At 35.9% G+C, this 72,089-nt stretch overlaps 2 long non-coding RNA genes across 3 annotated transcripts in view; both read right to left on the bottom strand.

The window, feature by feature from the left end:
* The window catches only part of LOC122181310, a 9,894-nt gene extending 7,536 nt beyond the window's left edge, over positions 1-2,358 (bottom strand). The window contains exon 1 of the long non-coding RNA XR_006179395.1: positions 2,288-2,358. This is a non-coding gene — a long non-coding RNA (uncharacterized LOC122181310). The remainder of the gene's footprint in view (positions 1-2,287) is intronic.
* A 13,045-nt stretch (positions 2,359-15,403) lies between these two features.
* LOC122181439 lies at positions 15,404-61,183 on the bottom strand. 2 transcript variants are annotated; one of them, XR_006179435.1, is made up of 7 exons: positions 61,102-61,183; positions 60,744-60,803; positions 29,961-30,051; positions 21,207-21,417; positions 18,203-18,297; positions 16,545-16,618; positions 15,404-15,883 (listed from the first exon to the last, which is right to left on the bottom strand). It is a non-coding gene; the product is annotated as an uncharacterized LOC122181439 (long non-coding RNA). The 2 variants fall into 2 exon arrangements; XR_006179436.1 differs by having other exon boundaries at positions 29,988-30,051.
* Positions 61,184-72,089: the final 10,906 nt, after the last annotated feature.

Genomic DNA, 72,089 nt, shown 5'->3' with positions numbered 1-72,089 from the left:
GCTTCTTCAGAGTCTCCATAAGACAGACAACAAGAAAATGTTTAGGGATAATTAAAGGCAATTAGGCTCATCAAGGCTCATTTCTGGTCTAGCTCCACTTCTTCTCCCTACAATGTGTGCTAATTGCTGCTTCAACATACCAAGTAGCATGTTTTTTTTTTTTTTTTTTATTTCTAGAACAAGACTATTTGGTCATTACCAGCATTTGACAGTGTGAATAAGAGACTCCTGATTAGCTTTTTGTTTGCTTTTTTAAAAGTTTATACTACATGTCCTATTGAAGATAGTAAAGAATACTAAATTAACTCTTTGCAATTGCGCAGTACCTTCTGCTAGAAGATTTCAAAACTCTAGGCAAGCATTAATGAATTAATTCTTTCCACCGTTATGCATAATAGGTATCAACACCATAATTTTGCAGACCAGCAAACAGGGACAAAGAGGTTGGGTAGCACATTTAGCATTACAGTCAACATATAATGATGCTGGTTCCCTGTTTGCACAATAAAAATATTAGCTTGCCTGCAATAAGCACACCTCCTGTGTAATTTTATTTCTCTTGTTATATCTACTTTTGGTTCCTTGATAGCCAAGTAATTGAAGATATTTAAATGCTAAACTTTAAAGGTAAGTATTGTTCTGCTCACAGAGAAGCAAAACTGCTTCTGACATGTACTCAGTGATACCAGGCAAGGTATTGAAAGGCAGGTCAATAATCATGCACAGAAAAAAAAGAAAAAAAAAAGCTGAACTCACCCAACTGATGAATGCACTCTCCAGCCATGCAGCACTTCTCAAGAAGCAGCATAGCTTGAGAGAAACTCTCAGCAGCTGGCTCCACCCAGGGTCCACTCTCCCGTTCACATTGGGAACACAGGTGCAAACAATCTGCCTGTACTCCCTGTGCCAGCCACAGCCCTTCACCAGGTGCTCAATCACTGGCTCAAGCTGCAACCTAACAGTTCCCCCACAAATACCTAGAGAAGAAATTCTTAAGAGGAACTTGTCCAGAACTAGACACAAAAAGATTCAAGTGTTGTAGTAGAGGATGTTCAGTAGCTTAGCCATTGGAAGTACAAAAGTTTCATTAGCACTCTTCAACTCCAAATTCATGACAGCACCGTCGTGACCAGCTCAACTTCTATAGGTTCCATGAAAAACTGCAATCCACCTACCCAAATCGACATCTTGCCAGTCTTGAAAGTAGTTGGATGACAAACAAATTTAAATTTTTTCATCAGTACGCTGTTTTGATAGGTAAGAGAATTGAAATGTACAAAAGAGGAGAGACCTACACTCAGTTTACCACACTATGGCTGTCTAATCCAGCTACGTTAAAAACTACGTAACAAGGTATCACAGTCACAACACCCATTCCATTATCCTGAAAAATATTTAGGATCTCAATGTTTTAAAGACATTATAACATGCTGCTTCAGCTCCAATAACTGAACTGCACGGTATCATGTTATCTGACAATGGAGATCCTGCAAAATCCACCCAATAAGCAGGATCCTGCTGCTACTTTTCTGCATTTCACATGTAGAATTGACACCAGTTCTGCAGCTTTAAAGCACTCTCAGCTATCATCCACTCCCAAGTAATAAAAGAAAGTCACAACTATTACTGATGTTACGTTAGCTACACCTATGTTTTCTTTCGGAGCTTGAGAAATAACAAAGGAAACACCAGACCTTTTACAAAAGTATCTTAACGCTCATGTGGAAATTGGTATATGCAGGTTTAAGTAGAGATGGCATTACCACTTCCTAGGATAAATAATAAAGTTTTTTTTGGTGCACAAAAGTATGTTTTCTAACAGAAATGGTTGGCTGTAGATTTCAAGCAGTAAGCTGTGCTTCTGTGCAGTCACAAATTGAAGCTGAGAGCTATAGTCTCTCTCCGTGCTTCAAGCACAGCTGTCTCTACTGCTACTCATCAGTCTTTGCTCAAGGCAAGTAAGGAGGACCATGAAAAACATTTCGGCTGCAATTAGACTATTTCTTCCCCAGTACTAAAAATGACTCCTTCATACAAGTTTTACTAACACCACTAAAATCTAAGCATGCCTTAAGTTGTTAAATTAGAATGCATTTTCTACCTGTTTACATTATAAATCTCACTGTACCTGTCTCCTTGTAGACACCTGTTATTTTCCCAGATATACAAGCAGAGCTATTGTAGCAATTAAACAGATCAATGCCATGAGAAAGCTGTTACAACAAAGGTATGATAACAGAAAGACCAAGACAATAGAGAGGGGCTATAAAGAAAGAAGATTGCTCACCCATTTCAGAAAAGTCCAGATTCATGGAGAAAAACTTCACTAAGGGGAGGCCTCCAGAAAAAGATCCTTACCTAAGGGCAGTCACCACTTAAATGAGGCCTAAGAGAGGTGGAACAAGGCTCCACCCCTTCTAGTCACATAGATGAATTGCCTTCACCTGTGCTCCCAGGGCTGAATAGGTCTTTTCTCCAGGTGCTCAATCAGTGGTTCAGCCCATGGCTCAACAGTTACCGTACAACTGTGCACTGACTTTAACTGAGAAAATTGAAATAAACCTTGCTTTATGAGTTTGTGTATGAGAGGCCCTCTACTTAACAACTCCCAATAAAATGTGTTTTGGGATGAAAATAGAATGATTATACTTTTCCTCAATGGAACTATAGTGTTTTTACAGATATTGTGAAAACAGAAAGCAACGATTTGCATGTTAATAGAAGGATTATGATTTAATAAAAGAATATAGTACACTTGAAATAGTTAGAGATAAACAAAATGGCATAACTCATTCTTAAAATAAAACTACTTTCTTCACTTCCCAGAAGCTGTTCCCATTCTCAGCATATGCCCCTCCACTCAGATAATGTCTTTACGCTGCTAAAAATTAGATATACAGTGTACTATATTCTTTCAGCTCCTTGGAATTCTGAACCAGTAGAAACAGAAGAATTTCTCATATTCATAAATCAAATCAACTTTTAAAAACTTTTAAAAAACATTTACATCCACAGTTCTTTCTAGCAGACCTTCTAAGTTATAACTATTACATCTGCATTAACAAGCGTGTGGCCAGTAGGTTGAGGGAGGTTCTCCTCCCCCGCTACACTGCACTGGTGAGGCCACATCTGGAGTACGGTGTCCAGTTCTGGGCTCATCAGTTCAAAAAAGACAGGGAACTGCTGGAGAGAGTCCAGCAGAGTGCCACTAAGATGATTAAGGTCCTGTAGCATTTCCCTTATAGGAAAAGACTGAAAGCTGGGGCTGTTCAGCCTGGAGAAAACTGAGAAAGGATCTGATCAATGTTTACAAATATCTAAAGGGCAGGTGTCGAGTGGATTGGGCCAACCTCTTTTCAGCATTGCCTAGTGACAGACTAAGGGGTAATAAACACAAACTGTCCCATATAAACATGAGAAAAACCATCTCTGAGAGTGACAGAACACTGGAGCAGGCTGCCCAGAGGAGTTGTGGAATCTCCTTCTCTGGAGATATTCAAAATTCACCTGGACAGTTTCCTGTGTAACCCTACTGCAAGGAACCTGCTTTAGCTGGGGGAGTTGGACTAGATGATCTCCAGACATCCCTTCTAACTCTTCTGATCCTGTGACTAAATCCTGAACAATATCTGATCTAAGACCTAATTCAACCATATCCCGCATAAAGCTTTCCACATAGAGGATAACACATTATTTAGTTGCTTAAAGCTGAACGAGAGCTTAATTTTCTACTCCCTGTGTCCTCACATCTTGCACAATTTCATTCATTTATCTCTGGAAGGGCATACTGCATATATATATATTTGTATATATAAATACCAGACACCTCATATTTGCACTCCAGGCTTTTAACTGAATCCAGTGTTGGAGCATTCTGCATCTAATGAGAATGAGTATGAGAAACCTAAAGTAGAACTTCCAAAGCCTACCTCAGGGAATCCACTTACTTGTAAATTTCCTTTACCTACTACACTTTTGATCAGAGGCAATAGACATTTTCAAAGACCTCAGCTGAGACGGATCCAAGGTTTTCCTTTGCCTGATAACACAAAGACAACTAGATCCTGATCTCATTTAGTCCCTTGAAGATGATCTATTCAGTCTTTAACTACCTCTAATATCAGCTACAAGTTGTTGTGAAATAGCATGCTCATATTTTCTAATACTAAATTTGCTGTCTTAACTGCTTTCAACTCTAATACACTAATGCAGAAACTTTCCCCTTAAATCTTCTCAAAGTGATGGGCTAGATACAAAGATGTTGTATTTCCAGCTGTAACTGCTCCCATATTGCATGAAAACAAAGGTGGGGCAATAGGGCCTTGAAAGAGCTAGAGTTTAAATAGATGAAACACTGCTAAATTACTAGTCACTGTAAGTTTACTTAGCCTCCACTCCCCAGTCAAAGGAAAAGTAATTTCAAGATCCCAAACACATGATTTTATATCCTCATCCCTTCAGCCAGTATATCCCAACCCCACTTCCCCCAGGTTATGCACTCAACAATAACCCCTTGCTGACCATATGCACTGTGGCATTTTATGGGTGGCACTTAATGATTTATGTGAATGGAACTGGTCACTTGTGGTAGACGGCCTTTTCTTTTTTCTCCAAATATCCATTTCAGAACAAGCTTCCATTTTCTGTACGAGTTTTCTCAGTTGTACCTGCTGCAAAAAGGGAAATGGGCAACCTAGCCTGCACAATGTGGGTCTGAATTTTTCAAAGTATTGACTGCTTGTATCTGTGATAAGAGTTACAAACAGGTTTGTGTTTGGTCCACAGTAGGTAAGTACCTGGGACTGTAATTTCTCTGCTGAGGACTCTCAGTAGCTCAGAAATTTTAGTCTCACATACAGTCAGAGCAATAGGCACTCCATCAAAAATCCTATTACTTTGACATAGGCTCCCTATGGGAGTTCATGATGAGCCATTTTAAAGACTTAACCTGTTGGAAAGTATCAAACAGATCGAGTACTTGAAACGCTTTTCCCTCTCTTGCCTTTCCTAAGAGTCCAAATCAGATTTGTTTTTCATGATATGTATATCGGTCTTTCTGCAGCCAGGAGTCCATAGTTGTCTCATACTCTCCACAGCATAGAGATCCAGTGCAATTTGGACTGTGCACAATTGGCATTATTCTTTCAAAGAATAAGATACTTTACAGCCATTATCTCTAAAACAATTCTTTACATAAATATGACCTTAGTACTTACGACAACTTTTGTTTTTCTTAATGTTATTTCAAAAACCTATAGAATGGGCAAGTAAAATATTTTCACACTGTAATAAATAGAAAGCATCCCTATTTTATTTTAAAAGAATGGGGGATTTTAGAATAAAGGCTGGAGAACCCCTGATACCTATCATGAAAATCAACCCTGCTGGAAAACAAAGCACACAGTTACCTATCATTCAATGATGGCAGGACAAAAAGGGCAAAAATTACAATACCTGTGAAAAAGGAATAGTCATTGTTTCAGATTTCAGCTTCCAACTCCCAGGTGTGGTACTTCTATTTTTTATAATACAAGTTTTGCCATGTGCTTCTTACGTTATGAATGAGTCTATTCTGGGGTTGCAGAGGCTGGGTTACAATATGACTAGATACAGGGCAATACAGCTGGAGCGATTTACAACATGTCATTTTTGTGAAAGAAATTGGCACCTAACCTGTAGCATCACTGTTTGTATCTGGTTGAAGGAGATAACACTGTTTGTGAAGTACATCACATTTGTTATCTTGTTATAACATGGATTTCACTGGAAATGACTTGATCTTGTACCACTTGTGAGTAGATGGAAGAAACTTGGCATGGGTGCTTTCATGTAAAGAAGTGAAATGGAAGCCCTTTTGCTAAGATCTCCAATTTAATTTCAAACATACTTACAATTTCATCTGGTAACACAATTCTGACATCATTTACAAATATATTTCTTCAAGAGATCCACAGCATTTTAGTTTTTAATTTGTCCATGATTATAAATCCAGATTATGATCCATGATCAAAATGCTGAGTGCTGAAATCACTCATATGATTTCAATTGCAATTATTACTCAATTGCATATAAGTAATTACACATGAGTGGGAGGAATGGCTGCAAGCATTTCCTTTAATCCTGAAACTTTTCAGACACTCTGACAGCTTTTGGCTTCTAACTGTTCATGGAGAATGTCTATTCTGCCTCTCCTGTTTTTCCTTGACATTTTTGTTCTTCTTGTTGTTCTTACTGAGTAAACTGGCTTCAGGATAGATTTAAGAACATTAACATTGCAACCTGAACAAGTTGGTGGAATCTGTTAAAATGTAAATTTGCTTATATAAATCTTTTCCCCAGTTTTAATTTAGTGCCAATAAAGGGGAAAAAAAAAAGCCCCAGAAATGCCAAATTTAATGCCGGTAAAGGAAAATTAACTGAAACCAGCTGGCAAGACTTAATGTACTTAGATTTTCTCTTTGTTTGGTTTGTAGGCTTTTTTTGAAGACTGAGTTAATCAGTCAAAGTTCAGAGATTCCCATCCAATGAAAATGGAAATAGAAAAAGAAAAGGAGAAAAAGAAAAAGTGAGGAAGTGAGGGAAGGCCTGAAAATACCCAAGGGCACCTCAGTAGAAAGTAACTCATATACATCTACATCATAAATTTCACTGTGAGTTGAAAATGCCAGTTGCAGAGTCCAGCTTGCCTGTTTTTTGTTGCTGGTTTGTTTTTTTTTTTAGTGGTCTCAAGCTAGCAAATTAATAAAACTTTTGTGTTCCTTCTGAACACTTTTTCTTAAGCACTTTTTTATTCTGAGGGTGACTGAGCATGGGAATGGGTTGCTCAGAGAGGTTATGGAGTCTCCTCATTGCATATCTCCAAAAGCTGCCTGGATGTGATGTTGGGTGTCCCTGCTTGAGCAAGGGGGGAGCAGACACCCAGAGATTCCTTCCAAGCTCAGCAATTCTGGGATTCTGAGATCATTCTGATCTGATTTCCCCGCCTTTCAAGTAGTCTTGGTTATACCTTCTTGTGCCTGGCCCATACAGCAGCACTTAGCATGTGGTATGCAGCACTTGGCATTTCTACCTCTGCTTGTACTGTACTGTGGGATATATGATCAAATACTGTCTTGGTGCTTTCACTCTTTCCCTTTTTTTCTTTTCAGCCTTCTGAAAATCCATTCTGTGTTGCTTTAGCAGTTAGCAGAGTTGCTTTTCCATCTTTATTAAAATGTTTACATGTACTAAATGTGAGCTATGAGTTTAGCTAGAAAAGTTAGTTCAGAGATCATCATTTTGGATTACCAGCAATTGGGAGTAGGAGTTCAGCAGATGTGTACAAGCTGCAAGTTACAAAACTTGCAAATGAAATCTTACCCTTATAACTACGAGGAAAACAGATTTTTAGTGGATAGGTACAAACACATCAGCTGAACATTTGCACATACCATGACTAGTCAGGCAAGTTATTTAAATTTGCTGCTACAAACAGAATATTTGCAAAATAAGTAGGCACACAGAATTCTGGGCATATCATACATAATTTAAAAACACTGGTCAAAGGTTTCTTCCCTAATGAATTTTTCCTAAGAAGCAACTATCTTAAAGCCTTTGTTAGAAATGCCTGCGAGAACTACCATTAAAAATCAAACCAAAACAAAATGGATTTTTCTTCTAAATACATTTATTTTTCCTTTCACTTTAGAACAGGCACAGCAAGTGTACTTCTTTTCTTGCTGTCTTTACTGCTAAGCTTTCTCAAGATGCTGTACCTAGTCAGACTCCGTTAAAATCATCAGCAAATAGAAATGTCTTCAGCCTAGATTTAAAACCACTGCCCAATCCAATACTTCAGATCTTGGTCAGGAATTTGTTCCACAGTCACCATCCATAATGACTGAGAGGTCAGAGGCTACTTCACTACTCACAACCATAAATGGAACAGCAAATGTACTTGAGTTCACTTGCTGCCAATTGTAAGGCCAAGAGTTGTTTTGCATTAGGGCACAAAAGATTAAAATAATAAAGGAAACTTGCATAGAGGATGGGTCCAAGTGGACTTTGAAGGAAGTAATTACTGTGTAATAATGTACTCCCTTCTTCCTCCCTCTGCTCTTCCATTTCTTTATGTGCTTAATTGTAAATTACCCTCCACTCCTCCTATCCTTGTAGCTTTTCCTTGTAGCAGTGAAGTGACACGGGAGAAAGTGAAAGTGCTGGTACTAAATTCCTCCTGTAAAACCAATGCCAATATGTGGTGTCTATGATCTTTGGAGCACTTTGAGCACTGGAGCTAGTGACATTACAAAGCTTGTTAGCGTAAAATCTTCTTTGTGTTACATTTTTTGCGATACGTTTTACGAAACCCTACCCTAGGGAGCCAAGGGGCAGTTGCTTCTTCATTACATTTTAGAAGAGTCACATTATTAGCTTTCCAGTCTATATATTATGAAATTAAGTGGATACCCTTGGGGTTAATTCCTTGTTGTAACTGTAATGAAAAGAAACAATTTCTAACCCTCCATTTAAGATCTATAACTATTAAAATCCACTAGTCTTAGTGACTCCTGGGGCCAGTGAAGTACTTCAATGTATATGAAAAAGAGCACTCCTACAGTGTCCAATATCAGTAATTTATAAAAATAACAGCCTCCAAGTGAGAAAACTAACAAATGAGTTTCCATTGAGCCCCTCCCTGCTGTTTACCATTGCTTGCTGGATTCATCAACTACGTAAAATTATATGCATATAGAAATTATGGATCTTGGTTCCAAGATTGTATTTTGCATAGAGTAGAAAAGGTAGAGCAGCAATCATACAACAAAATGATTAAACACAAGAAAAATCACACAATACAACCATAGAGAAACATATAATAAAAAACGTAGAAAAGTAACATTTCTCTGGAGCTAACTATCCCACCTTTGGCATGCAATTCTCTTTTTTAGTAGCAAAATAAAATACACATCATCAGGTAGTGCTTTTCAACTTAATATTCTTACTAAAATCATTGTTTCTATTAAGCTAAGAAATTGTGTAAGCGTATTATTGTCTAATACAGAATACATTTCCATTTGGTATGCATGCATGCTCAATAGCTATACTAATTTAATAGTAAGAGACTTTCTAGGACTTTGCTAGATTTGCCTTGTGAGAAAAAATCCCCTAAAGATTTCAGGAATGGCCTGCTTTTTTTGATAAAAGTACTTCTTTAGCTGTGGTTGATGTAGTTTTATTACCATTTATCTGCCTCTTTTTATTCATCATAGTATAAACTCCCTTAAGAGAAAAGAAAAGGCTCTTACCGGATGTGAAAGTAAGAAATAGTTGTTGCTTTTAAAAATATCATTCTGCCAGCTAATAAAAAATGATATAAGTTGCTGCGTACAGAGGACTTTAGAATCTACCAGTTATTTTTAAGGGAAAAAAGGAATGAGACAATTTTTATACCACCCATCATTGAAAAAATGTGTTTATTCTTGCAAGTACGTACTGAAAATCCATGTTAATATCATCTCTTTCTATTGCCAAGCAATGGTGGAGAATGTTCTTATTTCTCCAGTGTTTACAAACCATTTAGAAATCTGATCATTCACAGCTTGTGCACTCTTTAGTCATCATGCCAGCCAGCAAATCTAGCACCGCCATCTCAGACTGGTATCACAGTGAGATTTAAATTGCCAGCTTGAAAGGACAAGGACCTGTTACTCTTGCCTGCTTTTAAAGGATTAAGGAAGGTTGTAATAAAATAATTGCAATGAAAATAAAATTGGAAGGCTGATAGGGAAAACCAACTGCTTTCATTTTTACCATTGGCATTATTTAATGTTCTGAATATATAGATCTTTAGCAATTGATAATTATTTGAATTTACATAAAATGAGCAGGTGGCCTTCATCTCACCAGACAGATGTTAGCCTCACATCTAATGAAGCTAAATAGAACCACTGTCAATAGAAGGCCTTAAGTTTAACACTCTTCATGATCATTACATCCCTTTTAATAAATCAACAGCTGTTAAAAAAATACATGGCTATCCCTAGGAAGCAGAACATTTTCTAGCATTGATTGTGCAGATGGTAGAAAGGTCTCCACTTCTGAAGGGTGGTTGCTAATTATCCCATATCAAATATGGATAGGATGACTGCTGTGCAAAGGACTGAGCAGAATGTTGATACTAGGAACCTCAACAAGAATTGGAAATCATTAAAAAATTAAGCAGGGAGCTTTGACCTATGAACTTCTGATCATTTTTTCCTTACATCTTCATAGAAATGTTTTTAACCAATAAACAGCCTGACTTCAAATATATGTGCAAGCCTTTGCAGTTCCACTTCTGACGATGAGTTGAAGAGCTGCCTAGAACTGAGAGAGGGAGACTTCCTGAACAAAGGATAGAGTAATACACAGGTACAGTTGGGGTCATGGAAATCATTGTCCTGCTTTGTAACAAGAAGCATACCTGTTTTATTCTTGTATCAGAAATCATACACAACTTGGGCATTAATATGCTACCAATGAAACTACATATATGTTGAGAATGGATTCTTGTTATATGTGAGGGAGCAAGCACAGGGAGAATGTTAGCTTGATGATAATACCACCAAGATGCTGAGTCCGCAAATTATATCAATTTACTTTGGTAGTTGTAGTGGGGATTGCACTGGTAATGTGTACTGCATTTAGTCAACACAAATTCATGCCAAAAAGCAAAAGTAAACTTAAAACACAGCATAGATGCTAACCACATTCCAACTTAAATAACTGCAGTCTAATGGCCTTAAAATGTCTTATAATTTTAATTCCATAATGCATACCTCTCTTTTCTTGCTTGTATTCTTTACTTCTGCAAACATAAGCATCACTAAATTTGTGAAAGAATTTATCCACCATATGGGCATTTGCAAGCTTTGAATAGTAAATACATATACAATTACCAGTGTTGTTTATCTAGTACCAAACAGTAAATTGTTAAAAAACTTCAAAGCAAAGTGCTGTACAAGAGCATTGCGGAAATACAGAAACATTCGTATGTCTACCATTAGTTTTTTTATGAAACATTGACCAACAGTAGTAATTTGCTTGTTATAGGAAAAAAAAAATCAAACAGAAAGACACATTCAGTTTAAATATCTTGCGCTCAATTTTAAACCTTGCAATCTTAGCTACCGACATAATCTTTTTTGGATCCATCCCTAGCTTAAGGTAGCTGTATTTTGTGGAAGGAAAAATAGTCACAAGACAGAATCCTTCCTCTCTTACCATGCTCTGTCAGATCATAAAAGAAACACTACAGTGCTCTTGGGTTATGATGTAAGTTGGTAACACACAGGTAATGAAAAGCTCAGTAGTTCTTGTATTTAAACAAACAAAAGCCCACAAAAATCAAACCAACCAAACAAAAAACAGTCCACAAACAAACAAACAAAAACCAACATTGGTCAAATTGGTAAAAATCAGAATAAAATTTTGCCACTGAAGTGAAACTATTTTTTCACTTTAGTAAATGAGCAAATCACACATATATCACTTATTGTTATGTTTTAACTATGAAGCCATGGACAAAATATGGAAAGTAAGAACAAATATTACTCCAGAATTCAATTTTTTCAACACTCACCTGGGGGAAAGGAATTCTGCTTCGAGTTTCCGTATCCAGTCAACATCTTGGCCACCACGGGATGTGAATTACATGTCAAGAATGGACAGAAACTGAAACCAGGCTGATCATGCTTGTGATGGTTTCAGCACTGCAAAGTGACATTAAGTCAGGTATAGCCTCAATGGCAGAGAGGGATTATCTAACTCCTTTGACCCTTTTGAGAAGACAGAGAACAAAACAGCTAGCATTGTAGGCCATCTATGTACCCTGAGGAGAGGAGCCCTTGTGGCTCTTCACATATTTTCCTTTGAGGTTAATTTGCAACATGCTTAATCCATGAAGGATTTATTTAAAAACAAACAAACAAACAAACAAAAACAATTTAAAGAAAAAAAAAAATCCTGTCATCTCATTGGGGAGGAAATGGGTCTTCAGAGTGGATGATATAACTGAAGATTTGGTAAGTATTGGCTACCACTACCTCATTCAATTGCATGGGCAATGGCACTCCTTCAAATATTCTGTTTAGAGAGTCTGAGCTGCTTTGTTCTCCACATACATTGAAAGCAGATTCATCATTGAGTTAAAGAAAATAACCAAGTACTGCCCCTCCCCTTTTACTCTTGGCATTGTTATAGATGAGTAAGAGAATATTGGATGCTTGCTGCAGAACCTTGGGCTGGTTCCTTTGCAAAAGATACTTGGAGCATTTTGAAAGAAGCATGTCCTAGTTTCAGAAGAAGATATACCACTATGGAAGTTTCATTTTAATAGCTGGATAAATGCATGAATCTGGCTGCCTGTTATTGCTTTTATTTTTTAAGTGGAACTGTGACAGTTTTCCTTTACACTATGTAAGAAGTAACTAACAAACCTGTCTCTGATCAATGGTGTTCATTTTAAATCCGATTGGGATTTCCCACTTAGAACAGTTACTGCTTTGAAGGAAATATTCTGCAAAAAAAAAACAACCAACCAACCAAACAAAACAATTTGAGAAATGTTTTGACACATGTGAAAGTAGTGTTAAATTCTAAATGGTAAAAGGGGTCACATTATTTTTGTCAGAATCTTCACACTCTGTACACATTCTATTAGTGACACGTAGAAGTAAAATGCAGGATACCTGTTAGATATTTCCTCCTGAACAAAGCCTGGTACTCCTATCTTAAGCAAATGTATTCACTATTCTTTTTTCAGATCAGCAGTGGCTTGAATCACTCATTAACTCTGGAAGCCTTCTTCAGGCTTGTTGAAAAACTTACTTGTTTAGATATATAATGATTTCCAATTAGATTGCTAATGACCAAAATTTTGAGTTACTATGACTTACTGGAGATAAATATTTTTCTAGCATATACAATATTTTGAGTGCTCTGTCAGGAGTTTTCAATAGCATTAAGTGCTAGATTCAGGACTCAGAGTTCTTAACAAAATGGAATTAGAATCAGCCCATTCCCACACTAAAACAGAGGGAAGAAATATTTTCTCTGGATCACTCACTGGGCAATGCATTCCCACTTGCAAGCAAAAAGTTTCTGTAGAAAGCAAATAGTTCGTTAAATGGAACTGGAACACAGCATTAGTTTGTGAAAACACAACAGAGTACATAAAATAAGCCCACAAACATGACCTATGAGGGCTGTTCTGATCCCTCCTATTTTATTATAAGTGGCCCATGACATCAGAGGCAGATTTTGGAGGAATGGCAGTAGAGGGTGAGCCTTTCCACCAATATTCTATTGTATTTTGTTGCTGTGTGACAGAGGGCAGACAGCCTAACAAAATGGCGCCTGACATGGAAGTGTTTGTGAAGCAGAAGAATGCCACTGAGTTACTCCCACAAGTAAAAAATGGCACCCATTGACATTCGTAAATGCTTGCTGAATACTTATGGAGATCAAACAGTGGATGAGAGCACAGCAAGGCAACTGGTGGTGAAATACTGAATTAGTGGGTCACCTCCACTGGTGCAGATTTTTATGAGCATGACATACAGGCTCTTGTTCATAACTGGTGAAAATGCATAGCTATTGTTGTTACTGTGCTGAAAAATAGTGTTTTGTAGCTGAGAATTTGGTCTATTAAATAACTCAACCACCTCCCTGGGGAACTTATTGCAGTGATTCACAACCCTTTCTAAAAAAAGTTTTTCCTGATATTCAAACTAAAGTTTCCCTGGCGCAACTTGATGCCATTTCCCCTCATCCTGTCACCTGTCACCAGTGAGAAGAGATCAACCCTGCTCTCACTGCAGTCATCTTTCAGGTATTTGAAGAGAGCAATAACGTCTCCCCTCAGCCTCCTCTTCCCAGACTAAACAGCCACAGTTCCTTCAGTTGCTGCTCACAGGGCATGTTCTCAAAGCCCTCAGTGTGCCTTGTTGCCCTTTGTTGGATCTGCTCCAGCACCTCTATGTCCTTTCTGCCCAGAACTGAACACAGCAATCAAGGTGGGGCCTCACCAGTGCCAAGTACAGGGACAGGATTACTTCCCTAGTGCTGCTCATCACATATTCTGATATAAGCCAGGATGCCACTGGCTTTCTTGGCCACCTGGGTATACTACTGGCTCACATTCAACTGACTGTCCATCAGTACAACAAGGTCCTTTTCTGTCAGGCAGCTTTCCAGCCACTCCTCCCCAAGCCTGTACGGTTGCCTGGGGCTGTTGTGACCAAAATGCAGGTTTTAACACTTTGGCCCCACTGAAACTCACAGTTTTCCTTGGCCCAGCAATCCAGTTTGCCCAGGTCCCCCTGTAGTGCCTTTCTCCCCTCAGGCAGATCAACACTCCCTTCCAACTTGGTGTCATCTGCAAACTTACTGAAGGTAATCAGTGATGATCTGTTGGTGCTGGAGAAAGGGAGGTCTCAGGACAGTTTGTTTAGATCCTGAAGTATTCTACAAACTTCTCATTACCTTCCAACATGCTGTTAAGTCTGTGTTTTCATTCTTGTTCTTATGTTTTGAAAGAAGCTTAACAGAACACTAGAGTGCAGTCTACAGATACACTGTACTGACACACTGAACTCCAGTTTTATATCCTTAGTGCATTTTCTGGCCAAACTGTTGGAGTACAACATATACGTCTATTTTTCACAACAACAAAAAAGAACATACCAAAAATCCAACACTTAAAATTCAAAACGATATTTGTACTGCCACAAGGCTCCTAAATTGCTTTGTTTGTTATGTCCCTTCTTGCATTTAATCGAACATGAACAAGTTTTCAGCTGTCATCTGTACTAAGCAAACTACATCAATAAACACTGCAGTTAAGGTTAGCCACATTTTCATTTTAAGTTGATTTATATTGCATTGTGGTAATTTTAGATGTAGCTCCTATAGCTTTACATTCATCTTTCATTTGTATTTACCGCTTTATTTTGTGCATATAGATGCCCTTAAAAAAAGTTCCTTCCTGGCGACTTCTCATGTGGTGGTTATCTTCTTAAGAAAACTAATGCAACTCCAGATGTATCTGTATTCAGAAATACTAGAATAAGGTGACAAGCAATAAAGTATAACGTAATTGGACATGCATAACTTCTTATCATCATCATATTAGCTCAAGAACACTAAATTCATAAAACATGAAAACCAAAATTCAGATCTTGGTATTTATTTTAATTCCAAATTCTTGTATTATCTGTCAGTCCTCAACTGAAATTACAGAAAATACTCGTGCTAGGAGCATAAAGAGAGTTTTGTTATACATAAATAGAGGATGATAAAAGTCTTCTCTTGCTTCATATTTTATGAATATATGCTTTAAGAGAGACTTGTAGTTTTTACTGTAAGATCACAGATATCCATAATAAAATATACTGAAAACATACTTTGACTCTTTAGTTCTCAGAAACAGACTGAGGGCTGAATATTGCAGGCTGTGCAATATTAATACAAAGATCTTTGAGAGTAGTAGCACAGCTTTTCCATCACTTTCGCCACATGGATAACAATGAAACATCAGAAACAGTTTGGGACAAACCAATATTTTACTATACTAAATATAGTCAGTCCACATTTTCTACAAGTAACAAGGACAAAAGGAGTAGCTTGAGAGTTGCAACGACTGTGAATCTTTGTTTGTTGGACATGGTTTCATTTCTGTTGTCGCATTCCTCTCCATTGATTTTTTGATAGCTCAGAAAAGAATGGAGTCTTCAAATCTAGGCCAACACATCTGTTGCCCAGATAAGAAAAGAGATAAACAGTCCCATAATAAATGATATCTCAAGGAAGGATACCAGATATCTTGATGAGTACTAAGGAATTCCCATGTGGCGAACAAACACTATTAGAAAAAAGGAAGACATAATAAAATAAAAAACACTTCAGGGATGTGAGGCAAAGAGGAAACTGAGGAAACACAACAGTTGTCTTTGAATCTGGTACTGAAAGTTACTCTTTCCATGTAAAATTTTTTTCAACTGGGGATCTGTAGCTTTTATTGAAACCTTTGTTATTTCATTTGGACTCTGAAAATATTCAAGTTAAGATGGATCACAACAGTGTTCTTGCATTGGAATTCCAATATTCTATGAAAGAATGTGAATATTACAAGAACTGTTAGAAATCCATTGTTCTCAAAAACCCTCTGCCTCACATTTTTTTTTTTTTTTGCCCCTGACACAGATGATGATTAGTGATGAGTATTTAAAAAACAAACAAAACTAAACTAAAACATAATGTTAAAAGGAAACCATTTTCAGAACAACAAAAATTCTATTATATGAACAGTTAATTCAGAATTTTATGGCAGTCACTTTATTGTCCTCACTGCACATAATTCCCATTTAGAAAAGCTTTAACCCTAGAGTTATACTAGAAGCAGTAGTGCTTACGTTAGTATTTCTCTTCCTTAATCCAAGATAAATCTTTATAATTAGAATTGACTGCTTTTTAAAGGAACAGAAATGGCAAGTGGCCCTATCTTAAATTAAAAGATCTATTACCTTTGGTCGTCTAATTCTTCTCAGCAACGTGTTGTCTCTGGAGGCACTTTTTCATCCTTATGAAAACTAACTTACTGTAGGTGCAGAGGGGAAAACAAATCACTGGAGTTATGACTGCATAAGGAAGATATATACAAGTTTACAGCATTTGAAAATAATTGCCAAGTGTGTCAGATATGAATATTTTATTTAAAAAATTCTGTAGCATAAGCTACATCAAATAATACGTTGTTATTGAGAGCTACATTCATGCAAATGGGAAAGTAAAATAAAAACCGAGGTATGCCACCATTTCAGCTACCATGAGTTGAAGGCCTAAATGCTTAGTGGCACTTTTGCTACACCAGAGCTTTGTACAGCCATACCCCAGGACCCCTTCATGCTACACAGAAATACACAGTCTACAGGAAATGCCTCACCACAAACTGCATGTACCTGCAGTTAGCTGTTTATTCCTCTTGCTCCCCTGGTCTTCTTTCTTGTGTTCTGCACTGACAGAAAGCATTCTTTTTAAATTTACCCTTTCCCTTTTTCCCTTTCTGTCCAGCTTTTTATATGTCTGTGGCTTTACATTCTGGACCTTAACGATCCTGTAATTGTGTATATTCATCAGTCTCTCTTTTCCTAGTCAGACAAGCAGCAGATGTCCTAAGGTCTGCCAGAGGATTTGGGATTTTTAAACCCATCATACCTTCAAATTAGTGAACACTGGCAGCATGTACTACAATAACAGTGCTGGAAGCTATCTGTTGGCTTTGATTACAAAGTCATTTATATAGCAGTAACCAACACCATTTGTCTAACTATGCACAACGTTAAATAGATCATATGCATCTCATATTAAAAAGACCAGTTCAGCTTTCGTTTACCTCAAATAAATAAGTAATAATATATTTTTTTTAAAAGCACACAAGAAACTAATCAAATGAAACACAGCCCCAATGGAAGAATAATTCTCTCATCATCCCGCTCCCTCCTCCAAATGCTTAGTTTTGCTCATTCTGACAATTATTTTATCTAGGTAACATAATGCATTCTATATTTCAGTACTTTCTGCTCTTCAGATCTTTATGTATTGTCCATTAAAACTACATTCTACAAACACACTAGCATCCACAGGAGAGATTTTAGAAATCATCAACAGGCGAGATAGCTTACGGTTGCTGAACACAAGGTATTTTGACTCTCCTGGCTAATTCACTTATTTCAGCAGAGCTGAGCCAACAGTAAATCTGAGCCCTCTATCTAAATTTAATCTGTTCATTACCTCCGAAGACTATTGCAAATAAATAGGCAATCAAGTAGCTGGAAGGACAGAAAAGAGGGATACAGTTTACAATAGGTAACTTTATATAAGACAATTAGATCACTGATTCCTTTCCTTCCAAGCAACAGACAATAACAGTTCAAACTAATCACCATTCAAATTTTCATTTCCACACTTAATTGATGCTCTGGAGAGTTTTTTCAGCTTACTCTAAATTGGTCCCTTGGTAACTGACTTCAGTGATAACTGGATCAACCTGCAGGTAAGAGTGGGACTGGAACCTGTAGAGCATGAAGCTCTTCGCTTTCCATACTGTTGTAAGCTGCTCAAGCACATGCACAGTGTAAGCAACCACTGGGAAGGAGTCAGATGCCTTGGCAATGTACTTTACCTTTAAATGGCAAAACAAGCTCAGTGTTTACTGAGTTCTTGGCTTCTTCACTCCTGCTGCATTGAGAGCGACACTTGTGAGATCAACATCATTCCCTGGAGAATAACGTGAAGAACAATTCAGTTTACTAACTCCAGGCTACGAAGGACCTTTCAGATAATGTTTCTAGTGAGGACAGTCTGGGATGTTTCTTTACCTGGAGCAACTCACCTCTATTCCCCTGAAGAATCCAGTCACCTGCCTGATACTATCTACTCATTACCAAATAAAATTCTATCTATTTAGAAAATTTCAATAGACATCACTACTTAAAAGACTTTCCAAAGATGTAAGATAGCAGAATGTGTCTTTGGGTCAACGGAGAATCTTATCTCCCTATGGTTTCTAAATCTGTAAGTTTTTCTGAGGAATGGAGTGTTGAAATCTGATTGCTGAGGCTGTGCAACAAGAATGAAAGCTAAAGAGAAAGATTAAAGATGTTTAAAGTTCAGATATATCTTTACTATCTTTCTCAGCACATTGACATAGGGATTAAATACAGTTTCTCAGAAAAGTGAAAAAATCATTTTAATAGAGTCTAGTCAGAATTAGGTAACATAAGGATTGTTATCTGCACACCTACAAAAATATTTTATCACGCAACAGAATAACCCTTGAAGTAGGATATTCACTAATAACACTCCTAAAAGTGCCTGTTTATTTTTTTTATCAGACTTCAGATTTTATTCTATTTTCATCCTTTGGGAAGACATGTATTAAATTTTGGTGTCCTTGCACTGCTGTTTCTGAGTTTTTCTTTGGAAACAAAGTTAGTTTTTTTTTTTTAACGTGTTCACATTCTAAATACCTATAGTGTTATACAAAGGTTTTCCATCTTAGAGCAACAGTAGAGTTCAACCATCTAATGCGTGACATAAGTTTCCATTTTGCTAGAACACCTTGACCAAACACTTAGTATTTGAGAACTTGTTAGTGCATAACCAGTGTATGGCTAATGACCAACATCTCCTTTGTTCACTGGAAGAAAACCATCTCTCTTGTCTTCTGCAGCTACCCTAGAATTCTGCAGCACAGAATTAATGAGTAACCCTGGAGACAGGGTGGATAAAAATCTGAGAGCAGCACAGGTCTCTACAGCATTACCCCTAAGCAATGATCTTTCCTCATAAGGTTATTAGAAACCCTATCATTGTTATTTGATCTTTGAATAGTTCAATCTTTCTGCCTAATCATTCATAATTGAATTAATTCCCAGCCTTTATCACAGCTGTTTTTAGCAACTGATTACTCAATAAAAAAAGGTGTGGGAGACAATGGAGGAGGAAAATGGAGAATTGTAAAAAAGGAAGGGCATTTTAGTCTAAAATACATTTGCATTTCAAAAGATTAGAGTAAATCATATGCACTTAACTGTCACTTGCTTTTTAATTTAATTAATGTCAGAAAGACACTTTAAGACAAAGTGCTCTAAAGGTGGTTGGAAAGAAAAAAATTGTCCCCCAAGTGTCTGCTGTGAAGAGCCCCTGGGTGACACTCAGAGTAATGCACTTTTTGAGTACTTCAACTTACTAGTGTCTTTCAGCACTTAATTAGCATAATTTGACACAATTATAGATATAAACACTTTATAAGCACTTGGTACAAGGAGTGTCAAAAAAGTGTTGATCTCCATCAGTTTTTTACTGGAAACAAAAAGCTCTAGCACTCAAACAAGTGCTTAGAAGTGTTCCACACTATCAACAACTTTCAAAGCAGCAAAGAAGAAAAGCTGCTTTCAAAGTGTTATCCAGATAAATTCTTTAGAGTTTTATACACCCATCTAGGAGACTAAAACCATTAAAACTATATGAAATGCACAACCAGAGTTACTCAACTCTTCTGCTCACTAACTAGTTGCAATGTCTGGGTGAATAAGTCATTGGGGAAAAAGAAGGAAAACAAAAATGGCACTATTCTGAATTGCACTTATCATCTTATATTTACACATTAGAGGTCTGCTGAAAGAGGACAAAGAATATCTTTGTTGTATATGCCCAACTCTTAGAGCTTAGGAAATGATGGAGGGAAGGTATGCCACATGATGTTGGACCTAAAGATGTTTTTTTCTGTTAAAGTTCCTTACTTAGCTGAAAATACTGTGAAAAAAAATTTGAAATGAAACGCGCTGCATACTTTCTTCATACAGCTACTGAGTCCTCTATTTGCATTATGCACACTGAAGAAGAGAAATTTTGCCTCCCAGAATACATTGCTGAGAACAGGTTCCAACAGGCAAAGTCTGATCAGCAGTGATTCCACACAGCTGTCTGATACTTATGCTCCTTGACTGATGAACAAACTTGGGTTTGTGCTGAAAGTTTGTTCTAATCAATGGGGAAAAGAGCAAAGGCACAAAGCTTAGGTTTGCTCAAAGGATACTGCAATATCACCTCTCCCTCTGTTCTGATCCATGGATTTTCTTTTCACAGAAACTGATTTTAATTATTAAAAATTTAATTAATAACTCCTGTGCTGTTCAAAACTTCAAATCAGGATGAGAACTATGTTTTGTGTAAACATATGGTAAAAAGATTTGTTTCTAAAGACTGATTTAAAATTAAAAAAAAAAAAAAACAGCTTGTTTTTTTCCTCTTTCCCTTTCTATTCACATTGATAATTTAGCATACATTCACTTAAGTCAGAGGCTGTGCTTTGCAAAGTGAATGAAGCACATAAACCCTGATATATATTATGTCTTTGCATGTGAGGTAGGTCAGATAAATTTATTAATATTTCTCCTGACAGTTACATTAATCATCTTAACACCCTGTGATTTATTTTTGCCAGTGAAGTGCAATGACGATCAATATTAAAGAGCAGTCATCGTATTAAGAAGATAACATCTACGTAAACTGAAGCAAACAAAAAGAAGATATGTGACATTTTCAAAATCATAACTTACTTTTGATAGGGTTAACAACTAACTGCTTTCAAAAATAAACTATTGGAAATTGTTCCTGTTTACCTTTATAACTGTTGGTAGTATTTTCTAGTGAGGTCCATCCATTTTGATTTAGAAGATGCTTGATCTGCCTTCAAATTACCCGTGACACTTGTAATTTTTAAAATATGGATTACTCAAGCTCCACTAGAATATTTCTTCATTCAAGTTCATCTTGCTTTTTTTTATCTGTTTTCTTTGGTTGTTTGTTTGGGAATGGTGTACAACTGAGGACCTGAAGAAGACAAAACAAAACAAAAAACCCTCAAAAGAGTAAAAGTAAATTGGAAGCACTAGGAATTACAGGATCATCTGAAGAAATAAAACCAATCTTTTAGGCACCTACAAACAGAAATTGCAAAACCTGTGGCCTTCCTTTCTGTGTCTAAAATTTGCCATCTACCAATTTAGGGCACTGTTGCAGCAAAGCACTTAAGCACTGCTCAAATCCTCTTGAAGTCAGAGGGATTTAAGTAAGTGAATAAAATTACATGCATACTGAAGTACTTGGCTGGGCTAGGTTGCATTGTTGAATTTGACCATGGACAATTTTAAAAGATTACTCCAAGACTGAAACTGTTATCTGTAATTTCCTTGACAAAAGAAGATGTATTCTGCCTTTCTCCTTCTAAAACATTTGAGCTAAATAGAACAGAAACAGTTATTTTTCAAGAATATTGGGGGGGTGGGGGGATGACAGTCTCCCAGAGAAAAAAAAATGCAAGCTGATTTTTATTTCCTTTACGTATAAATACGATTTGTTTCATGTCCTTGATCTATCTTTTCTGAAACAAATGTATTGCAGCCAGTGTTCTCTTTCTGTCTGCCAATTTACATGTTATGTCCCTCAGCTTTTTGGGCACTATTTTGAAAAACACTAAAGGCCTGACATCTTAAAAACAAAGCACAAATCCACCCCCTCTTCCCTCAATTTAACTGCAGTTGGGGAAAAGACTAATACTGTAATTCAAAAAGCTCCAGCTTCCCTACTATCTAACTACAGAGGCATCTCTTTTTTTGACTTAGTCTAATTCCTCCAGGATCTATAGGAGTCTGCTTCAGAGCATGTTCAAAACCATTCCAGTTTTAGCAGTTCATTTACTTTGTCTTAAACCTGACAGGAATCCAAAAATTATGCAGAGGATTCCTTAAATCCTGAAGGGAGCAATCAGTGGATGGAAAACATACATAACATACAAAAAGAATTTACTCCCAGTGAAAATATAGCAGAGTATTCTTTGGGAATGAATGTAAGAGAAGGAGGGTTAAGCATCCTAAAAGGAAGAGTACTTGTTACAAATAGGAAATGTGCTGAATTTGCTCATCCTCAGAAGGCTTACACCTATATCTCATAGAAAAACAAAACAAAGTAACCAAAAAGCAAAATTCAAATAAACCAACCAAACCAACAATAAAATCTTAATCATATGGTTTCATTTTCACAGGCACATTTGAAAGGAAAACTGCTAGTGCTCTGGTCTTCCAAAAAATGGTTCTAGGTGCAAAACCTGGTGGGCTTTGGGACTGCAAGACAGAGTTCAACCTAAAAACCCTTGATGAATCAATTCAACTCTAGAAAGAGGAGGAATACAAAGATGTTTCTTGAAACATTTCTTACTCACCACACAGGTGTTAAGTTAACTTTTTGTAGGTCAGGTAACTTGGTGCATGTTCTATTCAGTTAGTGTAGATGTCCTGAACTGATTCTGAGATTAAATAACTACAACTTTGCTCCTGAAGCAAAATCACTTTTGAGTGGTTATGATTTGTATTTAACTAATCTATTAGAGACTAGATTTAGCCATCTGCTTGCAACAAATGACTTCAGCTTAATGGTTAGTGCAACTGTAATCTCATTTTTAGTTTTCCTTAGAAAGAAATTACAGAAGTTTTTTTTTCTTTCTTTCTTTTCTAAAGAAAAAAAAAAAAAAGTGGTAAGTCTTATTTTTATATAATATTTAAACTTAATTCCACTAAAAATGCCCTTTCCAGATCTGGTTAAAGGTAAAAAAAAAAAAAAAAAAATTAAAAAAAACAACAACAACCACTTGATAGTGGAAGAATTGATCTAGATGACAACTGTCTGTCCATTACTCCTCAGCTGCCACAGCTTCATGAAAAGCCTGCTGCACTGTAGGACTAGGCTAGTTATACAGCAAACAGGGACCATTTAAACATGCACCATATGTGCAGTGCAATGCCAGATTTCTTAATAGAAGTAGTCCTGGAACAATCAGCCTATTCCTCTGCTCATTTTCAAACCCTGAATTCATTCAGCATATATTATAAATCACTTTGTTCCCTAGACAATAGGTATTTTGGATCCTCTGGCATCCCGAGTCCCTTTATTCAGGAAAGGTCTCATTTTGTTCCACTCATAATTTCTTCCCTCTCAGTTTTAAGTCATTAAACATTTTACTTAGAAGAAATGCATTAAGTGAATACCATTAATGAGTAGGAAGGAATGTGTAAATGACAAACTAAGAAAAAAATTATAAGAGTTAAAATTGGGAATACATAAAACACTGATAGAATGATTATGACAACACTGAATTATGTTCACATACAAATCTTAATAATGCAAACAATATAGTATTACTTAGTTTGTTGGACTATGTATCCTATGACTGTATTTATGCTATTGAATGAAAAGGTAATAGTTCAGCATGGATTTGACAACAGAACACAGTACTCAAGTGGGAAACATTAAGCAAGCTTAACATCACCACAATCAAACCCACTTAAAACATCATACAGCCACTGCATTTTGGGAGGCAAGCACATTTGTTCAGCATCTATCTTAATATTTTGTGTGTGATTAGTCTAGCTCTGTCACACTGTGTAAGCATGCCAATAACATATTCTTGAAGTTAAAGCAGAACAAATGTGGTTTATTTTATTTATTTATTTATTTAGTCAAGGACAATAAGATGCACCCAGCAAATTGCATTACAGCTAGGCCTGAAACTTAAACTGAATTCTGGATATGTATGGAAATCCAGTGCAGCTGAGGTTGATTCTCATTTACCTTCTCTGTGCAGCTGGATTTAATTCACTACTGACTATCTACCTCTTTGTCCAAAAGTTTGTTTAATTTTTTTTTTCCCCTAAGATTACCATATGCAGCCTTTTCTTGTTATTAGAAAGCTTTGATGATGGCTTTGACAGGCATCACTTATTTAATAGTCTGAGTTGCTTTCAAATCTTGGCCTGCTTCATTTATTATCTGTCACACATATGTTCCACTGCCAAGCCAACCTTTGCTCAGGTAATGACTGGTCAGCATGGACAAACACATTTTGCCTACACCTGCTGAGAAGATGGCAAGAAAATCTTGTCCTTCCTTTTCTTAAGCCTGTCATATGTTGTTATTAAGACACTGATGCTTTTCTTTTACAAAGGCAGAGCACAAATTTGCAGTAATGTAAGCTTAAGAATCTGCACAGCAGGGTGTTTTTTTCCCTCCTCAAATCACTCATATCAATCTATTTGTTTCTTTATTCTTTTTCTCCCCACAGGCCTACTGTTTCTAATGAACATAGTCTGCAGGTGCGCAGAACAGGGTGGCTAAAGCCATTTGTGGGGGAAACAGATTTGTGAGAGGCACCACAGCGCTCAGCTACAGAAGAGCTGTGATGGGTGTCACACGCAACAGCTGCAGATCACACAGAAACAGGATGGTTGGCTCCTATTCCAGAGCAGATTTCTGATTGAAATGGATGGGGAAAAAAACAGCTATGTAGGCAAGTGCAATCACTTTATGTGATGTAAGTGAGTGTGCCATACTCTCTTGTGCTGTTAGATAAGAGGTATAAAAGATCATCCATAAAATCCGTGTCTTTATACAGAATGGAGGTTATTGTTTCTGTTTTGTTTAAAAAAAAAAACAACAAAATCCATTAAATCATTGTGTCTTCATATTTCTTCTCTAAACTCCTCAGTGAATTTCTTTAATTAAAAATACTTCCTCACAAAGCTAATACACAAAGAGAGGTATGTAATAGGTATTGTTGTGTAGCTAAGTATATCATAGTAGGTAGAATTATAGATCTAAAACTTGAACAGAATCAGTGGTGTGAAAAATCCATTGAACTGTGTTAACAAGGACTCTCCAGATAGGTGAGACATGGTTTTAAGAGATGATACCATGATCCAAACATTGCCCAATCCATTGTATGGATTTTAAACATTAATGAAGTATCAGTGCGCAGCTTCGCATACTTGAAAATGAATTCCAGTTATTTAACTACGTAAAGCTAAACTGATCTTTACTTCCTTACAACTAATGAACCAAGTTTCTGAACACTTACACAATGAATTTATACATACAGGATCAATTTCTAGGTCAATTTTTCATTTATATTTAGCTCTACAACAACAAGTTGTTTCTCTACTATGAAAAATTGCCAATCTAATCATCTCTCATTGCCTTGGAATTTAGCTTTTGTGACATCAATTAGATCATATTTTCTGCATTGGAAGATTAACTTGTGACTGTATTTTTGTTGACAAGTCTTATGCTATTCTTTCTTTCTTTTTTTTTTTTTTTCCAGATAATTACAATGATCAGTTTTCTAGATTATTAATTCCTTTCTCAGTATTAAAAGGATAATCATTGTTTGCCAAGCAAATGGTACAAAACTTTATTAATAGATACAACCAAGGCAAATATATTTCTATTGAGAGACCCTATATCTTTTTCTATTCTATATTTGAAACATGGTAGATAATGCTTAGAAATAGCCATCTGCCTCTATAGATCTTTATTCCTTATTACTGCCTCTTAAAAAAGATTTTCATTGAGAATTTACAGTGTTTTTGTTGACTTCTACACAGAAGGGAACAAGATAACATATATATAAGGCATTGGCATGTCCAATTCCAGGAAAGTCTTGATTCATGGTATGCCTGCATAACAATACTGGGTCATTCCAAAAGTAATGCCTCCTATTTATTTCCAGGGAAAGCCACAAAGCGCACAATAACATTTATGGAGCAAATTCTCAGCTACAAAACACCATTTGAATACATAGTCACCACCATTAGCTATGTATTCTCACAAGTATGAACAACAGCCTGTATGACCTGCACGTAAAAATCTGCACCAGCGCAGGTACCAACTGTCACCGTTGTCACTGCTGAGACGCACCACCAACTGCCTCACTGTGCTCACAGCTACTATTTGGTCTCTATAAAAGTTCAGTAAGCATCAATGAATGTCAACGAGCCCCATTTTTTTTTCCACATGGAGGAATTCAGTGACACCCCTTGGCTTTACACGTGGTTTCACATCAGATGTTATTCTGTCAGGCTGCCTCTCTACTACCGTCTGTCAAATGGCCACAACATGTAACAAAATATTGGTGGGAAGGTTTAACTTCTTCTGCTGTACTACAAACATCTGTCCTCAGTGTCGTGGACTGACATAAAATAGGAGGCATTACTTTCAGATAATCCCTCATATTAATAGAAATTAATAAGGATACTTGTGATAATCAAGTTAGCAAGAAGATAGTCATTTTTAGCACTAGATATGATCTAAATAATGGAAAAATATCTCCTGTCTATGCTATGAAAATTGTTTGAAGTATAAAGGACAACATGATCAGAAGGTAATCAACAGCAATGCTGCACATACACAGGACACATTGTCAGAGATCCTGGAGATGTTCACTCTGAAAAGCTGGATAACCTTTCCAAACCATTCATTCTCCAGATTATGTAAATAAATATCGCATACCACAGAGAAGATTTACCATTTAAAACATACTATTAAAAAAAATATATTCAAACACATTCTCCGAAGTTACTTTTGAAGCACACTTAGCATGTACTGGGATCAGAAGAAATTTGATTCTATCTAAAATAATAACATTATGTAATACATTATGACATTTCCTCATATTGCATCACTAAGTAACACACACAAAACAGTTGTAAAAAGATACAATAGCATACTGAGTGACATCAGATGCTATCTGCAACAGTAGAAGAAAAAAAATCTTTTGGTTGTAAAGCCAAGACATTGTGAAAGAAACAGACTTAATGAAGGCTAGATAGAACATCAGGCCTTTGACTTGAAGTTTGTAGGCATTTCAGATCACTTGCCTTTCCCATCAGTTTTGGGAGCTGAAATCCAAATCATTGTTGTACTGCTGAGAAATTTTTAGACACATAACGTTGAATCTATAAGGAAAATAGCTAGCAAGATAACGCTGGTCAAGCCATAAACAATTCTCAAGCCATTTGTTTATATTCATATTATCTACCACAGGATGAAGTACAAGTTGTTGCTGTGCTTTCTTTCTTAGCCTACTGCATAGACTTTGCTCAAAGTGAGTCAAAAGAAGGCTCAATCTTACAAGGTATGCTGCAAGGTATCTAATGATTTTTAATAACTAAAGTGAGAACTTACTTTTAAATTCAGTGGAATCACTGCCTAATGGAAAAAATATATTTCTTCAAGTAATCCTATTTCATAAGAGAATTTCTTTCTGTAGTCGCCTTCAGTGACTAAGCTCTGTTAGAATAAGATCTTTACATTGGTTGCTGTCATTCACTCTAAATGGGCTCACTAGGATCTAGCAGGGAGGAATCAGGCCTAGTCTAGGGAAGTGTAAAACAGAACTCCAAAACAATCAGGAGATTAAAATTTCAATCGCAGTCAATGTATGAAATTTCTTTGTAGGAAAGAAGCAGATTAATTTAGAGAAGAATATGAATATTTATTTCAAATGACCACAAGCTCTTCGTGAAGTGGGCAAAATCATTGTTAATGATCATAAACAGTAAAAATTAGGGCTCACTCTTTGTTGCTTTTAAATATGTTTCCTCTAAGCTTTGAACTTAGTCCAATTATATCAACAGTAACCATTAAAAAGGAAATCAATGTACATATTCAAACTAATGACATTTACTGTACATGGAAAATAATAAGTATTGTAAACTTGGGTCGTGAAAGATATTTTTCTTGTATAACATACAATTAAGCTCAGGGAATCTTGTGATCACAGTAACACAATAACTCCAGAACAAAAGAAACAAATCCTTGTTATATTATAAGAAAACACATCAACATACATCAAACAAATTAGACTTCATAGGTATAATAATATGTGTAAACAGGAGAATAAAAGATCAAAACAACTTAATTAATTGTCAGACTTTACAAGCATATCCTCACCTACGATACATAGACTTAAAAGTATGTAGGCAAGACTCACAGTAGGAAGCATTCTTGATTTTATTAATTACTGGAATAGCTAAATGGCACTTACTGAAGAAAATACTCATTTAATGGAAATACAAAAGTTCATAACAACATCCAAAGTTAAAAAAAAAAGAGTGATTTGATCTTGTACCAGTTATAGCTAGCTTTTATGAACAAAGTTGGAAAATAGACATAACTAGAAAAAATGAAATTTAAAAGAAGAGAGTACTTTTTGAGCTCATTAAGGAAAAATGACTGGACTATAGAATTCTCAAAAAAGACAAAATCTATTACAGATTTATTTTAAATTGAGAAAACATCTCAGATATGAGCTGTGCAAACTAGAGCAATGCAGCAAGTTACAGTTCATACAGTCAGTATTTTACACAGTAAAAAATGCAAAACTGCTCTGCCTTGGCACATTTCTGGGATAATATTTTCTTATTCTCATTCTGGAAAACTTTTTAAAAATATAATTTTTTTAATACAGAACATGGCTTCGTAGAACTCTGAATTAACTCCTAACAGAGTGAAATATTAATGGAATGATTTCAGGCTAGATGGGTACAGAAGAAGATATCTAAGACTCCTGCTGAATTCCTGTCAATTCCTTTTTCCACAACCCAAATCCTGCCTTCTTCTTTAGTTGTATTAAATCCAAGATATAATTCAAGGTCACAAAACAAACAAACAAACAAACAAACAAACAAAAAACATCTTTCCATCTCTTAATTGGTTATTACCTATCCTTACCACACAGAAGTTTCTTCACAGGAAAATCAAATTATTGTTCCTATTTTATATAAATACTATTCTCATTGAAAAAAAAACAAACAAAACAGGTAGAGTTCAGTAATAAAAGTGTAAGGGAACCAGCCCCAGATGCAGTGATACCAAGTATGCTTTTTCATTGAATTAGAGCCTATGAATGAAATTTGAGACAACTAACCTCAACACACACAGTTAATTAAGAACTGAGCTAGAACAAAGCTCATGGCTTTCAAATCAAAAGCTGAAGTGGTCATTACTGCCATGGTTTTATGATTTTTGGTTTTCGGTGTTCCACATCATAACATCATGTGGGGCACTGGGAGTTTAACTGTTAATGCTCAAGTCCTGGGTACCTGCCTAGAAGAGAAGAACTACATTCCCCAGAGAACTCTGCAGTCACGGAGAGGAGATAGAACTGGCAAGGTCACCTGATGCGCTCTTTTTCGTCTGCTGTTCTTCATTGGCTCTCCTCCATCTTTTGGCTGCTCAACTGGACTGCGCATCTCACCTCAGCTTTATGGTGAGACCTATCCACCTTTCGGACATTCTCTCCCTCATTATATTTGATTTATTAGCTTCAATTCTAATTATATTGTATTATGGTGTGTTATCTTGCATCCCAATACCATATTTAGTAAATTAGTTTGTTTCTCCTCAGATCGTTGCTGCTGTTTTCAATTATTTTGGGGTCCCCTTTTTCCCTTTTCCAGAGGAGCAGATCCGCGGATCCCTCCACCCCACTGGTCACAGAACCAGGCCGAACAAGCCCGTAAACCGTTGACAATTACGTTTCATACCTGTACTAAGTTGGAATGTATGCTTACCCCACATCCCATGGTAAGACTGAAAGTACACATTTGTAGACTGTTTCTCCACATTGTCTCTGGGCTGTAGTAAATCAGAAAAATAAAAGATTTAGGACAACAAAACAAAATTAGTCTACAGTTAAAGAAAATGGATTCTTTATTTCCAAAATGACAAAAGACATTCTTCCCTCAATGAAGGGGAAGTGCAAAAACATAGATAGAATGCCAGCTATTTATGCAATAATGGTCAGATACTTTATTTTAGTGTTTATAGAACTATTCGTCATTTCATTGTAAGAACAGACAGCTAGCACATTTTTAAATATCTAGTGAAAATGCTGTGGTCATTACGTTTCACACCTGTACTAAGACCTCATGACTCATGCTAGAAAACTTGGGATTTCATAATGTTAGTGAATTAGCTGCCTCTTGACACTGGTCTCCAATCTTCCCTGACACTATGCTCTATTGTATAAGTAGTCCATTACCTATTCCATGAGGAGATAATCTAATGATCATGATGTAGCTGGTCATTGATACATGAATCACTTTGAATACAAAATATTTATATTATTTAAGCAACTAAGGAACTGTTTTTCCAGTTTCCTTGGCAAACTCAGAAAGAATTGCTAAAAAACTTAAGTGACAACTTTGTGATTGATGGCCATTTACATGTAGAGACTTAGGCAAAGATATTAGGCACGGTTTAGATTAATTTGAAATAGAAGTTTAACTTACAATTGAACAAAAAATTCTACCTCATAATTATGATTAAAGAGAAATCTGTCAATAATGCTCAAACATTTTGCATCAGAAGAACTAAAGCATTGTTTTACATATATGGGCAGATGGCATGTTCATAGAATGAATTTTTACCAAGATACCATGCTACCTCTATGAAGGAATGAACTCCTGGGGCCCTTGATAAACATCTTTATTGTGATGGGAAAGAAAAACATAACAAGGCAATCCACAAGTGAAAATATACCTCCCTTAAAAATAGGACGTGAATTCTGCATTTATACACATTCACCTCATGCCTCCTAAACTAGTAAAAAGCTGAAGATAAAAACGAAGCTGCATAATAATGCCAAGAAGAAACAGCCAATGTTTCTACAATTTAGTTTCAGCATCATGATACCAAAACTTAAAGAAGCAGCAACTTACACCAAGTAAATACTCTACTGCCTATTGTACATTCAAGAAAGAACATAAACTTTCATGAACAAAGTTGCTGTGTTTTTAATTTGTCCTCTACGACATTCATTAATCTATCTGTTCTAAAATCACTCATTATAGATAATAAGTAAAAATCACTGAAATTCATTTCAATTTTTAAATTAAACAGCTTTTATTAATTTTGGTCAGATCTCTGCATTTACTAACTGGTTAGCTAATTCAAATTAACAGAATTTACCATTGCTAAAATTGAATTGCTCTGTATATCTCTGCACTGTTATACTAATCAATTATGGAACAAAACAGAAATGATAGGATTCTTTTTTCTCTAGAATATTATATATATATAAATGTAGAGATAAACCCACTTAGTATTAGATCTCTTTCTACATCTTATTTTAACTGGCATTATATTGAATATTCTTATTAATCACTGGGTAGCTCCAGTAGCAGCACTGTAATATTAACATGTATTTTGCAATTTTTAGCTGAAATTATTTCAGTAAGGTTAATAATAAGAGTTCTTAGACATCTTTTCAATTTACTAGTCTGCTAAAACTGTAGGACTAGTATTTCATGTTATTAATGTTAATAATTAATGTTAATAATTCTCCAGTCAGGAGTTAAGAATTAAATAATGGATAGAAAAAGATTGGTAGGTTTACAATGTCATTTAATTTCGGTAGACATATGAAAATCAAAAAACTGGAACAATGCCCAGAAGAAAAGTTTTAAAATGCTTGAATTTCTCTTTAGTTCTGTTTAACCCTCAGTTTTTTTTTCCTGATAAATATTTGTCCTGATGTCTGTTGGGCAAAGAACAATATGAAATTCACCAAAGCTTCCCAACCTGTATCAGTGGCTCTTCTTGAGTCATTATCTTGCAACTACCGTAAGTAGTAATGAAAAGTGTGATTCCACCACTCTCAATAGGGATCCAGTGCAAAGTATTCTGTATGATGTTTCATACAGAGAAATCAAGATCTAGAAGATCCCTCCATACCTTTCTAAAGTTAAAAATCTCCAATGCTCAAAGAGAAACTTTCTTAGTACAGTTAACATATGTGATTCTGCTTTCTGTCCTGGAGTGAAACTGAAGGCATTATAATTTTACATAGCACATTAAAAAGCATTGGCCTTTAATACATTAAAAGTTTTCCTTTGTTGACAATCTTTTACCTTGGGATTGCCAAAAGTTTGCTTTTCAGCCATAAAAACAATTACTATGAATCAGGAGGCTGCCTTAGAAATAACTTCTTACCAAATTTACTTTTCTTCCCCCTATATTCTTGATATTCTTAGCCTGAAACAATTTTTAATCTACCAATATTTAAAATATAGCTAACAGAAAAAGGTTTTGTGTGTGTATGTATATGCATATGCACAAACATATACACAGAATACATGGTTGAAAGAATGGTTAATTATTCTCTCCATTGCCTTCAGTGCTTGCAAATCAGACTTCCCAGGAAAAACATTGCCATATTCTACACGTACATTAATAAATACGTAGTATTTTTAGAGAACATACACAGTACAACTGCTCTTCAACCAATTTCAGAGATTCAACAGAGGGTGACTGTAAATAATAGTTTGCATCAATACCATATCCACTTGTGGTTGCAATTTGCTTTTAGCTCAGAATGCAAAGCTTCCATCAGTTATCAGATACAGGCAGACCTGTAGTAATGCTTTTTAATTAGCAACTATGATAGTAATAGATTCAGCATTTGCTTCAGCAGAAATAGAGGAAGAGGATGATATTCAGTAATATACACTCAAAAACTAAACAAAAATTAGAGTTCTGCTCTGGAACTAGATTATGTCTGTGACATTTTATCCAAGAATTGTTTCCGTCTCCCTTGCTATTCTTTGGTGGAGATCTGAAGGTATAAAACTTCAAAATTCTTATGGGGACAAAGCTCTGGGGATCAGAGATAGAAAAATAGCCTGCATGAAAGGTCATAAGTTGTGGAAAAGGGCATAAAGTGAAATCCAAACACAAGTACCATGTGTGACAGATTCCTAGGTATATTTCCACTGAAATGATCACTGTCTAAAAATGCACCTAAGTGCACCTAATCACACAGAATAACACACAAACAAGAAAAAAAAAAAATAAAAATCAGTGTCAGAACAAACGTAAAAGCTAGGAGACAGTGAATGATAATGAAATGCTGAAGATATACACAGAGAATACATGCCAATGACTTTATAGTTCTTTTGATTGCACTTTTTTGAGTTTCATATTCATTTTTAGTAGGAATCTAAGTCTTACTTTAGCCTCTTTTAAACTATAGATTGCTATGCAATAACACTAATTTTTCAATTAAGTAACAGTATACATAGATGAAAATATGTAAATATATTTACATATTTATGTAGATTTATATATGCAATATATATAAAGAAAATTCAAATCTTGTCATCATTAAAGTCTATCTGCTACAACTAATTATTTTCAAAAAGGCAAAAATGATCTATCTAGATATCTCTGAATTGGAAAGATATGAAGAGTGGACTATTCAGTGGATAAGGAATTTGTTAAGTGGTCACCCCTCAGGTGTTGTTATCAATTGCTCTAAATCCTGCTGGAGGCTGGTGACAAGAGGTGTCTTCCAGGGGTTTATCTTGGGACTGATGCTCTTCAGTATCTTTACCAATGGTGTGAATAGTGGGATTGAGTGCACCTTCAGCAAGTTTGCTGAAGACACTAAGTTGACTGCTATGGTTGATACAACAGAAAAATGGGATGCGACCCTAGCAGGCTTGGACAAGCTTGAAAAGTGGACCCACATGAATCTGAGAGGTGCTGCACTTGGGTTGTGGCAATTCCAGATATATAGTTACAGACTGGGAGCAGCCATGTAGAGAAGGACTTGGGGGTCCTGATGGATGAAAAGCTTGACAGAAGCCAACAATGTGCACCTGCAGCCAAGAAGACCAACCATATCCTGGCTGCATCAACAGCCAGGGGTGGCCAGAAGCAAGAGGGAAGCAATTATTCTCCCCCACTCTACCCCCTCTTAAGGCCCCATCTGGAGTACTGAATCCAGGCCCGAGACCCCTAGTAGAAGGATGTGAAGCTCTTGGAGCAGGTCCAGAGAAGGGCCACAGAGATTTTTAGAGGGCTGGAGCACCTTTCCTATGAAAAAAGGCTGAGGGAGCTGGGCTTGTCTAGAGACAAGAGAAGGGCTTCAGCCTAGAGAAGAGAAGGCTCCAGGGAGACCTCATTTCAGCCTTTCAGTATTTAAAGGAAGTTTATAAGCAGGAGATCAACTGCTTCATGGTTTGACAGTGACAGGACAAGTGGGAACAGTTTTAAACTAAAAGAGTGGAGAATTTAGATTATATATTAGAAATAAATTTTTTACTCAGAGGGTGATGAGGCACTGGAACAGGCTGCCCAGAGAAACTGTACCATCCCTGGAGGCAGTCAAAGTCAGATTGGATGGGGCACTGAACAGCCTGATATAGCAGGTAGCAACTCCGTCCCTTGCAAGGGGACTGGAACCAGATGATCTTTAAAGCTCCTTTCAACTCAAGCCTTTCTATGATTGATTCTATGAAAGACGATCCTATGTCGTATAACACGATTCCTTTTATAGATTTTTGCATGATCACATCTGAATATATAAGCAGCATTCTGACACACATTAGAAAAAAACACCAAAGTATTAAATGTGAACATATTAAGCTTCAGTTAAAAGTTGCCACATCCACAAGTATAAAATCTCTTATACTACCATTAATAAAATAAAACCAAAAAGTTACTGAGCACAATTTTACAGCCCCATGAAAAGATATTTTTCTAAGTGTAACACATAATCAGATACCAGGCTGTAAAAATCACACATGCTTGTTAAAAGAAATAAATACCCATGTCCCTGTGAGAAGACAAATAATTTCATTTCATTAGTTACAATGTGTAAGGCCTTCATCAAACAAAGATTTATGCATGTGCTTACACACACAATCTTGTGGTTAAATCTAGCATATGTAGTTCAAGACAGACTAGCTGGTAGAGAATCAGATCCCAAATAAGTGCTCACTCAGATGACTGGAAGCTGTTCTTGAGATTGATATGCAGCCATTCTACATGTTGGCTAAGATTTAATTGAGTAATTCAACTGAGTGCATTAGAATTTTATTACTTGCAGAGTTAATGCTACACAACATAAGAAAAATGGGAGCTTTGCACCACTAGAGATGACAATTTTTGGTTGATAAACGTGAAGGTATAATCATGCTGCAACATTAATGAGAAGCCTGAAAAGGGGAAAGAATCAAATAAATGTTTCCCTAATTAAAAAATATGTTAAAATCTTTAGTCGTTTTTATCATCAAATTATTTTCATGCATTTTTCGGGACAATTAACTAAGACAAAATTCGAGATGCCATAGAGCAATGTCTTAAAAAGCTATAAATGTGGAACAGAAAATTACTTCAGAGAGTAACGTTAGCATACAGAAGGGGCCAAGACGATTACCTGGCTCAGCTCACAAAGAAATTAATTCAGTACAGTGATAAGAAAGATTACTAAGTCATTGTTTACTTCTGAAAGCTTATCTGTCCTGCCATGCCAGTACCAGTTGATGGGTAACAAGGAGCATCAAAGCAAGCTAATTAATGGTAATGTGAGAAAGATACTGCATTTTAATTATGGTATATTAATTGTACCCTGCAAAGGCACACTGTGGCTAAATGGTCACTGCAGAAAACATTATTAGTGCAACTTATTCTGATTTTGTGAAACAATTAAATTCTATTTGTCCTCTTAGATTCCACTTAAATATTCCAATGAATTGTTTCAGCTCACAACACTTTGTCAGAAATTTTGTTTTTGAAAATGATAACTGAACATAAGGCCCACTCCCATAAAATGGTGGCTGAAATAAAATGGCTGCCCCAGGTATGCAGAGAGGGAAACTTCCCAGTCCTTATACCATACAACAGGAAACGGCATGGCTTATGGGGGCAGGCCCTATACTCAGCCTCATCTTGAAGATTAAGACCTGTACACTGTGTATATTTGCTCTGTTATATTCTTATTTCCTATATTTTCCTTATATTTTAAAATTAAATAAAATATAAAATTGTAATCACGGAGCAACTACATCACATGACATATCCATGATCATCTACATAAAACACACAGTGTGGAACATTCAAAGGCAAAAGGATGTCTGCAAAATTCTGAGTGAAAACCAATTCATCAAAAGAAATCAAATCTTGCTTTCTATAATTCCTAGCAGAAAATTTTATTGTCCAGCATACATGGGATTATTTCCTGACATAGGAGGACATTTGCTTTCTTTTCAGTATGTAGACAGTGATTCACAGAGAAGTATTCTGTAGTACTCCGTGAGGAAAGTGACAGGATTCAGGCCACACTGGACAGACCTTGTTGCACCTCCTTTTAATAGAAGATGTGTATAATTTAATAGAATTATATTCACTTTGGACTTATCTTGAGTGGTTAAAAAGGTGCTGACCAACACTGGCAATGAATTAGTGGAGTGTTTCCATTTCTAGTACAGTGCAAAGTAATTTCCATCTTAACATCTGATACTGTGCATTCCACCTGGAGAAAATGTGTTTTCAAGCCTGAATTAACCTACTTTTAATTAAGTATTTCATATGAAATACATAAATGTTTTTAAGCAACAGAAAGAAGATAGATGCCAGAGTTGATTTAGGAGGGCAATTCCAGTTGGACTGACAAGACTTCACCAAGTAAAAGAATGAGGAAGAATTCTAGTTTTGGCTATAAAGTCCAGAAATAACAGTCTATTTTTTAAAGGGAATTTTAAAAAAGAAAATAAGGAAAGAAAAAAAAGAAAATTCATCCTAAAAAAAATCTTAAAACTGTTTCCACAAGAAAAAGCATTTAAGTTAATAGTCAAAGTGAAAAAGAAAATCCCGTATGGAATGAATAATTTTCCTAACACGTCTTTTTTAATTTGAAATAAGATTTGTGATAACAATGTTAATGCTGGGGATTTTAAGTGACAGAATATTATTCTAACACATTCCTTTAAATAGTCTCAAAAAAAAAAAAAAAAAAAAAAAAAAAAAGGAAAAAAAAATCTCTTTTGTTAGGCCTAGTTTAGGCCACCTTAAAGCTCCTTTCAATCAAAGTACAGCTTCTCATTAAGGGAAAAATGATTATTAACATCCTCATTTTGCTTCCTCTTGTGAATTATTTGCATTCAAAAATGTGCACGGCATTAGTTTCAGGGTAAATGCAAATATGACAGCGGGATTTCTCACTAAATTCCTTTTTATTATTAGCTCTTTTTATGCCCTCCATTTATTATTCCCTCATCATTTTTCACAATGTATTAAAATGTTACATTTCATAAAATAATAATATTTTCCTTCATTTGGTAATTGTCTCAGTCCAGTCTACAAAAATCTCCATCACAGTGTCTACTGTCTATAATTTGGAATAGTTTATAATTATTCATCATTGCTCTGGGGAAGACGATTTGGGCATTAGCTATCATGGTTACAGAATTTCTTCTCCCCCACTGAGTACATGATTATTTTAGGTGAAGTTCAGGTGACAGGTGGAAAGGGCAAGAACACTGACAAAGCTTATACTGTGACTCTTGTTCTGTGGTTTGAAGGTAAATTAAGATATTTTTCAGTTTTTAGGCTTCATTTGTCCCATGTCTAACAGAAACAAGATCAGCTCTGAAACAGTATTTTCAGATCACTTTAAATAAAACACCAAGACAAAATAACTAAGCTATTGCTCTGACTCATCTTCCTGACAGAAATGATCTTGGATGCCGAAGATTAGTCAAAACATTGTGTGTTCACTTAGGACAAAATCAGGTTAGCAGTGGCATACTCTCTGCCAGGGTTGTGTTTGATAAACTGATTACAATTACTTTTTTTTTTTTTTTTTTATCCCCTGGTCATATTAAAAAAAATGGAAATAGATCTGACTAATAAAAGCAAACTAATAAAATCATTTGATCATCCTGATTCACCACACTTCATCGTGCCAAGCTTCCCTGTTGACTCTCAAATTGTTATTATCAAATTCTCAAGCATTTATTACACTCAAGATCATTTATATGTCCCTTTTTTTCTATCGCTGTGCTGATGTCTATCATCAGAACATCATCACCATTTATCTGAAGCCAGGCAAAAGAAAGACCACTCTAATATCACCCTCTGAATATGAGATTCTTTTTTTCTAGAAGAATGTATTCTGCAATAAAATTATCTACTGTGATCTATATTGACATGAACATGCTAATATAAAATTCAGAAATGTATTTAAATACATTTGGAAGACCTCTTAATTGCTCTAATTTTTAAGTTTCTTCAAGGGTCATCCCTAAGATTTATTGTTGAATCATTTACCAGAATTACTAGTTGAAACACTGCTACTGAATTTGAATTACTGATGTTGGAAATTACTGAGAGAATTAGTTACTAGTAGGACTTATTTATTCCTTTCGTATGCTTCATTCTGCCTCATTAATTTGCTTTGTACTCCTGAGTGTCAGTAATAGGAGTAATCTATGTAATTCTGAGTTTAAGAAACATAACTTACTACCTCAGCAATTTTTCTTTTTCATAGAGCTTTCTAAGTTATTGTGGATTAGATTTCAATAAGATTTTGTGGGAAAGACTTAGGTTAACCTAGGGCTTATTATAATACAGGACCACAAGTTGTTGAAGATAATGAAAAAGGCAGATACAAATTGTCCACCTCATTTTGGGTTAACTCACTTAAATTAAAAGTAGCGTAACTGAACTCCAAAGCTTGTTCCACCCATATGCTTGTACAAAATCAAGAAAAAAATGAACTGGGCTGAGGAGGATGAGACAGTGTTTGTAAAATCCAGTAGTGAATTCCACACTGAAGTAAGCTTTTGAACCTGAGAAATTCTGAGTGTTCTTATAAACTCTTTCTTTAAAATTGAAGTTATTTCCTTTATTTCCTATAGCTTATTCATGTCTTCCCTTCTCTTTCCCCTCCCGCCCCCTCCCTACCCCCCATTCTGATATAAGGATGTGAAGCAATTACCAATTTTTAAAGACATATTTATCTCTGCTACGTTTTTTATATTCTTTAACCACAGGTAATTACATAAATAACTTAAATTAACATAAAAGATATCAGTTGCACAGAACTCATTCCCAGTTCTTTTTGGGAGATTCTTCAGAGAACTAAGCTTTTCATTTGGGCAAGTAGTACTGCTTATTAAAATAAATTCACTTTAATGTCACCTAATTCTGCAATAATCAGTTAATTATGGACTCCCATTTATTTTCCCGTCCAAGACTAAGTCACAAAATCTTCAACTGAGATGAGGAGCGTGTTTCTATGATTTAAACCATACTGTTGTACTCAGATACAGTTTAAGTAGCTCATTATTTCAGGAGTAGTAAAACTGAAGGTTGCAGCAAAAGGCTGTATTGATTATTTATTAACTTTCGCAAATCAGCACTGCTTCCAATTCCTTCACCTCACCAAGATTTTTTGAACAACACACAAAAATAAAACAATACCTACAGTACAGATGGATCACAAACACAAAATCTGAACTGTCAAAATAAGTAATACAGCGTCATTTTCAAGAAATCATTGATGTGTCTGCTAGAATTTGCAATAGAACCTCTTCTTTTTTTGAGAGAGATGAATTTGATACATTTGATACCTTCTTTTAAAAAGGTAAAAGTTGAACCAATCTTCAAACAATCCTTCCAAAACTTGGGCACTGGTAGTTTCCATCTTTGAACCTGACCTGGATTTCTGTGTAATGCAGTTTTTTTCCTAGTGGAAACTGCAAAGAGTTACTTCAAACATATTTCAGGGAGTTACATTTGAGAATGATTAATCGAGTGATTTCAAGTCTGTCTGCTTATTTTGTTCTACAAAGCAGAAGGCCTTACAACTTTTTGGCTAGCAAAATAAGAAAAACTTTTCTTTTGCTGCACCAAACTACATTATAAATCTTGCCTCCCTCCTCTTCAGCATTTGTCTTCAGCTGTTTCAAAGCCTATCAGAATGGGACGGTGATCTCTCCCTGGATTTAAGACACACCTAGATCACAAGCTGAGTAACAACCGTCATAACACAGTGAAAGAGGTCAAAAAGATTCACCAGTGGCAAAGTCTACCACAAGGACAAGATACAAACTAAAGTTGTCAAGGTGCTTTTACCACATACAGGCTAAGAATAAACTGTTTTTCTTCATATCTATGAGGCCTGACCTACACAACCACTGCCTTTTGGCTGCATAAATGTTTCCTCTAGACCAAATTTATTGACGTGCAAAATCTTACAGAGCTTCAGGCAGAAGTAGGAGGATGAACAGTAACTCAGCTTTGCTGAGGTAATAGTGTTTACAGAGATAATAGAAAAGACTGATGTATAGAAATGGCCATTAATTTTCTCTTGTATGATTTTACTTTTCTGACAACATGCAAAGTTTTTGTTCCAGACTCACAGCTATGGCTAAAGGCTGGGGAGAATGTATTTCTGTGAGTAAGAGCTCATTAAAAAAAAAAACCAAAAACATGACAAACTGCAACACCAGGATTGTGGTGGCCCTAATGGCCCACAATGGGTCATAGCCACAAAAGTCCACTACACTTAGAAGCTTTTAAAATATAAGCCAGACATTTCAAAGAACATTACTGACAATTATTTCTATTTCCACAGCTATTTTTATTTACTTATTTCACCTTTTTTTCCCCTTTTCAATCAGGTCAGTGATAAACCCAGTAAAAAAATAACCAAGACATTTCCACTCAGTTCAGTACAAGAGGATGCTCTCTATTCATACAGGAATGAGAAAACCTGCTTGAAAATATTTTCTAGGAGAAAACTACATCCTTCATCTACTCTGTATCATAGCATGCATTTGTATATGCACAATTTAATTTGATTTTTATCATATATGCCATTCTACCTGCCATGGAAATTGACACATTTCTAAGCATATAGCCTAATACACAAAAGGTCCGGTGCTTTTATTAGCACTCATTACTGAATATATACTCTTTTCAGTTGAGCAAAGCTCGTCCATGATAGATATACTTCTTTTAGAAGTTTATTGATTGGAAAGAGTTTATTATTAAAGGAAGGGTAAGGCATCCACAACATGTTGGAATGGAAAAAAAAAAAAAAAAAAAAGGAAGAGGAAATTAACAAAATGTAGAGCTGAAAGGACATCCATGAAGAAGCAGCAACGATTCTATCAAACACATCTTCTTCCTAACTTCTCAGAAGATTAAAGAATACCAAATAAAAGAACCAACGCAATATTCAACTAGAAAATACTACTTCCATACTAAACAGATATGATACAAACTGCGCTCTAAAAGTATATTCCCAGGATTGCATCTGTGGGTCTTGAGCTTGCTCTTCATTGTCTGACAAAGCAGAAACAGTGACTTGACTCTTATCAGGGCTGATGAATTCCTTTTGTAATACTTAATGATATAAACAGAAGTCTAGGAAAATTGTGCTATAAGAGAATAAATAATTATAATAAAATCCACCTAGTTACAACAGCATTAAAAACATCAGTGCTACGTACATTTTCTTCTCATTCCCTAATTGCCTATACATATTCTTTTGACCTTCTATAACTTCCTCTTGTTACCATATGATGCCTTACCGCTATGCAAGTCTCAGCATCATGCTTTGCTTTGTTATTTGCCTGGAAGTAGCAGAGTGCTGGAAGCATCCAGTTAGCAACAGACGTCATCAGTGGAGCTCAAACAACAGTGGCTACTCCAACAACATGCCTCTACTTGGAGAACAAAAATGCTCACTTTTCAGCCTGTGAGACATTCTGAAAAACATGAACCCCTATGGATTATTGTAGATAACTTTTTTGCACATGAGTTCTAAGTGAGATTACAGTGTATAGAACTCTGCTCAGCTGAACCAAATTTTCTAAACAACTGTTATCCATAAGCTATAGTATGAGGAAAAATAATATAGATACTGCCTATAAAAAAAAATAAAAGATACTGTCCATTTCATTTTACATACACAAGGTTCACAGGGTTATGAATTTTACAGATTTTTCATTGTAGCTGGGAAAATCAAATCCTGAAATTTTGCCCTGACAATCTTTTACACAAGAGCAATTATTTCAGATTTCATACTAATGCCTTTATCAGATGAATATTTACTAGTCATATTTATATTAATTTTAGTACTCAGCTTAGTGACTCTGCTTTCTAGGGAGCTATCTCCTGGTTTCTTTTCTTTAAAAAAATATAAGCAATTATTTCCACTTATGAGAGCAATGGGAACAGCAATGCACTAAAGATAAAAATATATGAAATTATCCACAGAAAAATTACAGAAAAGCTATAGCTGCAGTAAGTGTTCCTACTAACTACCCATTCACTGACCTCCTTCTTGAATTACTTACTTGAGTGCATGAGGCAACAGAGAGACAAACTGAACTAACTTTTCAGATATCAACCTACTGTAATTGTCAGATAAGATTGCAGAAGAAATTTGTTCATGTTGATCAACTGCCAAATACCTTACTACAGTGAAGGCTTAGTAAGAATACAGCATCTACATAAATAAAGGCACAGATCTGCTTGAGTCTTTGTAGCATGACCCCTTTACTTGATATGGAAGTTGCTATTGCACTGGGAAAAGCAGTTTTAAAATGTAAAAAAAAATATAAAACGGTGTCTAGAACAATGTTCTGGTTTTGCAATGAAATTATTAAAGGAAGGATTTGTTTATCTAGATGAGTTGGCAGTTGTACAAATGTTATTTGACATTAAAAAGAGATGTATGCTACAGTGTGATGGTAGAATATACAGACATGCTACATGTTAGTTCTCAAAAGAAACATTTTAGAAGTGAAAGCAGAGCAAAAGAAGGGGAGAAGACAGTGAGAGATTTCAATGAGACTGGTGTACTCAGTGTTGTTGCACTGCTGCTGGTGCTAAGACACTTTTTTTATGACTTAGGGTATTTGTATATAAATGAATTCACCCTGGAAACATCTTTTGCCCTTCCTAAAAATGAAATTTAAGAACCATTAGAATGTCTTTGGATAGATTTTTTTTTTTTTTTTTTTTTTTTTTTTTTTTTTTTTTTTTTTTTTTTTTTTTTTTTTTTTTTTTTTTTTTTTCAGAAAAGGCAGCACACTTAGTAGAACAGTTTTAGTTCTCACCAAAATACTATTTTATCTTGTGTCCCTAATTACTGAACCGTGCTTCTACCCTGACAGATGAACCTGTTTAAAATTCTTGTGGAGGCCGAAAACAGGTGATGTATCAAGCCCAAAGCACCTTCCACCACATCTCTGACAACATTCAGCTCAAGGCACTCTGACCCCTCCGTTGATTATCTGTGACTTGACAGTACTGTCTACAAAAAAAAAAAAGCCAGAAAATTAGCTTGAATGCTTGTTTTTTATACTTCAAGTACATTATTAGAATTCATTTGTCAAAAGAAGCATGCTACACCATTGTATTCATAATAAATACTCTTTGATTGGTATGATTTTGCTTTTGTAATACACCCAAAGATCTCATTTGTTTTGCTGGCAAAAGCTAATTGGTACAAGGATTTGTTTTAATTATTATTTTCTGCAAAAACTGCCTTTCTGAGGCTAGAGATTGGGATAAAAGCTTCACATGTGTTATCTATAAGGTACCATGTTAATGAAAGGATTTTAATCACTGACATTGCTATGTGAATTATTATTACGCAAACCCCTGCTGTCGAGTTAGACAAAATTAACCCAGTGTAAGGGGCATTAAAAAAAAATCACAGATAATTAGTAAGCCAACAGGAACAAAGAGAATGTATAACAAAGATGTTGAGAGGAAGACACTTATGTAAAAACTGTAACTTCCATTTCAACATTGATCTTTCTGTATGGAAATCTTTTTTTTCTGTCTGATTTGTTCCATCAGACCTGAGCATTTTTATGTTTTGTAATTAGTTTTCTAAGCCACAATATCTCACATCTCTTAAACTGTAGAAATCCAAAGGCTCATAATAGAAAATGGAAGATATTTTAAAATGCTTTTAAATTATTTCCCCAGCGATCTATATCAGAAGCATAAAGCAATTCTCTGGATTATTCTAGGAAATTATCTCCATATTCTCTGCTGTTCTCCATGAATTGGAGAATACTTTGACTAATTTAGCCAGGTTCCTTTGGAATGAGCCCTTTATTTTAATGGATTGATACTGTTGTCCAGGTTGCAATTCCATATGGAGCAGATAAACGAAGCTATAGGCTTAAATCACTGCATTCCTTGTCTTCTACCCTCCTAGTCATGCTAATTGCCAATGGGTAACACATCACTGTGCTGATGTAAGAGCCAAGGATGAGACTATCAAACCTCAGAGAGGTATTCATGCTGGGCTCCATTTGTTTATAATTGCTCTTTGTAAGTTACAGTATCAGATAAAGCTCCCAAAATGGAAGGAAGAGAAAATAATAATTAAGTCTGTTTCTCTTTTTGAACATGATAAAGCTTTATTTTTTTTTTTTTAATGCATTTGTCCTTCCATTCACTATTCTACATGTTCCTTCCTCCCTTCTCTCTTTTGTTTATCTGGTTTTTCAGTCTGATAATTAAAACTCAAAATATTTGCTACTGTTGTTTTTTTCCATGCCATCATTTGGTTTCTGTTGTAAAAGTGGAACAACAATCATCTAGTTCTCCTGTGTGCTAGTAATTTAGTATTTCAATAATCTCCGAATGCTGAAAGTTTTAAAACAAAATAAACATTTTTAGCAGTTTCCTGTTCTTTGTGGGGGAAAAATATGTGAACATAACATTTACTGCATATACTCTTACATTTCCTTCCCCTTTTTTCTATTATTATTTTTGTGATTTTTATGATGGAATTAAAACACAGGGCAATGGCTGAGCATAAAACAGAAGACTCACTTCAATAAAAAATAACACTTTTGCTCAGAAGCGGTTTTTACAACCAGTATCATTGCTTCAGCTCTGCTTGCGATGGATAATTCCCTTAACTACATATTTTTTAAATCCAAATTCAAGTAAAATAAAAGAAACAGGTAGTATCTAATATATTCTGCAAGGAGTAGTATATTCCTTCTCTGTAGAAGTGTCCATGGAAGGATACAACACTGTTTTAGTGTTTGCTAATCATGCCAAAGAGGTATAAATAGAAATTGTTTTAATTCCACAACATACATAAAGGCTCCGGGGAACTAGGTGTTAAGCACCTCAGAGCACAGCTAAGAGAGTAATCAAATTTATTTTATTTCCAGAAACCCTGAGAAACATTCTTCTTCCCATTAGGAATTTAATGGATTTAGATATCCATTTGATATAGTACTAAAACTGTTTGCCAGCGACTTGCCCAGAGTCAAGTAAATCAAGTAAATCGAGTAAAGAACCTACCTGAGAGTCCTCATTCCCAATATATATATATATTTAATTCAACACTTACTTATCAGGAACTAAACATAATTCTTCCTACATTATGTATTTTCTTATAATACAGCTTTTAGAACTCATAAAGGCAGCAGAAAGTAATTCTAAAATGTTATAAAAATTCACATATGATTCAGCTGAATACCTAGCATGTATATTTGACTTGCAGACAAGGGAGACTGCGGACTGCTCTGATTCCTTTAGAAACTGGAATTGAATCATTAGTCCATTTGAGAAATGACTGGCAGTCACAGAAGTCACCCTACCCAGTGTGTGACAGACAGCTTTCTGGTCTTAGAAGTGAGGAAACTTTTAGGCAGTGAAAACTAACAAAGCTGCTCAGTAACATAAGCTCTCTCTACAGCCAAAATTCCTGTAATGCCATCCAGTCTTTGATTAGATTAAAACCTCTGTCTCTAAAAAAGTGAGCTGTACACATATGGACAAAACTCCTTTGCATAATCACACAATTCACAAACTTCCTTCTAGCTTTTATTCTGACAAGGATTTCCCTAGTCACCAAACTAGGTTACTTTTCCCTTCATGTACTAAATAACTCAACAAAATGACCTCTTGTGAATCTTGTAATGGGAAAAACTATGGACAGTTTTATCTGTAACAGACCCTTACTTACATATCATTCATGTTCTGGATTTAACCGAGCATGAATTGAAAATAAGACATATCATAAAGAGAAAGGGGCAGACTGAACTTCTCATATGTCCACAGCAAATCTCCATTTTCTACTGAATGCCATTCTTTTACCAATAGTGGATATCTACAAACTCATGAAAATTAGATACAGGTCTATCTATTTATGTTTTCACATATTTCTGTATGTATGCTTTCACATAAAAATATTTGTGCACTTGCTTGTAAGAACTGCACGAGAAAATTGACTAGAAAAGTAACACTATCAACCCTCAAACATTTGTGATTTTCAGTTTCATATGCTACCAAATTATTTGCACAGATTTCATACTGAAGTCAATGAAAACTGTTCAAGCAATGAATGCATTATATACAATAGAAAATTGTTATTTATAGCAGAGAAATTTACTTCTTCATAAATATTACTTAAGCTAGCCACTAAAATCTGAAAATACAAAGTGCTCCTGACAATGAGTTCTTTGAACAAGGATTTCATGCTATTAAAAATGTTTCTAGCTCTGGTTCTTCAAAGCACCTAAATATATACTTCCATATTACCATGTAGTTAAGTACCTTGCTGAGTGAAGCTGAAATGCCCCTTTCTTTTTTCTTTCTTTTTTTTTTTTTTTTAAACATACATACTGAATATTCTAGTGGTTACAAAACAAAAACAAACAAACAAAAAAAAAAACCCAAAAAACAAAAACAAACAAAAAAAAAACCAACAAATCTGCAACCCTACTTTAAGTCTCCCATAAGTGATTTAGAAAGTTTCTGAATTTTCATTTTTGCTCTGCTGAACTGCAAAGCAGTTATCAGCCCCTATTGTGAACACTTTGGAAAAACACAGCCTGGCGGACAAATTAGTGGTATTTGGTGCTAATATTACTAATTCAACATTTGAAAGGGATACTCACTGGGGGAAAATAACATGTTCTGTAAGTCACAGGAGAAACTAGGGAGATAGTTAATAGGTGTTGGCTGTGCTACCCATATTGTGCACAATGCTGTTCACATTGCACCTGACTGACTGCCAATAGATGTGGAAGTAATTGTCAACAAGATGTATTGTTACTTTCACATTTATACAGTTAGAGAGGGAAGGATGAAAGAGTTTTGTGAAGTTCAGCACTGACTTCTACTGAAACATGGCAACACATACTGATTAGCACTAATGCATATCATTGAAAGAATTTTGCATCTTTGGAGGCCTCAAAAGTCATTCTTTCTTGTCAGAGCAAGATCTCCGACAATCCTCAGTAATTTTATTTTGAGATCAATACCTGATCTCTAACTTCAGTCACAGCTCACAAACTAGCAATTTTTTCTATGTACAACTGGACTTGGAAACTTCAAACATTTTAACAGAGTTAGGACATCATGACAATTAAAAAGTAACCACTAGAGAGAAGCATATGCGTTAAATTTAGGGGGTAAAGGGTGAGGCACTGGATCATCTTTGTCAAGTAAAGACCTCAGCTCACCAATCTGAAAGAGAACAACCCACTTCTGAAAAAGTATAAACTCCGGAGGCATGAATTTCGACTCTTATTTCAGCTTCTGTTCCTGTGGTTTATGCTTCTAGAGAATTATTTTAATCTGGCTTAACTAAGGTAAAACTGATTTACATATCATGTTGTGAAAATATATATACACATACACAAAAGGTCACTCCAAAAGTAAAGTCTCCATTATTTTCATGGAAATGACATCAAAGAACACAATAACGCTACTTGATCTTGATAGAACAAATTCTCAGCTACAAAACACTATTTTTCAACAGTCACTACAATTACCTGTGCATTTTCACCTGTGATGAACAAGAGCTTGCATGCTGCACTTATAAAAATCTGCAATAGCAGAGTTAAACCACTTTTTCACAGCTGTTATGATAGTGTATTGCTAGGAAAATGTTGCCCACACAGTCCATCTTTCATTGGCCCAAACAGATGGAAGCCAGAAGGTGCCAAATCCAGGCTGCATGTTGTGTGTGATAGGACAGTCCAGCCAAGACTGGCAATGTACTCCATGGTCTACAAAGTGATATAGTACCTGGTGTTATCATATTGCAACAAAGAAGTTGTCATCTTCTCTGGCCTAATTCAAGTTCAAGCCTTTAGCTCAGTTAGGATTGTAACGTAGCAATCAGATTTGAAAGTTTGTTTGGGTTCCAGTAAATTCAGAAAATCACCCCTTTCCTATCCCCATCACTTTGTCTGCCAAGAGCTGCATTGAACATCTTTCATGGAGAATTCACATATCGCCTCTCCAGAGACTGCTGTTTTGACTTCAGATCTTGTCACCAGTAATGATGTGATGCAAGAGACAATCTTCAGTGTTGTATTAGTTCAATAGGTCCTAACAAACTTGGACACAGCGTTCTTTCTGTTCCTTGTATGAAAATTTGTGGAACCCTCCTGGCTCAAACTTAGCAATATTCCAACATTGCCACCATTGTTTCAAATGCATTGAAGCTGATATTGAGCTCTATATACAGTTCCCTGATTATAATCTGACAATTAGTGCAAATGAGCTGATTGAGATGCTCTTTATTTGGTGTCGTGAAAGCTCTGCATGGCCATCTGGAGTGTGGCCTATCTTTCTCATTGTCACCACTGCTGAACCACATCACCTACTGCCTCACTGTGCTCATATCCACTGTTCTCCACAAATGTTCAGCAAGCATCGATAAATATCATTTGGTGTGAGTTCTTCTGCATGAAGGAATGCAGTGACACACCTTTACTTTACACACTTCCATGTTAAATGTCCTTTTGTCAGACTGCCCCTCTGTTGCCATCAATTGCACGGCAATAAAAACAGAATATTGGTAGGAAGATTTAACTTCTACTGCCTTCCCACAAACATCTACCTCTGACTTCATGGGCCAACATAATAAAATAGAATACATTACTTTCCAAGCAACCCTTGTAAATATTTATATACAGATATTCATTCTATCTTAAAAAGACTAGATTTATTTTACCAAATGCAGACAATTTAATCTGAAACTAAGATGTTGGCAGGTGTAGTCACTTTTGTTTCAGGTGAAAATCAACTGAGTTAAACTTAGTTAAATTTCTGTCTTTAGAAGATGTTTCCAGTTCTGGCATGCTCTTAAGTAACAGCCTGAGACTCTGACAAGCAACGGCCACCCTGATTCTTTCAAACATTTCTGCATGGATGGTCTAACGTAGAGGAGGGGAGGAGCTACAGCAGAGGGCTTACCCAGTGCTGCTGTATGTTGCTGCAGTGTGTATCAAAATCTTTGATAACAAGTAAGAGATGTAGACTCATTTACGCATGAAACATACCCTTGTACACATACATAAATAGATCTGTGCAATTACTCCAACTGTGATGAAGGCAATTATCTGCTCATACTCTAAGGTGGAAATCTACATGTTCATTTAGCAGAATTTTTGGTCAGTTTACGTGCACATAATTAGTGCTATTAAAGTCTCTAGTTCTATAGTGGAGATGGTACTGCTGCTGATTATTTTTTTATTTTATTTTACTTTAAATGTTCAATGTACCTAAGGACAGTGAGAGTGTTTAAAAGGGCTTCCTGAAAGTAGAATTATGCCTGGTTACAGTTCTGTACCTATCCATTAGGAAGCATGACTCTAATGTGAACGCTGAATGTGCAAACATATGCTAAGTAAATAGCTGATAAAAGTCTCTGTATTCCAATTTCAGGTGGCATTTCCAGGCACTGTTACATATGCTCAGAGAATTATCTTGGTAATGAAAGACATCTGGATAAAGAACAAGTGTGTCCAGATACGTGGAAAACTAGAGGGTAAAATAGTTATGGTAGTTTTGGTATGTAGTAGCTCGAAAATGTCCTAACAAATATTTAAAAAACAAACAAACAAACAAACAAAACAACAAAACAAAAAGCACAAACAACTACCAACATTTCAGAAATTAAACTTGTTTATATAAACAGGTTTTCCCTTCCCTTCCCTTCCCTTCCCTTCCCTTCCCTTGCCTTCCCTTCCCCAAATTGACTACTTTTTAATATTACTGTACATAAGTTCTATACTCTTAAAAAAATGAAAAAAAAAAAGAAAAAAAAGAGGAGGGATAGCGTATGTGAAAATAATAATGTAAATGTTATCTAGGTATAGAAAAAATGACATGCTGAAGGCTCCATAACCCAAAACATGAACACACATGCTCAAACATGCACTCCTGAATTGCCTCTCCAGGTCTGCCTACACTGACTGTCCCTGGGGTCACTAGCAAGCCATATATCCTCAGGCAAATTTAGTCCCTTATAGTCAAATAGTTCCCAGAATTAGTAGAAGTCTGGATAACGTGGAATTCCTAGAAATCATTGATGACTGTTATGTATTTGCATGTGACTGCAAGAGTCAGAATGAGAGCACTCACACATTTTTAAGAGAATCAGAAGGGAAAGCAAGGATAAAGCAGAGTATTAGCAAAGGCAATTTCTGAGAGAATGTGACCAGAGGGTCAAGTAAATGCTACATTGCCATGATGCCCAGAGAAGATTTCCTGTGTCTCTTCAATATAGTTGTTCTGTGTCCTGCATATGAAATACAGGAAAACTAGCTACTGAAATATGCTAAATGGAGTAGTTCAAATTCAGTGGCTTGGGCAACAGAAATTTGTGCCAATTATTTCTCCTCTGGAGAATTAAATCCAAAGTTTGACCAGATAAGTCTGAACAGCCCTGCAGACTGATAACAGGACTGAAGTTCTACACTGTTTGGTCTTCACCCTGGGTGAAGTCATGAGATACTATTTAAATAACAAGAAAAGCTTTCTCTGTCAAAGGTTAAAATCCTGGCATCTTTCAGGGCTCACATCACTTGTGCCCTCAATATTTAAGTGCTCTGGTTCAAAGAGGAAAAATGGTAAATGTTGTAGGAAAACTTCATAGGATTCAGATCCTGTATCCTTGAAAGTTACTGTGAGCTAATAGGTACAAACATAACAGTTTCGAAAATAAGTTAATTTGTTGGGCCATTAAAGACAATATGCATGGGTACAGATATAGTTGACCAAATTTAAAAAGAAGTAAGGCAGTGCAACAAGCAATTCAGGAAATGAAAAGAATTAAGCAGTTATGGAACAAAAATACATCCTATGACTGTTTTTTAAGACAGCATTACAGGTCTCTCTCATCAAGCCTACATGATAGAGGCTGTAATGGAAGAGCTACATTGGTCAAAAAGAATCAGTGTAGCACATACTGCTATTTGGCAGCTGACTGGCATTAATGCTGAGTAATGCAGAATGTTTCCAGAGATAACATCTTCATTAACAGGACTACGATGTCCTGCACTGGCTTGCTTTTAGGCCCACGAGGCAGAAACACAAATATTTCAGATGAAACCTTCAAATATCATGAACAATTTTGTTCCATGTTTGCTGGAGAGAAAGAAAAAATGTTGAGGTATTAAAAGGTAAGCTGGTGACAGACAGAGAAAGCCATCCAGTGCCCTGTTTTTCTTTCTCCCAATTGCAGCAGAGGTACTCAGCTGTTTGACATCAGCCCCTCACCCCCCCGCTCACCTTCCCTTTTATGTGTCAGTAAAAACCTAGTACAGATAAATTAAGGTGGTTCAGAGCATATCCCTTGGTTTCATCATCTCTCCAGTTACCAGCCATGGGACAGATTACAATTTCACAGATGCTAGGAAAGGAGATATTATAGGAAAGAGTAGTGCCACTACAGATAAGGTTAAGATGGCACTTCCATTATAAACACCTATTTTCAGTGGCTTATAACTTCAGGCTACAAATTTCTCTCAGGCTGAAACCTGGCATATTTGGGCTCAGCTTGGTAATGGCTTTTCCTGTCTCCTCAGACCATTTTGATTAGGTGTTTGCAATACGAGAATGCAAACAAATGTATGTCTCTGGTGGTTTCAAGTGGCACTGAAATACCTTTCTGTTGTGAAAGAGCCTGGAGGGCAGCATGTTCCTGTCATTCTAACACCCATTTTACTGTCGGCTATTTTCCCAAGAAGATCATTTTAAAGTGACAAAATTCACATCATTATTTCCAAAAAGCATTGAGAAGAGCTAAGAAGTATGGTTGCTGCTGGCTGCTTGGAGGGAACCATGTAGCCCTGTGGTGGCAAGGTTGCCGTGCTCACTAAGGCCATGGAGTCCAGGCCAGGCCTGTGATGGAAGCCACCACTGGCAGAGCTGCATCTCTGGCTGTTCAGCGTCTTAAACAAAACTTCCATATTACACACAGATCACATTATTTTAATGAGACATTCATTCTAATTGTCTAATTATTATGAATTCTTCCTCATTATTTAAATCCCTTTTTTTTCTTTTTTCGCCCTGGTCTTTAACAAAGGATGTAATGAAATCCCTTAATACAGTTCAGTATTTTTCTCTTCTTCTGTCTTTCTCTTTCATAAAGTTTATTATTATTATTATTACTATTTTTGCCACGGATGGTTTTTCACCAATCTTCCAAATCAATAATGTACTGAGACCTGTACATTACTTGCCTATCTGTTCATCTGTCTGTCTCCCTTCATGAATTTCACCAGCTATGCAAAAAATAAGGAACTGCAATAAGCCCAGTGAATGACATTTTTTTAGGGAGTAAAATACAATTTTTTTGTTATTTTTCCTTTGTATTTCACATGTACCAAGCTATGCACTGGATTATTATATCACAAGCAGTGCATGATCTTACAGTGCTTTTAAAGGGCTGAGAGGATGATTTATCAATCAAAGCATAATAGTAAAGAGTCACATTGAGCAGAGTAGAAGACGACAAAGAAGTGGGAACAGGGAAATCAGAGCAATAAAAGGAATACCAAAATTTGGAGAGGGAATATAATAGTGATTGAACATCAGTTACTGAAATCTTCATTTTTTTCAAAATTTATAATTACCCACATCAATTTAGTTTTTACCAACTATCTAATACACAATACAATGTCTTTGTAATTATGAAACATGGTACATACATACTTCAGGATACCAGGCTGTAACAAACCTAATGTGTGCACTCCTCAGGACACCAAGCCTAGACATGCAGGAGAGTGGAGGCAGTCATAATGGCATTATGCTAACTAAATCTCCCTAAAGTCTTCTAGGGATATGGTACTGATATTTATTTTAGAAAGCAGACATTCAGATGTGGCAGATAGTGACAATACTATGAAGCACATGAGAAGAGGTGACATCCTTCTTACTCTGGTCACTCCCAACTCAAAACATTTAGCATTTAGACGCCAAAGACAGAAACAATTAAAGATTAAAAGGGGATATGATGAAAGGTTAGAGCAATAAAGGAAGCAAAAGATAATTGGGAAATTCCTGCATGAAGCATACCCAACAGAAAGACATCCAGAAACAGAAAAGCAATGAATTAAGTGTATGTATACACTGTACTGCAAGAGTACATCAGCAATGACTGCAGTACACTAGAGACATACCCACACTAGCTTTAAACTAGTGAGCCCAGGCACTGCCAGCAGTCAGCTAAGGCAGCACAGATCTCAGCATGAGCTAATTTACCCAGCTTCTCAGCAAAGTAAATTGGCTGTGCTGAGCTCAGTGCTGCCTTGGTTAGATTGTTACCGGTGTTTGAATTTAAATCTAGCTCAGGTTTCTGCACATTACACTGCAGGCACTTGACTGATTGCTGGATAAACCCACCGAAAGACTTGTACAAAGACAGTTTTTGGATAAATTGTACCCCTATGTAACTCCTTCTACAAATATTATTAACAGTGTAGTGCAGTAAGACTCCACTCCAAATACTAGATACAGAGGCAGCAGGAACATTCAAGGTTGCATTACAGAGAATGAAATTGCCAAGGCTATAAGCAAAAGATAGTATGCTTCAGGACATAACCCTCAATTTAAAGCTCCCTTTAAACTGCTGGCCCATATAAGGCTTGGATAACAATCCCATGTAGTATATCTTATATGTATGACAATCTTGTATGGTATATTTTATACTTCTAATTGGATATCCTCATTAACCTTTGCAATGATTGCTGTAGAAGAATCTTTTCAGTATATATAGGCCATCATTACAAACACTGTTTAAAAGCCTAATCTGGTGGAAGGAATAACTTTCTAAATCAATATGGGTATACCAGCAAAAAAAACCCCAACAACCATCAGACAAACCAAAATACTCTAACTTAGGAATGATTAACATGTAGTTCTAAATTCCAGCTCTTAAATGCTGCCATCTATCTCACATGTTAATTTAGTAGTGTGTAGATTTAGATATTGTGGTTATGTCAGAGAAATGTATGTTATATTGAAGCATTCCTTGAAGACATATATGATTTTTTCCTCTTTGTAAGAGAGATTGGCAGTGGTTCAATGGGAATGTGAAAATGCTTTTGAATTAGGCATGGGCTGGTGATAATTGTTAGTCACTGAATGTCAATGGGTGAGAGTTGGAAAAAACAACATATAATAGCAGATAATGGTATATGAAAGTGCTGGTTGCACTGACAGAGTATCACTCTATCAGACTTTCTAAATGCTGGGCAAATTAAATTATGTTAAATATACGGTTATTTAACAACAGTCAACCAAACATTTCTTTGTTGGATAGCAAATATGGCTTGTATTTAACCAAAGATTAGTACATTCCAATTTTAATATCGATGAAGTTTGTTTTTATAGGAGGATCTAAACAGCACTTTATGTTGACATTTCTACTGCGTATTTAATGAACACATATCAAATATGCATGGCAAATAAACACTGTGTTCCACATAAACCTTTCCCATACACTCCCTATCTTTTCTGCTTTGAAATGTATTTGTTCTCATAAAAATGCATATCACTGCAATGTAACTAAATCTTATATCATTTTATTTTCCAGACAAGAAACAGAAATTTAGATCATTATAAGTACAACTGTACTGATATTTAAAAATGTAGCCCTGAACTGTACTCCCACCTCACTCTAATCAGTCATTCTGCTGAGAAAGTACCCTTCTGACAGAACAGACTAAGACTATCTAAAACTCCTTAATCTACTGTCCATACAGAATAGCACTGTGGCATTACAACAGATGCAACCAATAAAATCAGACCTGGCAGCAGATCCTAACTATGCTCTCCAGCCTACACAGCTAAATGTTTCTTCGTGCTCAGCAAGACCAGAGGAGCACTTTGTGTGATAGCGACCAGTTTGTTCTATGTACACACAGAGAGTACATTTCCAGCTCAGCATTCAACTTTCCTGGATAAAAGGTTTATCACTCACATCCCAGTGGATTCTAGATGAAGTTTACTTCATTTGGAATTATAGGGGACGTAGAAATATCTGGCAGAAATTTCCTATGTAGGAGCCTAAAATTTCTCTATTGTTCAAACATTCTGTGAATCATTCTTTATAAAGAATATGCAAACATATATGTCTATCGCACATATCTTCTGGCTACTTGTAAACAAGTCTAAGGTTATGAGAATTTTTTCAAGTTCAGTTTTAAATGACAATAATATAATCAATCCATTTTTTGAGTGCCCTGAGTTTCTTACTCCTGAACAAAGAGCAAACAATTCTTTTCCTGTGCAGAGATATTAACATACAGGGAGTTAATATTATTATTATTATTTATTATTATTATTATTATTATTTTTACTATTCACAAAGGCTTTCCAAATAATATTGCAGATTTTTAAAAGAAAACACAAACATTGTATTTATTTGGTACCTTTGATTCCAGAAACAAAAACCCCTGAATTTCTTAGCTCAATGGATTCTGACATGAATGCTTATTTCTGCACATCTTCAGCTTCCGGTATTTATAGAGCAGCTTTAACACTCTGCCTAGTAATTCACTATGGGATGTCTTTATATACCACTGACAGTAATACGACTCATTTTGGGTGATTAACTTAACCCCCAGTATTGCAAGTGCCTTTCTACATTAGCATATCTTTCAAGGAATAGTTGCAATGTGAGAAAATTGCCTGTAGGATTATTTGCAACAAGAAACCTGTGAAATGTAAAATAAAACTGAAGACTATAAAGTAAAACATCAAAGCTACCTAAAATATTAATAGCCAGTACTCCAAAAAGTAATTTAGAAGAATTGTATGAGGAAGTGAAAATTACTAATTTAAAAACAGATAGCCTTGGCAAAATAAAGTTGGACATTTTGAATAAACAATAGACAATACAAATTCTTTGTATACACAATATGAAAAGAATGCAAGTGGCACAAGCAACCTTAGTAGCTGAAAAAAGCTGGGAAAAAAACAAACAAACAAACAAACCAAAAACGCCTGACCAAGCAAGCAAGGAGATCTGTACAAACAAAACAACCAAGTTGTAGAATATTGAATTTAGGCTTCTGGAGAGTAAGGAAAACAAGTACTCTTTAATCCACCTAGCTTTTGTTACATTTTCATTCTAATTGAACACAGACAAAATTAGTGGGCAGAAGGATTTTCTTTTATAATGGACGCATTTGGAGGTAATAGACATTGTCACGCTGTTCCAAATCATGTTTTCACCTGCTCTCTATGGGGCAAACCATGTTGGAAGTTTCAGTCGGTTTTCTGTGGGAGATTACAAGCTTCAAAGCTAACACTATGAAACCTGTTTCCCTTTTGATATGTACTTTTTCTTTTCATAATTTTCAGAGCAAAGCAATAAACTTAGATGAATCATAAAGGCACAGAAAATAGAGGGAAAATTCTTTAGTCTTGAATCAGGCCCCTTTATGACAGAGCTTCAAGTTGGATTTGTGTTTAATCTTCTTACTAAGCCACCACCTCAGAAAAGTTCTTATGTCCTTACATCGCTTATGGCTCAGAGTGCAAATGCTAGGCTAAGAGTAGAAGAGAACAAACTCCGCATGGGTCATTCAGGCTGGAGCTATCTGGGGCTGCCCAACATCAGCCCAAGCACTTGTCTCAGAACTAGGCAGGCCCAAAGGTGACTGGAAAGCCTCTATAAAATTCAAAGCACATTCAAAACTATTCCAAGTTGAACAGAACACCTGCAAGTGAAATCAATGGGACTCTTCTGTCACTGACTGTGCTTGACTTTGTATGAGGTGATTCCAGGTAAAGCCGGTAAGAAGCTGTGATGCACCAAAATACACAATTGACTTCTGAAAATCTATAATGTACTGTTGCCAGGGCTGTTTAGTGAAACCACACTGATGTCATAGCAGGTGCAGATTTAAACTCCATCAGTAAAATATATGCTATAAAGCAAGGAGGAATATTTCTGAAGCAACTGCCATAGAAGGTTATTTTCTTATACAACAGAATAGTTCACAGGCATGTTTTACATGTTGTTGTTTTTTTGTTTTTTTTTTTTTTTAAATGGACAATGCTCTAATGCAGAAGTCCCCCATGATATGACGTTAGTAAATGTTCTACAGAAAACAATATTGTTTTGATTGAAGGGGCACTGACTTAATGAAGAGGTCTTTGTTTAATCTCTCATAACTGATCTTGCTGTTTCCATAGTTGGCCTACAGTAGAAGATAAAAATTGATTTTGTTTGGGAAGACTTGATACTTAAAAAAAAAATAAAGAATTCTACCAGTTGCTTCTAATACAAGAAAATATTTTTCTGCTTTAAATACTTCAAACTAAATCCTATAATATGCCATATTTTTTTTTTAACATGCTATTAATATATCTCAAGACCCTGTTTGTAATCATACTCACTTTTATCACCATGCAATATGAATGAAATTAGTACAAAAAAAAGAGCTTATATGATACTTCTAGCTTATATTAATAGTCAGGGATGGAAGTTTTTTCAAACTGACCTACCCATCCAAGTAGCAGATGAAGAAACAATGGCAAGAGCTATTTTCAGATGACCTACTCTAGTACTGACTGGAATGCAGAGACTGGAATGCAGTTTCTTAAAAGAAACTTTTTGCTATTCTTTGAGCTTTAATGCATAGAGAAGGGAAAGGCACCTTAGATTGAATGATTCACTCTCCTATAATAATGTGGCAATCTTGTGCCAGCTTATGCAGTCCTATCAGCAGCAGTATAGCAGCAGTATAGTCACTGCTTTGCCTTTCCTTTGGGTTTTTTTTTTTTTTTTTTTTTTTTTTTTTTTTTTTTTTTGTGAGGTTGCCTGGTCTAGACTGATCTCTACTGAGCTTTTTGTTTTACTGTTCCAAGCACTGGGTACCCCTGTATGCACCAAAAGCAGTACGAAAGGCAAGTGTAGGAAAGACAAATTATGCCATTTCCTTCGAAAATGTGTGCAATATTTACATTATGTGGCTTTTCCATTAGCTGGAGTAGCTAGCACAAAAAAGGTTTGCAACTTAGAAGGGCTTTGTTTTGTGAGGACTTCCATTCTATTTAGGAGCATACAGTTCTACGACCAGTTCTATGTCAGAAATACTTGTTTCTGAAGTACACAGCATTCCTGTAAGAATTTGCACTTCCGTGTGTGTGTGTTGGTAACAGTACTATTTATTACAGAAGCCTAAAGTGTCTCTTTAGAAAAGAAATTACCAAACATAATATTTCTCTTTCTACAAATATCCTGTAAAAAGATTATTTTCATGAATAGCAACACTTCAATTCGTATGCCTGTTTGCAGTTTCAAAGGACCTTTTAGATAGATCAAATTTCTATGAAGATTTGATAAGACAACTCTGAAGAAATACTAAACAGATTCTACTTATAATGGACTTGCTAACTATCAGTCAGAAAAGCCTCTTATGGATGAGGTCTCTACTTTGAATTGATCTTCACTGGGATAAAACTATTATCATAGGATCCTGCTCAGTTCATAAGTATGCAGTGATTTGATTTAATCCGAAAACAGACCTAAGGAAAAAAATTCAGTACTTCTGGAACAGTAGGTAATGTCAGCAAACTGGTTACTGTCTTCTCAATTTCAGGATTGTACTTGGGGAAAACTCAGTGTTGCTCCTTCAATGTCAGAATGGTTTCTCATCTGGTAATATTCAGACTTAACCAGTTTTCCAAAGAATAAGGACCATATCATACATTTCTTTGATTTGCTATTGTTCTTAATAAGGGTTGTGGAATTTATATACTGAAAGATGAAAAGTTCAGGGGCTGACTTTCACAATAACGGGAATCCCAAGATTCTATGTGATTGAGTGAGCTGACTGGTGAGTTGCATACTTGAATACGAGGGCTGCTTTGAAAGCAATCTCTTGTATTTTATTTTTATTGGCTGATATGAAAGTACAGGTGGACAATTTGAATCTGCAGGCCCATTCCCACTCAAAACATTTGCTTGTTCTTTTGAAGAGCTGATTTATCAAATCTGATTCCCCTAAGATTCAAGGCTCTTTAAGATCCTTCTTATTTTCTTGTTATGTACAGAACTTAATCTGTATAACAGAGATCTATAAATAGTTCAGAGCAACAGTACATTCACTCCTCTGCTAAAACAGCTCTCTAAATGTTTTTCAAGACCAGGGACAGGAAAATGCACAGCAGTGGGAGAGAATCCTTTTCCATAGTAGACAACTGAGTTGCTCTGAAAGTTTCAAGCATGAAGTCATCTTCAGTGCATCACTGCTTAAGTCTTCCTGCCCCACACCACTGTTACCATCTGATCAGGCTGTCTGTGACAGACTCAGGAAACAGTGCAGAAACAAATGACATAAACATATTTAGAGCAGTTATCTCTAAAATGTTACAAAGGAATTGTAGCTCAATGGTGTAAAAGAGTGGAAAAAAACCTTGACTTTAAAAGCTTTTTTTTTTAACCACTGCAATTTGTTGAAGGAAATAAAAAGTGTAAAACACTTTACCATTATTTTAATGGATACATCATGTTCCCCAGCATCAGAATTACAAAGGTGTAATTTGTTGTATTTATAACCTCTATCCTCATTTGCAGTGAAAATCTTATGCATTTTCTTTAAAGAGATTTCACTTGGAATACTTACCTACCTTGCAATTTAGCACTTATTTATGATTATTACATATTTTATTCTATTCTTTGTAAGAAAATAAATGGCAAAAGACAAACTTATTATACAGGATCTCATAAAGCTCTCATATTTCTTCGAAAAAATGGTTTATCTTAAGATTGGTACTGACAAGCACTTTTTTAATTGTTAGTAATGTATACACAAAGATTACAGTAGATACTATAACTGATAATACTATTGTGGCTATAGTAATTTTCTCTGTAACAGGAGTCCATAATGGCACTTTGTTCTCCAGAGGATATGGCTTGATTAGGACAGTCCCATTGTTTCATCTGAAATCTCAGCAGATTAATACTTTCATCAATTCGTCCCACTTTTCTTTTTGCTGCTCTTTGTGACTGACACAGCCAAAGGAATGCACCTCTTTAAACTGTCATTCAGTTTAACTCCTCCTCTGCAATTATACTGGCATGCATAATACATCATAACAAATTGGATTTAGCAAAGAAGCAACAACAGAAATTATATTTGCTTGTGGCATAAGATAGAAGCTGTTAGAATAAGAGAGGGAGGGGGTAAGTGAGGGATAAAGAAATGTAATGAATTAAAATCACTTACAGAAAACAGTAGTTGCTATTTATTTTCTCAAGGTTTCTTCTTCTTTAGCATAAAAACCAACTGCAAAAGTAAAATGTAGGAAAAAAAGGAAATATTAAGTTAAATACCATTACAATTAGTAAAGGCTTTAGAAAATTGAACAGTATATTTGTTACTCTAGAAAGAAGACTTTCTTCTGGCTTCAGAGATCCAAAATAACTGTCTTATATCAAGGCTTTTTGTTTCTACAAAATTTCTTAAAGAGACATCATCAGATGAAAAAATGTATATTGTATAGAACAAATACTTTTATTGGATCTCCCAGATGGAATAAGGACATTCCTCTTTCCTTTGTAAATATCCCCCCTCCCTCATCTACCAAACTTTGTGTGGGTTTCCCAAGCCTCTTCAAGTCTAGCAGACTCAGTGGCTCATGATCTTGCTCCTTGCATCTGATTGTCAGAGTTACTGAAGATAAGAAGCAACCCAGAATATCATTCAAGTAGCTGACTAAAGCCAACAATAAATTCCCAGTGTAAATGGAATTTCAAGACAGTAACCAGATTGGCTGTCTGCTCCAGATCCCTCAGAAAAAAAGCCAAACTATGCACTTGGCAGAACATCAGCAAAAAGTCTTTTGGTTTACAAATGAGTTTAGATGAAACAGACGAATGTTTCCAATGGAATACTGAAACCATTCTAATGCTTTAACTCTGAGATTGCTTTTCTTCAAGATACCATTCAAATCATAAAGTGCATTTTTTTCTCCAAACACTGTTAACTTTGATTAATCTCAATTCTATGGCAAGTGCATCACTTTAAAACAGAAAAGGGGTGGAAAATATCATCTTTGTAGGAACTAGGAAGAATATCTTTGTTCTTTGAAAAATACAGGCATTTTTCACACTATTTTTGTACAGTGTTTAGAAAACAAAATTTTGTGGGTAAAATCTGAACACTTAATGTGGAATTAGAACTGCATTGATCAGAAGGCTTGTCTTTTTTATTATTATTACTATTTTTTTTTTTTTTTTTTTAGTTCAGACATCTTACTTTAATGACCTAAAAACACACTGGCATGCCACAAAAATGAAAAGAAAGAACTGTAAATAAGTAAATGTGAATACAATAACCAAAAACATAAAACCTAAGAACACCAAATGGAGGCATCTATGAAATCCCAAACCTTTTTGACATGTTGACTTCATAGAGTTAGATATTTCCTGGAACTTTTCCTGGAATGTTTCATTTAGGTTGGGAATATGAGTAGCAGTTGTGTAGATGTGACTTTACATGTCACAGCTATAGGTGTCCTAGCTGTAAGGGATTCTATAGATAAACTGATATAAACTGTGAGTTTAGACAAGTGTATAATATTTAAAAATACTCATTTTACAACTATATAGTGTATCTTTATAGATAAGGAATTCATTTTATCTTCTCTATCTGTATTTTACTTTTACCTTAATGATAGACAACAGTTTCAACAGCTACAAAACCTCACAACACAAAGCACTGTAATACCAGTTAGCAGGAGTGTAGAAGTTAGCAGTAAGATGACAACTTCTACACTGATCTTAAAGTAGGTAGGCTCTTTTCTTCCTATAATTAAGCCACGAAGTTCCTTTTCAATTAGACTGGCAGGTGGATATAGTTATTTCCAATAGTATTAGTCTATGTCACAGGAATAGAAATGAATTAAGAACTGAGAAAGAGGACAGCCTTATGTTAACAGGCAAGTTTGGCTGCCAGTTATTTTGGTTGCATTGGCAGCCTGCTATCTGAGATCCTGCTATAGCCAAACGTGAGAAAGTTGATATCTTTGTAACACATTCTGTGTTCATCTACTGACATCTTAGGATGCGGCATTTGGTTGCTTACACAATTATCATATTAGTGACTGTTTTCAAGAAGTGTCCTCCAGCTGTTTCTTTTCTCACACTAACACTGATAAAATTCAAATAATTTGAATTCCACTATGATTAAAATGAATATATTTTGAGAATGATTAAAGAACAGACTCAAAGCACATTTCTGCAGTTTTATATCATCCTGTCACTAGTCTTTGTTGCAGTAAAACTTTGGCTTGCACATTTATTTTAATACTAATTATGTGACTGCATTGTGACTGTAACTCCCAGATAATTGTGGGAGTTGACAATTAAATTCTCATTTATGTTCAAGCATCAGTCTGCTCTTAGTTCCTTATGCACATGCATAACAGGAAGTCCACCTCTTGTAAACAGCAATATGCTTGATATATGCAGTTATTCTAGTTTATCAGATGTTATTACGCTGAAAACTTCTATTCTCTTCACATTTTTTTTCTACAATGCAATACTGCATAAGCACATACTACACATATAAATTAAGCTTTTTTCAGACCATATTTTAAACTTCTTTTTTTTAACTTTGAAATAGAAAATAATAATGAAAATCTCCCAGTGGGTTATGTCCAAATATCATAATCAGGACAATATCTGGGTGAGATTTCTAAAAATTACTTTTCCCTTCTGCTGAAGGTAGACAGCATATTTAGTGGCACTATTCATTCTTAACAGTAAGAAAATCCCTTCTAAGAGCAGGGCAAGCAGATTGTGTAGGTTGCTCCAAAAGTAATGCTTCCTATTTACTTCCATGGAAATTATGACAGATACTAAGACCACAATGCTGCTATTTGATAGACCAAATTCTCAGCTGTAAAATAATTTTTAAATTTAAAGGCCCCACCATTAGTTGATTTGCATAGATGAGCTAAATGACCAAGAGGCTCTTCATTTCATGGTATGACAGCTGTGTGTGGCCACCTGGAATGTAGCTTGTCTTTCACATCTATGTTACCGCTGCTGAAATGCATCACCCACTGCATTTCTGTGCTCACATCCACTGTTGGGTCTCCATAAACATTCAGCAAGTGTCAAAGAATGTGAATGAGTACCATTTTTTTTTTTTAGATGGAGGAATTCAATGATACACCTTTGCTTCATACACATTTCCACGTCAGATACCATTCTGTCAGACTGCCCCTCTGCTGCCATCTGTTACATGGCAACAAAATGTAAAGATTTATAGATGTCAAGGTTCAACCTCTATTGCCATACCACCACCATCTTCCTCTGACATCGTGGGCCAACATCAAAAAGTAGGAGGCATTACTTCCATAGCAGCCTTGTACTTGCATGATAATAGCTAGTGCTGTCCACTACACAGTAGGGACTTTCACACAAAAATAAACGAGCTGAGTTTGACCTAGCTTTTCATGATTTTCATGCTAATCAATAAGCAAAAGCTATAACATCACAGGTAATTATACCACTCAAAGAAATATTTATTATGTTTTAACACTTTTTCCATCATTTCTGAACCCAACCAGTAGAATACAACTTAGTTCAGAAAACAGGCTTTTCTCTTTGCCCTAAATAAACAGGATGTGGACTAGCAGCAATTGGTGGTGAGAAACAAATGATATTTTGAACATTCCATCATTATTCTGCCACTGCAATCAAATGAAGTTTTGCAGTTGATTTCAAAAACTCATATTCTAGCTTTGTAACAATACACATTTGTCTAATACACACACTGATCTGGATTAGTGAATACACAGACTTTGCCTAAAAAATTGAAGACCAGAAAAGAAAGGCTGCACTGGCAGCCTAATTTGTAGGCTACATTATCCTTCCCAGACATTAACTGCATGCAGACTGAAAAAAAAGCATTAGTTATTTTCTCATAAAATGCAACATATGATGCAGATATTTAACAGTCTCTGCAGCTGGTGAAGAGTTAGTCTCAGAGGGCTGGAGGTTCAGTAACTTCCTTAACTTTTAAATACTTAATGGACCTCCCCAATGAAACTAGAAATTTTGTGAGATCAAGCTTTTGAAAAATACCCAGCTCTGCCTATTTCTATCCAGATGAAATGTGCCAAGAGAGCAGCTTATATAATTAGATCCATGGTTGATTCTAATTTTCTAAGCCTACAAGATATGCTTGAAATTCTGAAGTACCAGATGCTGTTTCAGACATTATTGATTATAGCAAAGATTTGTTTTGAAACTGAACACTCAGTAATGGTAAGAACTTGAGACACACTTATCACCTGCTTAGAAGAAATGATGAATCCCACTGGAAAGCCTTCCCCAAATTCCATGGGTTGCTCTGCCCAGATGTGCAGAATAACATTTGTACATTCATACATACATACAAGCATACAGTCCTAACATTTCATCATACGCTGCGTTGTAGCACTTACAAATTCAGTTTGTATCTTCCCTAGCTTAAGAAAAAATGGAAAACCAAAACCAACTGTTGGGCACTCTCAACAGAATTAATCAGTGTATCATTGTGGCAAGGACTATCATTGTGGTCTAGCTATGAAGAATTCCAGCAATGCAATGAGAGGGAGGTGATGATCTTGCAGAGACTAAAGAATCATAACATGCACAGGTGGATGACAAAACAGGTGGTGGATGGTTAAAGAGGACAGAAAACCCTTTGATTCCTGGTATCAGACTTCATGTCAGCCAGAAGAAGAAATCTAGACTCTTCCCTTTCTTCTTCAAATACACCACAATTTCCTCAGCCTTAATGATAAGACCACCATTGTCTAGTGGTAATTCATGCATACTTTAAAAAGCTCAAAACTAAGATAGAAAAATAAATAAGTAAATGAAAGGGCTACTAATATTCTAGACCTGAAAAAACATGGGTTAAATCCAGGCCATGAAACTAAAACTGCTTAGAAATATAAATGGAGCTTTGATCATAAATGGGTGGAGGATATATATGCTTATTGTCCAAATATATTCAGCAGTTTGTGAGAAGATGTCTTGGTATTTTTCTTAAAGAGTAGAGAGGAGTGTATACATTTCTGTTCTAATAAAAAATAATAATGAGAAGCTTTACTTAATTGTTTTGAGGTATCCTATAAGAGTCCATTCTCTCTCCAGTCCTTCTCTATATTACTGTCAATCACCCAAGGAGAATTTCTTAGGTTATCTAGACTTACGTGACAATAAAACAATGAGGGTACTCAGCTCTTCCTATTTTTTCCCACATCTCTACTACACGAAGTACTTAGACGAGATCAGTTAATTTATAAAAACATTTGGCTGCACTTGACTCTAAAAGAAACTTAGAGGCAGATGAAGGCATTACAAAGAATTTGCAGGAAGGAGCATTGTTGTATTGAAAATGCTGGCCACAAATTATCCAGATCAGTCTATAGCTTAAGGGTATTTGGAATCCTTGATGCAGCTATGTTCCATGGTAGTATCTATAAGCAGCAGCTTCTATTATCACTGATTGCTACAAGGCTCCACCCCATCTTGGCAGATGAAGTCCACCCTTTGGTTATTTACATGTATCACCTCTCAGCTGGATTACAGCCATGTAATTCCTGGGCATGAAGCCATCACACCTTAGGAAATTCCAATTAGAACAAAATGCTGTAATACACGAGCTGCCCTGAGCAAATCTATCTTCTCTTTTGCTGGCTTCTTATTGATTTTTAAATCAAGTAAAATTCTCAGTTATTACTGTTAAGATAAACAGTAGCCTGGGTCCCAGATTTTAAGAAGACTAAATAAAATTTTGAGATCCACAACCTTAAAGTAGAGCTTCAATAAAACATAATCATTAAACATAAAACATTCTTGGTAGCATAATCCTCAGTAAGAGAGTTGTCTACACAGAAGACAGTACATCCCCAGTGACTGAAGACAGAAACGAATTCAGTACTCACTTCTGTGATACTACAGCCCTTAGCAAATACATACAGCTATCAAAAAAGAAAGAAAAAAAACCCAAAAAAACAATCAACCACCACCAACAATAATACTACCAAACTCATAGCCTCCACTACACATGCTTTCTTCTCCTTAGGGGAGTACTTCGAAAACAAACAAGAAAATGCAGTACAGAACTAAAATAAGAAAAATTAAATATATATTTCCTTACAACATACTCCAAGGCACTCACAAAAGATTAATGAGGGCAGCACAATGCCTGCATTGAACTGAGAGCATGGACTACCTGACCATGCCGTCATGCGTCTAGTCATTCTTCCTTCACCTATCAAACATATGGGTTAAATGGACATCATTGACTTAAGTCCTAATAAAAGAGAAGGTGCTGTTGTGATGACAAAAGCTTCATTATTATTACCTACTCAGAATTCATATCCTATTTCTGAGAAAAACCCAGTTCCTGGCCTATCTCCAAAAGCCTATCTCCAAATTAATGCCAGTGCTGAAAATCTCCCAGCGGGCTATGAGCCATGGCACTGTGTTTTCCTCTCCCTTGGTGACTTTCCCACACATCATGGTGAGCAAATTGGTGATGGTAAGGGTGCTGCACTGCATCTGTTCTGCATGGAACACAGGCTGAAGTCCTGGGTTCACCATCCGGCACCTTTAAAAAGCACTAAATTAGCACAGAAAAAAACAGATTCCTGTTGCAACTGAGACGCGTGAGGAAATGCCAACTCTATGAATGACGAGTGTTCTGCTTACCATGTTGAAATTGTTTGTCCTGTTGTGCATATCCATACATTAAGCAGCTGTTATTTTTTTTTTTTTCAATTAAACACAGCCCTTACAATGCGTAATAGGTCATTCAGATGTATGTCTAATCTGCCTATCCTCTCTAAACAAAAGACTAGATTCAGACTTATAAACAAGGAGTCAATTGTAGCACATTCATTAAAAATAAACACATACACACACACAAAACAAAACAAGACAAAAAAACACCAACAAACCTGTAGAGTTGAGATCTAAAAGGATTAACACTGGAAAAAGTTCCAGACAAATAAAAGAAACAAATAATAAATAAAAGAATAAAAGAACAAGTGTGTCTGTACTCCAAACTTGATGGCAAAGCTCTCTCCCTGTGCACTGTGCTATTCTAGAAGATAAAAGGATAAAAAAGGTTTATGTATAATTAAAATATATATATATATATTTTGCCCTTGCTAAACTGACCTTCAAATCACAGACAACTTTCAATAAAGGACATACATAATGCTTTGTTAATTCATCATTTTGGTATTCAGCTTGTATGCTGTTTTCCTTGGACAGGTGAAAGTTATGTCAGAGGTCATGAATCAGCTCTCATCTTCTATGTGTACAAGCAAGTAGGGCAACTGATCAGTCATCCTTAAAACTGTCCAAACTGAAACAGCAAGAGTTCAACTTTTCATAAAATTTGCAAAGCTGAATTTCATTACAAACTACTCTCCTGCCGCAGAGAGGCTGTACTAGATAACTCAAAGGAAATGCTGGAATTCCAAACTGCATGTACAGTAGTATGTCCTTTGAATATACTCATTTCTTCCCTCCTCTCCACTCTCCAACTTCTGTGCTGATGAAAGAACACATCTAAACTTTATGACCTTGAAAGTTGCCCGCAGTAAACACCTGCACTTTTCTTATCCACGTGAAATGTGATTTTCAAGGAGCTCTTATTCAATTATTTCTGATCAGTGATATCTCAGAGCTCTACAGATAAGGATGAAAGCAACATGTGTCAACACAAGTGATGGCTCCAAGCAGGATCCTCTGGTCCAGCTGAGCTGGGCTCACTGAAGACTCTAAGCAGCTGAAGACAGAACTGAGGATGAACTTGAGTTGGTAGCTTCAGACACATTCTAAGGAGACAGTCATTTAAGAACTTAAAAGTTCTGTGTCATACGCTGCCACGTTGGGAGGAAACAAAGGGAACATTTTCAGTTCTCATCTCTTTTTGCAGTCAGAGTGAACTGACTGAACATAGTATCTGTATTATTTAATATCCTGTTTGGCGTAGAATATGTGTGTGCCATTGCTGTGTAACAACCAGCTCTCCAGGGTATTACCTGTTTTCTTCCTTGCAGGTTTGGAGTGGGTAAGGGCTCATGAGACCATAGTACTTCAGGCAGGATACAGTCAAAAAGCATATGAAGTCTGGGCAGGTCTCAGATTTCAAGCTCAAACTCAGCGTAGTAATTATCCGGGCAATTCTTACTGAATGAATTCCCACCCACAGGATTTCAGACCTCCACAGGAGTGTCCGCTTTATTAAAAATGCCAAAGATCTCCCAAAAACTGAGCATCAGGTGGAAAAAATTTGTTTAACTAAAATGAAAAAGCCAGCTTAGTGATATTTTCACCCAAGTTTACTGTCAGTACTGGTTTTACTGGTCCAAACCTTTTAATCTGCCAGGGAACTTTATTTCTTCCTGGGGAGAATTGGGTCTGGAAGAAAGAAAGGAAGAAAGGAAGGAAGGAAGGAAAACAAAAAAAAGAGAAAAACCTCTGGAGCTCACAAAATTTTCTTGAAGAGATTTTACTGAAACTGTTGGCAGCCCTAGAAGTTGGTGATGATTGTGTCTGAAAGAATAAAATCAATGCTAATGAAGCTGTAGACTGTTAGATGACATTTTCCTCGGGAGACAATGTTCTACTACGTCTCCTGGCATTATTATCTTCTCATTGACTTTGGGACAGTAAAGAAAAGAGTGGAGAATGGATTTGAATCAGAACAAATACAGGACAAGGCAACTGAATTAAGACCTTACACACGAATCTTTCCTTCCCCAAATATGCATTGTCTGCTTCAACTGCAAGAATGTCAAACAGGGATAGCTTCCTGCTGGAGCTGCTTCAGGGCCCTGGGCACCATACCAACAGCCACTTACTCTCACCACTCATCCTCTTCCACTCTGATAATCACAGCAGCAGGTTGATTATTGGGTTGTAAAATACAAGGGATTTAGTGCTGACTGCAGCACTGAGTGCCTCCTCAAATTTCTCCTTGCAGATCATTTTCATAAAATTTGTCAAAGGTCTTGTCTGAATTGTATTTTCACATAGTTAATCCTCTGTCTGTACAGCAATCTGGCCCTATGCTGCTTGCTCTGCAAAACATGCCTGTGGCTGACCTCTGTGTACTTTCAACACATTCATCAGGATGCAACTGGCCCCGCCACCCACTTAGCTGGTCCTGACAAACACAGCTACATGTGTATGTGGACTGACCATAAAGAAGAGTAAAGACAGCAAGGAAATGAAAAATATCTAGAGGAGGTAACGTGAGATTACTGCTGACAGACTGCCTCTATGCGCACCCTGAAATGTGTAGGAAGAGTCCGTGGAAATGAGTAAGATATCTGTAACTCTGAGCCCTGAACTTTGTCAGGGCTCATGGAAATGTTCAGCAGAAGCTAAGCTTAGCATTTTATGATAAGGAGTGAATATAACTGATGCCTAATAGTAGTAAGGTAGAACAAGATCTGACTAAGGGAAAATGCAGTATTAAAACAGAAGTTACCTGCTTGTCCAGAGAGAGAAATGGGGAGTTTCTACCATCTGTTATCTGGTCCAGCCAGTTAATTTGATATATTTCTGTTTTCCTTCCTTTCTTTTTAGTTATAGATGCTAAAACTATTGTCACCTTCAATCTCACTTCTGACTATATTTAAGGTATTTATTCTCTGCAGCTAAAAATCTTTTTTTCTGGTTCTTCCTCACAGATGTTGAACACGTTATTACTTAGAGGGCTGAAAAGAACCACAAATAAATGTCAAGAAGTTGGTTGGGACAGAGCAAGGGAAATATGAAACAGGAATGCATTGTTCTTTATCAAGACAGACAACAATACTCTTCTTAGGTCATGTTTCCATTCTGTAAAGTGGAAAACAATGAAAGTACTTTTTAAAGGAAACAAAGATTATATTGTTCAAATAAGGAAAGGAAGTGGTACAAAAATACCTCAAGAGGAGACAAGAAAAAAAGAAGCCAACTACTTCAATATTTATTTTTGGAGGCTCCATCATCTTGTTTTTAACTACTATCTAGCAGCTTCTATCTAACAATAATGCTTTCTTCCATATTATCCTTCAAGTAGAAGACATTTCTGTTATGCAATCATTTCCCAAAGTATTTTTGAAGGATAGTTTTCCTAGGAAGATGATTGATTTGTGAAAGGAAGAAAAAAGCTTGTAGTACAGCTGAACTGAGAAATAGGACTTTGCTCACTCCCATTAATGGATCAAGGGACTCAAAAATAGAGGTGTCCTTTCTTTTGAAGGGCAGCAGCTTAGTTTGGTAAATTCAGCTAAAGTTTAATGAAGTCTTATTTAACCAAGAATATAAAAATCTATTAAGTTTCTTTTCTCAAAAGGCTGTGAGAAATACATACTTACAAATGTTCAAAAGATAAGAGAAATAAGTAAATATAAACTTTTGAACACATAATATTTTTGTTTCTGTAACAATACTAATGTGGCTGATGACCTGAATTCCACAGCATTGCAGCATGTTATTTTTTACGCAGCAACATGACCAGCTGTGGTTATTATTCCTAACACTTCTTTCTTCACATACATTTTAAATAGTCTCCATAAACAGCAAAGTAATAACAGTAGTTGCAAGCTTCTGTTACAGTTTGTCAAGTGGTGCTGCAAAGGTACTGTAAAATCATTGTTTTTTCTGTGTTCAAATCATTGCCTTGCATTCATAGGAAATAGCTGATGAAGAAGACGCCTGCATGCCTATATTTATTTCTTTTGCTGAAGCATAAAAAATGCTTCATAGTGGACTCTTTGTACTCAAAATCATTACTTTGCCACTAATGATCTACTTTAAAATAATTCCAGTGTTTTGTTACATAGTCTGTAGCAAAATTGTAGCACACATTTGTTTTTTTTTTCCACAAGCCCACTGTCGTTTCTTAACTGCAGCCTTATTACCATATAATTATTTCTGATAAAAATAAGATTATATCAAGTATATGTGAATATATATACATGAAGTACTTCTGTTAACTTTAGGGTGGTGCTTCAAACTTAAAGCACATAGTATCCTTAAGTTCCAGTACTCAGTTTTTAACTCAAAGGTGTTACTCAGCACCTGAGGAGTGCACAGAATAAGTAAATCCCTATTTCTCATTTTCTTAAATTCAGAATGTGTTGGTACGGCAGTGTTGCACTGACAAAGTATTGTAAGGAATAAATTCTTTATGAGCACTTTCTATTTAAAATTCTGTATTCTCTTTTTTCCTCAGATAGCAGCTACTGAAAAAAACCACCATATTGTAATACTGAGTAGTGAACAATCACTATCACCCCCAGGCATTCTCTATGTAATGTAGTAGAAGCCTGTGTTTAAACACATTCTGTAAGTCAGACACACATATGCTATATGATAAGCGCCTGTCATGATGGTGCTGTCCTAGGGCCATAGTCTCTGAACTACTTCCTTAACCCGCAAGGGAAAATTTTTGAAGATCAGGATTGAAATACTGTACCAATGAGGAAAAGTAAAGATGCTACTACCTACCCTAGGAACTTATTACTGAGTTATTCAGCTGTGTTCTCTTTGCAAACAA

This window comes from Lagopus leucura, unplaced genomic scaffold (assembly GCF_019238085.1).
Source record: "Lagopus leucura isolate 7727_CA_CO unplaced genomic scaffold, USGS_WTPT01 Super-Scaffold_100009, whole genome shotgun sequence".
NCBI lineage: Eukaryota > Metazoa > Chordata > Aves > Galliformes > Phasianidae > Lagopus > Lagopus leucura.
This window is presented reverse-complemented; position numbering and strand designations above follow the sequence as displayed.